The 72,089-nt window shown below is 35.9% G+C and overlaps 1 protein-coding gene across 1 annotated transcript; it reads left to right on the top strand.

The window, feature by feature from the left end:
* Positions 1–38,128: 38,128 nt before the first annotated feature.
* On the top strand, positions 38,129–53,933 carry LOC149533087 (uncharacterized). Its single transcript, XM_089805798.1, has 5 exons — positions 38,129–38,150; positions 41,524–41,613; positions 45,505–45,674; positions 46,105–46,224; positions 53,537–53,933. The coding sequence occupies exons 1-4, from the start codon at positions 38,129–38,131 to the stop codon at positions 46,201–46,203; spliced, it is 381 nt and encodes a 126-aa protein (XP_089661924.1). The 3' UTR covers positions 46,204–46,224; positions 53,537–53,933.
* The last annotated feature ends 18,156 nt before the right edge of the window (positions 53,934–72,089 follow it).

Below are 72,089 nucleotides of genomic sequence, written 5' to 3'. Positions count from 1 at the left end.
GCAACACACTTAGGCATCATTAAACTGCTAGCCCCTAGATCAATCATGCAATTTTGGACTAGCTTATCCCATATAATTAGAGAAACATAAAATGGAGGAGGTTTAATCTTCTTACTTGTCTCTCTGTCCTTTAATGGTTGTACAAGACTTGTGCCACTCTCCATGCTAGATAGTAGAGCCTTTGGTTCAATACTCTCTGATTCCTGCTGCATCAGCCTCCTTTGCATGGGTATAGTAGCAACAACATCCCACATGGAAATGTTCACAATTATTTTATTCATCTATTCTACCACACTAAATGATGCATTAGGTGCTTTTGCAGAAACCTTGGGAGTTGCATGTGTAGGAGTTTGAGATGGAATGACTTTAGGGCCATTCCCATCTCTTTTGTTATTATTTTGCCTTTATTTCTAAGGAGTATTTGATTGATCATTTACTACTTGTTCATGAGGTATTGCATTTGACACTAAGGCATGATTAAGGGGAGGGGTATAGCATCATCAATGGCTCTTCTCTTGCTCCTAGTGTTGTGAGCAATGGAATCTTGAGTCACATGACAATGCTCTCCTACTTTATGATTCATGAAGGAACATTCTCCTTGTTGCTGCAACTGTGAGGCATCATTGGGTTGGATTACCTTGTGTGATTACTCTACTATAGGTTCTTGAGTGGTCAAAGCTAAATAGGCTTCAACCTTTTGACACATACAACAGGCATAGGAGTAATTACAAGAGGACAAAAATCGTGATATTGAGCCATATTTTTTTGAGGGACCAAGGTCCTACTTTGAATTGCATTTGAAGTAGAAGCATGACTATTCTGCCTATTCTGATCAAAAGACACATTCCCTTGGTTACGATTTGGAGGCCTACCACTCAAAGGAGTCTAATATTGCAATTGAGGGGCCTTGTTACCTTGAGCTTGCTTCCTCTCTAAAGTCACCACCTTGTTGCCCACCTTTTGAATCATAGAGAAGCTATCTTCTAATTTCTTATCTTGAATCTCCAACTTTTGTCTAATATCTTGTATTAGAGCCTTCAACTCTCCTAAGTCACTAGATGATGTGGAAGCTTGAGGGGCTAGAGCAAGGGGTTATAATGTGGAAGATGTGGGAATAGGGGCTACTCTTGGTTGATGATTTGGCATATTAGGGAAGAAGGGCATAGGAAGCCTTGGAGCTAGCTTACCTCCTTGTATCAGAATGTTCTTTGCTCTTATTGCAATCTCATAAGCATTAGGTAGTGTATCCCCTCCCATGGTTTGTATTGTAGTGGCAATATCACTATTTTAGGGCTTTTAGGTAATGTAAGAAGGCATTACTAGGGGTAGGCTTCACTAGGGTTGGTATTCTATTCCATGTCTTTTGAAATCTATAATTGAAATCAGTCATACATTCATGGCATGCCCTCTTTATAGTAGTCAACTGCTCTAAGAGCAAAAGATAGTCACTTTTATCTTCAAAATGTTTGCATAGGGTTGTCGCTAACCCATCCCAATTTGTTATGAGGCAACCCTCTATACCATTAGAGTGCTTTTCCTTTCAAGGATGAGGCTAGAAGCCTAACTACTACATCATCTTCAATTATTCCATGTATATTACAAACATTAGATATTTCTTGGAGATGCTCTATAGGAGAAATAGAGGTTTCACAAGTAAATCAAGTACACTCTTAAGAGCTAATAATGGTATGTCATGTCTTTGAGCCAAGAGAATAGGACTTCCACCATTAAAGGTGGAAAAATCATGAACTCTAGGATGTGCCATATGAAATAATGACCTATTCAAATGGAAAGATAACACCCTAGGCTGTGATCTATCAATAGGAGGAGTGGAAAGAGATCTTGCAGGTGTATGAGTTACTATTGCACTCCTAATTGGTGATAAAGATACTCTAGTTTTTCTTCTTCTAGGATTTGAAAATGAAAGCTCTGTGTATTGAAAATTACCTCTAGAAGATGCCCTTGTGTGAGCTTTGGGCATGAATCATGACAAGTTGATCTGGGAACTAGAATGTAAAACTAGAGTAGAGTCACCAAGTACTTCAAAAATAGCCTCTTGAAGGCCTAAAATATTGAGAGTAGCACTATCTTCCTAGCATCAACTTGAAATTCTTCTTTGACACTAGTGAACTTGAAATATTTTGATATGAATGTCCCCTTAGGTGTGCCAAAAACTGTTGTCACAAAAGTTTGTGCCCTTGCTTGGAGCTTTTACCTAAAGGAAACCTTTTGAAACATGGAAACAACCTCCAAGTTGTGGGATTGAATAATGAGGTTGAGTCTCCAGAGAAGGCTAGCTTCTTTTGCTATCAGGTGCACTTAAACTACACTTGGAGAGGAAAAGGAGAGAAAGCATATGTAAAACACTTACCTAATCTATCGTAAGGAGGTGATGCACCAAAATAGAATGTTCAAACCAATCTCTACCCATACATGCATAGTTAAAATATCATGACATCAAAATATATAGATTCAAACTTGTTTTAATCTAGTAATCACGACAACCAAATGAGTGACACAAGGAAGAAGAGTTTCACTATATATCATTCATAGGCCAAAAGAGATACAATCATGCAAATTACAGATATCCATAATACATTGATGAGAGGAAAATGAATCTTACACAGTACATAAATGGATGAAAGGAATAAGGAAGAATATCATGAAGTTTAGAGGTAAAGAGAATTTACAATAAGCATGCCAAAGAAATGCCAAAGAAACAAAGAAGAGTCGACTATATGAAGGGTTTTGAAATGTATCTTTACAGCTTAGACACAGATTCTGGATTACTTCACAACTTAACCAATGCATTCAATACTGTCAGCTAGCGATTGGATAAGATCTAGACAATAGATCTAATCTAGTACACCTTCAAAGGCAAGAAAATCATCAAAACCTTGACCTAGAAGAAACCCTAAAGTGATAGAAATGATGTCATTAATGCTATGACCAAGTAGATCAATAACTAGGCAGTGATCAAACATCCTTTGCGTTGTTTCTAGCCCTCACATTCATTTGGAGTGGTTGAGATTGATCATGAAGATCAGATCGTGCAGAGAAAACTAACTTATTTCCCTCTTAGCTTGACAAATCATTGAAATCAATAGTCAAATGGGTTCGACGACCAGGATGAGACATGTGGACCAATAGTTTTATTTCTTTCTACCAGCTTACAAAGGTATTTACAAGTTGACTGCCTTATTACCTTAAACACACTACTTTTTCAACTTAATTGTAATTGCTCTACAAAACCATTGACTTAACCATGATGTAGTTGTGACTGCTTACTTTTTGAATGGGCCTACTAGGACATGTGTTTTCCCATTGTTATATTGCATGAAATAAGGTCTGAGCAACTCTGCATAGTGACATAATGACAACCATGGATCTTGTTTCATCTGACAGTCCTGAAGATGTGTTGAACCATGTCAACACTTCATCCAATAGAATTGTTGCCTTATGCCAACTCACTTGACAACTTTCCACCTAGCCTGCAACCCACAAGAAGACATGACCCACATGCCACATGTTACACTATCACTTTGTTGCATGAAGTAAAGTCCCCGCATTTTTGCAAAGCAATAAAGCGGTGATTGTAGATGTTGCAAGATTTGATAGTGGATGAAAAGAGCCTAATGACTGCACTGACCAAAGAGAAAGGGGCCCATGGTGCTAAGTGGTGAGTTGTGCTTTGTTGCTCTGACAAAAGGGTTTGTAGTTTCTGACAACAATAAAATGACGATAATTGATCCTGTTGCATCGGGCGGTGAACAAGATGTAGGCCCACAAAAATATTGAAATGTGAAATCATTTAAGACTTAGGAAATAAAATATATAACCAAGGTTTTAGAAATATATTTCACATGCCCTAATATTTGAAATTATATGAACGTTTACTAGGTTAAAATTCAAATCTTTCAATTTTGGCAGGAAGGCAAAAATACCTAATAGTAACCTGATGCAGGAACACCAAGAAAATATATCAAAGTATTATATAGTATTCGTATTTAAATTCAATTATGTTTGCATTAGTAATGTCATCAATATTAAAGGTTAAACGAGCCTATTGTAACGAATTGTCCTAATATGGTCTTGAATTGGTAATTTGATAAATTTTGTATAAAATAACCATGAAGTTGTAAAATGGAAATAAAAGATATTGTTATTCCATTCTAATATGTTTGTGATATTCTTGTGAAGTTGTAAAGTCATTTGAGTCAAATATTATAAAAGTTATAAAATGCAACTTTTCAAAACTTATAGAAAGACAAAATAAGTAGTTAGATGGTCATAAGAGGAAGTTGAGTAGTTATAACTTCAAAATCAATGTGTAAAGGCTATTAAAACCTTTTTAATGGTTTTTAATAGGCATGATGTTAATTTGGAGAAGGATTGGAAAGCATTGGATGCATATTGGTATCATATTTTCATTGTCTAAATATATTGTTTTGTTGTCTTGAAAGTTTTTCCTCTTGTTTTCAAGTCTTGTATGGCCATGTACATCCTAGAAAAAAGTGTATTTATATTATGGTAGTTTGGTACATTGAATAATATTTCCATTTCTTTTATTTTGAGATGACTTCATGCACTATTGAGGAAGTTATCAAAGTTTTGGTGAAAACGGTTTGTAACTGCCCAAAACTTTAATTCATGGCACCTGACCAGTTTTGGGAAAACAATCATAACATTTTATTGTACTATTGGATCTTGCTATAAATTTTAGAAATGATATATAATTACCCATTCTACAATATGAATAGTGAGATTGGCTTGATTATGAATTTTTGAAGAGTTATTGATGACTATTTATGATTGTATTTTTATGACAGAATAGAATTTATTTCACATATGTTAATGCCTCTACCATGGTGAATAAATTGTATTGATCATTGAACTTCATGACTGATTTGGGGGGTTCTTGAAGGGTTATAATGATACTAGCATCAAATTGGTATCAAAGTTAGAAGATCTTGAGTGTGTGGGCAAAGCGTCGAAGGAGGCAATCCACACCAAGACCTAGCTCAAGAAGGATTTGTTATTTGGTTTTTACTAATGAGTATGGTTGTAAGTGCTTGTCTATCTAGCTGCAAGAAGGAAGACATGGAAGGTCTTTCAAGGGCCAAATAGATGGTACAAGGCCATAGGATATGGTCTGTTAGTTTCCAAGAGACTAGGGAGAGAGGCAAAGAGGATAACTCCTATGTGAGGCAAAAAGGTTGTTGGTGTGTTGATGCAACATGAAGAGGTAAAATTAACCTTACACCACTCAGTAGAAAGATGGTAAACCAGTTCCCAACCAGACGCAAAATGTGAAGGATAATGGTACTCCAGACCCCTTGCAAAGGAACACTGTAAATATGAATGATGATGTACCATGGTGCATTATATGCCAATAACCTCATTCTGTTGATTATTGTGTTGTTGCTCAATCATTTTCCCAAGCTCAAGGAGTGCAACCTGAAGAAGAAACTGAAGACAAAACCCATGATGATATAAGTTGCAATATGGTGAACATGTGTGATGACTTGATAGATTTTGATTCAGAAGAGCCTAAAAATGATATTACTAGCCAAAGAATTGCTTACCAGCTACATCATCAACAAGTGCTTTCAGATGATGAAGGGTATGATACAGATAAGGTATGCAGTACATTTTTTGATGTAGGTCTCACAAGCTTAAGAATGCCCTCCAAGGAGGAAATTGACAGATTACAGCAGAAATGATTTCATAGGTCCATAGTAATTATAATTTGAGAAATAGAGCAATAAATAATGATGCAGGAAGGCCATCTAGTGTATTTATCAAAGACATCACTCATAAGATGAATGATCAAAACTAGAAAGTCAATGTAGATGTGCCTAAGATCAAGGAAAACAAGGGTAAGAAATGGGAACCAAAGAAGAAGGTTCAATTTCAGATAAGTGAAGCAACAAAACCAGTTGTGCAACCAAAGAAGTCAAAACCGGATGTTATCAAGCAAAATGTGGTGCCTACTGCTCAAAAGACTCCGACTCTAGGTACTATTGTAAAACCTATTGTGGTTGAACCTGTTGATATGATATCCATGTTATCTCAAATTACTATAAAAGTGCCCTTGTCTAAAATTTTTAGAATTGAACAGCATAAGAATAAGGCTTTGTCATGGTTGGGTGGAATAGCAAACAATAATATTATTGTAGATCAAACTATGTCCCAACAGACCCCATTAGTAATAGAGGATAGTGGTATCATATCCCAGATTCCTCAAATATTTCTAGATGATTCCTCAGTGGCATTCATAGAAGATATTGATCCTTTTTTCCTCAGTCTAATCATAAAAGGGAAGACCTTAAAAAATTGCATGATAGACTTAGGAGCTTCCAACACTATAATGCCTTTCAAAGTGATGGAAGCCTTAGGATTGAAGGTGGATGCCAAGCAGGGCAGATGCAGAGGGATGTATGCTAGGGAAGTCCCAATCATAGGTACCATAAATGCCTTACCATTCAAACTGGCTGCATATCCTGAAGTAGAATTAACCATGTCTATCCTTGTGGTAGATATACCTCTACACTATGGAATGTTACTCTCCAGAAAATGGAGTGCTTCCATGGGGGGAAGCCTACAATGTGATCTTACTTATGCCACTTTAAATATAGGGGACAAAGTTGTCAGGGTAAATAGGGAACCAAGGGTTAACCACATTTTAGGTGAAGAAATTGACAAAGATACCACTTATTTCCTAGATACTGGGATTAATGCTTTCAGGGCTGAATTAATTATTCAGGAAGTTGAAAACTTACCTACTATCATCGAAAATGAAGTTGAATGTTGCATGAATTCACCAAAACTATGGACAATGTTCTTTGATGGGGCTAGTTCTAAAGAGGGTGCAGGGGCAGGTGTAGTCTTTGTGTCCCCTGAAAATAACACTTCTAGGTATTCATTCACCTTGAAATTTTCCTGCACTAATAATATTGCAGAATATGAGCCATTGATGTTAGGACTCAAAGTTGCCATACATCACAAAATTAAGAAATTATGTGTCATAGGGGATTCTGAACTAATTATCTCTCAGATCAAAGGAACCTACTCATCCAAGAATAGGAGATTGAAACAATATAGAAATGCAGTGTGGGATCAGATAGAATTCTTTGATGCATTTGGGATCTCATGGAGAGATAGGACCCAAAACAAGATGCCTGATCTGTTGGCAAATGTAGCAATCAAGCCAAAAGAAATATCATTTGCAGGAATCTCCCAGATTGAGGTGCAAAACAGACCTTCCATACCTGACAACATTGAAAACTGGCAGGTTTTTGAAGATGACAAAGATAACAAATTTTTTGTTAAATGAAGAAAAGTATCACGGTTAGGAGATGGATTGCAGTGGACTGATTGAAACCATAAATGGGAAGGAAACCATTTTTGGTCAAGAAATTATGCAGTTGAAAACAAATAAAATGCCGAAGGGGTTAGTAGTCTTGGAAAATATTTTTGATAGCCAAGACAGAGTAAAATTAGGAGTTAACAACCTCAAACCCCAGGAGTTAGAAGAAATAAACTTAGGTACTGATGAAGTTCCTAAAAGGGTTTATATTGGCCAAAATCTACCTGTTGAAATTAGGAAAACATTGATTGACCTACTTAGAAAATACAGACACGTTTTTGCTTGGTCATATGATGACCTTAAGGCTTACAGGGAGGATCTTTTCTAGCATGTCATACCATTGAAGGAAAATGTAAGACCTTTTAGGCAAAAACAGAGACCAATCAATCCTACCCTTGCCCCAAAAATGCAAGAAGAACTGACAAAACTAAGAGATGGTGGGATAATTAAACCGATCAGGCATTCCACCTTTGTTTCAAACTTGGTTCCTGTTAGGAAGAAGAATGGAGATATTAGGCTTTGTGTTGATTTTATAAATTTAAACATTGCATCTCTGAAAGACAATTATGGCTTACCTAGTATGGAAGCCATGTTGCAGCAAGTGACTGGCTTTGAATTAATGTCAATGATGGATGGTTTCTCTGGATACAATCAAGTTCTAGTAAAAGAAAGTGAACAGTTCAAGACAGCCTTCACAACCCCATGGGGAACATATGTGTATGTCAGGATGCCTTTTGGCTTGATTAATGCAGGAGCTACCTTCCAAAGAGCCATGGATGTAGCATTTCATGAGTATATTGACAAATTCATGGTTGTGTACCAGGATGATCTTACAGCGTATTCTAATAAGGCTGAAGATCACTGCAAACATTTGGAAATTTTTTTTATAAAAGCCCTGGAATATGGAGTATCTTTAAACCCAAAGAAATGCACATTCGGGGTCACAGAAGGAAAATTTTTAGGACACATAGTGTCTAAGGATGGGGTAAAAATAGATCCTGAAAGGGTAGCAGCTATTGATAAAGTCCCCAAACCAAAAAATGTGAAAGGAATTCAGTCCTTTTTTGGCCAAGTCAATTTTCTGAGGAGATTTGTTACAAATTTTGCTGAAATCAGTAGACCCATCTCAAAGATGCTCAAGAAGGGAGCCATTATAGATTGGAATGGTGAACCTTCACAAGCATTCCAGGATATAAAAATTGCAATAAAGAATGCTCCAGTGCTGAGGACCCCAGATTATGCAAAACCCATGCATATTTTCTCTTTTGCATCATTCCATACTGTAACTGCAGTCTTATTACAGAAAAATCAAGAAGGATATGAGCAGCCTATTGCCTTTTTCAGTAAGTCACTACAGCCTGCTGAACTTAAGTATGAAATAAATGAAAAGCAAGCTTATGCTTTAGTAAAGGTTGTAAAAGCTTTCAGATGTTACTTGGTAGGTGCTACTATTATCGCTTTTGTACCTAGTGTTGCAGTCAAGGATATATTTTCTCAATAGGAAGTATCAGGCAGGAGGTGCAGATGGATCAATAGAATCCAGGAATTTAACATTGATATACAAATAACAAAGTTAGTAAGAGGTCAAGGTTTGGCCAAACTCATGGTCGAAACTAATCTAGAGGCTAATAAGATAAATCTAGTAAATGATGATCTCAGAGCTGACTTATGTGACATGGACCAATGTGATTTGGACACCAATGTCATATATTACTTGCAACATATGGAAGCTCCTCCCCACATGCCTGACAATGAAAAGAGGAATACTAAATTGCAAGCCATCAGGTATATAATTGTCCAAAATAACCTATGGTGGAGAAATTTTGAGGGAAACCTGTTGAAGTGTGTTGATAAAGAAAAAGCAAAAAAGGTTTTGAACGAAATGCATGCTGGGGTATGTGGGGGGCACTATATGGCCAAAATTACTGCACATAAGATAATGAGGGCTGGATTCTGGTGGCCTTCTCTGTTCAAGGATGCTCAAGTTATGGTTAGGAAATGTGATCCTTGTCAGAGGTTTGCTGGAAAGTTGAAGTTCTCAGGAAATACTCCATTGAAGCCAGTGGAGATTCAAGCACCTTTTCAACAATGTGGTCTGGACTTCATAGGAGAGATTTTCCCCAAGTCTAGCACTGGCTATTCTTGGATTCTGGTTGCTACTAACTACTTTACAAAATGGGTAGAGGCTATCCCCACAAGAAATGCAACAAGTAAAGTGGTCAATAATTTCCTATTGAATAATATTATTTCTAGATTTGGATGTCCACAGAGAATTGTAACAGATAATGATATGTGCTTCAGATCTGAGAAATTCATCAAGTTTTGTGATAAATATGGAATGACAAGGTCATCATCTGCTCCATATCATCCACAAGGGAATGGACAAGCTGAGTCCACAGATAAGAGCTTGTTGAAGGTCATTAAGAGAACCTTGGATGATAATAAAAAGGCATGGGATTCCAAGTTACAGTTGGCAATTTAGGCTGACAGAGTAACTGTAAAGAAAGAAATTGGTGTAGCTCCATTTGATTTAGTGTATGGGATTCAAGCTAGAATGTCTCAGAACAACTTGATGGGACTCTACAATTACATCTAGGTGTATGATGAAGATACTATAGATGAAATGCAAGAAAGAATGGATGAATTGGTAGGACTGACAGAAACAAGAAGAGAAGCATCTTTAAAGAACCAAAAGTTGCAATTGCAAGTCAAGACACTTTATGATAAAAGAACTGTAAGTAGAAAATTTGAAAATGGAGATTTAGTCTTAATGTGGAATGCCAGAATTGAAGATAAAGGAAAACATGGAAAATTTGATCCTATTTGGTTTGGCCCATATCTCATTGAAAATACTTGGGGTGAAGATTCTTATATACTCAAAGATGTATTTGACAATATTCTTGAATTGCCAGTTCATGGACAGTTTTTGAAGAGGTATTTTTCTTAAAAAATACTTATTTTCTTTCATGAACAGTAGTTTTAGGGTTTCTTGTTGTTTTGTACATTTTGTATATTCTGTAAGTCCTTGTAAATGTCCCTGTGTAGTTTGGTTGTTTGTTTCTGTGTTTTGTCTTGTGCTCTCTGAAGAAGTTGTCATTTTTGCACCAAGTATGTGGTCTGCTCTCCCATAGATTCTGAATTCTTTCATAGACTGAAGTAGTCTATCATCCCCAGACAGAGCCACTATTGGTCTGACTTTTTGTGTGATAGAAATCTTTTGTCCAATTGTAGAAAAGTCAGACTTTTATTTCTAAGTGAAACATAGGGTTTTTGGATAATCCATTCGTTGGCTAGCCTTTGAAAAAACCTTATGAAAACCCAACGTTCTTTCTATTCGTAAATTGTCAGGCGCAAAATTTTTGAATTTTCAAATAAGACGAATATTTTGTCGCCTTTTATCTTCTGTGCCCCCGAGATACCTTTCCTCTCATATTTCCCAAGTTGTCTGATCTAAGTAGATCTACTGTTGTCGTTACCTCGCTATGCAAACATGGACACTTTTTATGTTTGGCGAGGTAGCGAGTGCTGAAAAGTTTATAAAACAGAACCGCAAAATGAAGATACGACGGTCGGAGTTTTGTTTTCTGGCTGATTTATTATTCAAGTACACATTGCAGTTACCGTCAAAATAGGAAAGGGGACCTAGCAGAAGTAGTCTAAAGTCAGAGCTGGAATGATGTTTTTTTCGATGCTTCGCTATCTCGCTATCGTAAAAATTTGATACTGCACCGTTAGCGAAGTAGCGAGGCCCCGTAAAATCAAGAGCCGCTGACATTGCAATTTGGCAGTACCGTAACCAAACTAGGTGGCATGACAAGTAATAAATGCCTTTGTCAGAAGTAGTTTAATAGCAAAAATAATTATCTAATGGCCCCTTGCATTTCACAGTGCCAAAATTCATTAAAGTGTCGAAGCTCGCTATCTCGCTATTGAAAAAATTGTACACTTCACCGTTAGCGAAGTAGCGAGGCCCCATGAAATTGAAGAGCCGATGGGACCTTTGGTGACGTGGGATGATAATTAGGACTGAAGTAAAATCTTGAGAGGCGCCAGTTGTGCAAAATTATGTATTTCATCAATGCCCTTCTGATCAAATGTACAAAGAGATCCTAAGCGTCAAATTGGAATGGAATCAACAGTCCTCGCTACCTCACTTTGAAAAGTTGCATGCTCTTTAAGCTATGCGACATAGCGAGTATGAATCAAAAGACTACGTGCAGTTTCCTCACCCTTGATTAAACCTATGATCAACAGCCGTTGTCTTCTCACTATGAAGAGTTGCGAGGGAGATATTTATAGCGACATAGCGAATAGGGCCCACCACCTTCTTTCTAAGCAAGCCCAGTAACATATCATCTGCCGATTTCGGATCAGATCGATGGTTGTCGCTGCTTCGCTATGGCAAGGTGCTCGTTCTTTATGCATAACGAAGTAGCGACCTGCTGACACGTGTCCTCAGTTGCCAGTGGGTCCAGATATAAGCTCCATCAAGGAAAGAGTTATGTACGTGGTAAGTTGTCATTGGATGAATTGACCGACATGTCAAATGCAAGGCCTAGTTGTTCTCTCCATATCACATGATCGTAGGATGTTTGAAAATCGATGGCGCAGCTTTAAACATAGAATGTGGTGCCACTCTCTATATTAATTAGACATGAAAGCATCGTCCATGAGAAAAAATAAAGTATAATACAGAAAGATTTCAACAGTTTCATTTTACACGAGCAAATATTTTGAGCCATTCTTGTGCAGAAGCAATTACTGAAGGAAAGTGTGCTAAAATTTGGTAGAAATTGTGAAGTTGTCTGTTCGCGAAAAGTTTACAGAAATACAGAGGAAAACAAAGACAGAATTCAAGTAAGTAGTACTACCATAATCTTCGTAGGCTTTTCAGTTCTGTAAAAAATAGTCCAAGATGCCTCTGAAGAAGGGATTTTCAGGTCAAATAAACTATTTGGATAGAAATGTGCATGATGACTTGCTTGAATTGCTCCTTGAGTCCACTGTAGAGACAGTGCAAGTTAAAAGGTTAACCTCATTGAACCCTAGGCTAAGGATAGCTGATGGATTGTATGATAAGGGTAATTGGGTCCAGGATGCTCAAACTTCTCAAACTGGTTTGAGTTTGTTCAAAAAATGGTTTGCAAAGAGAAAATTATATGCCCCTCATGCCAATATATGGAATTTTGATTTGGGAAAGCTAGTTGTTCCTAGTATGTTTATGGATTATGACCTTCTTGAAGTTGTAGCGAAAAGTTATGATCAAGCCACTAAGGTAGTGAGAAAAATGGATGGTGAGGTTTTAATTACCATCAGTCTAGAAGAAATTAGGGAAGTTTTTAGTCTGGGACCTCTCACTAGGTATCATGTGCCCATTGATTTGATAGAGTTAGAAAAATAATATATGTCCAAAAGGGATGTAGTTAGACAAGGTGCACTGAAGGCCCACATAGGCAGAATTGGAAACCTACCAGCAATAACATCATCTTCTAAAGAACCTTTCAAGAAATCATGTTTTAATGCCAGGGTAGTAGAGATATACACGACCCTGTGCAGAGTCTTCGGAGAGGGTGAAGAATATTTTATTCCTATGAGCTTCATGTATATGATCACCCAAATCTCCTCTTTCGGTGTAGAAATAATTTTTGATTTTGCATCTTACCTGGCTAATGAGATTCACAATGGATTGGTGATGGATTGGTGGGGATTGCAAAGGGCAAGGTGGAAAAGGTTTGTGGTCAGTACTCCCTATTGATGCATATGTTTCTATTTAAAGGGGTTACATATTTCGGTAAAGAAATGGTTTTAAATAGGGAACAAGAAGGGGAAGCACTACCAGTTCAATTATGGAGTGCAGACATGACTGGGGAAGCAGAAAATGCTAGTTTTGTTAGATTTGATAGGCACTTTGCTTCTAAACTAAGATGCCTCATATTAAGTGACAATCCCAGAATTCCTAAGGCACTAATGCACCTTGTTAGGCCTATGGACAGACCCCATAGTCTAAAAGTTTCACATAATTGGGGAGATATCATCCCATATCCAGTCTCAACTATCATTAGGGTTTATGGATTCAAAGGGACACCCCATGTACTACCCTATCAGGTGCCTTTAAAGGTAGGGGTAGTTGAATTTTTATGGCAGTTGGGAGGAGTGGAGGAGACTTTTTTGCACAAGAGGGGAACAGGATCAATTTTTCCTACTTGCACTATGGCTCACCAGTTTGTAATAACTAAAGAGGGGTGGATCTTCCTCTACAAATTTTTGGATCAGTATAAGATGACAGTATCTCATGCTTGTTTTTGTGACACAAAAGATTTCTTTAATTCTGCTCTTAGACATAGGATCAAGCTTCATCCAAGTCAACATGAATTCTATTTCCCTGAAGATATAATAAGGAATGAATATTCTCTCCAGGAGAAAGAAACAAAGAAAGAGAAATGGAGAGTCTATTCAAAAGTTTTGGAGTTTATTAATTGTTTTGACAAGGATTACAGTCCTCTTAGTAATTCTGCAACTAATGTAGATAGAATAAATAAGCTCATGAGTACATTCTCGAAAATAATGGAGGTAATGAATGAGAAGAAACAACATTTTATTGATTCTTTTCTAGATAAAGCCAGAGAAGTTATGAGGAAGTTGGGTTTCACCCCTAGCATAGGAGCAGGTCCACTAGTTGTGCGAAAGAGGATAGGATATACTGTTATTCGGGATCAGATGCCCATTGTAAACAAAGAAAAATAGATAATTGAATCTACTAGTACTGTCCTTGAAGAAAGACCCCCTGAACCTTCTCCCAAAAGAAGAAAAATAATAAGGGAAGAGGAATCCCATGATGAAGATTACTCACCTTCCCAAACTCCAATGAGAATTAAGGAATAGCAGCTCACCAATGAGAAAATTGAACAAATGGGATCACAAGGAGGAGTTTTTGTTACTCAGGCAGAGATTGATGAAGGGAACCCCCAGGAGCCTCCTGTGCCGAGTTTTGAATTAACTGTAGTAGATTTCAGAGGAAGCGAATTAGACCCTGTTTTGGAACAAGCCAGTTAGCAATTTTTGTCTGATAACAGTTTTGTTAAATCTAGGGCTTTCCATCAGTTTGCGTGGAGGGCAAACATGCACATTTTTGGGAAAAGATGTAGGAATATGAAAATAGAGCATCCAGAAATGGATGAAGCCTCTATTCAGAATCAAATAAAGGAACAAATGATACAAGAGTTCCAAAATATAACCCCTGAAGAGGGTAGACAGATGGTAAAGGATTCAAATATTTTATTATTGCCCAATTGGGATATTGCTAATGCTTTAATTTTTAATTCTGTGTCAAATAATTTAGGATTACAGGATCCAAATAAAGAGGAATTCTTGCGAACAACATTTAGTAATGATCAAGTTGCCCTTGTTATGTGGTCATTAAGAAGAGGATCCAGGACTACTCCATTATAGCCTGATGATTCAGGACTAACAGGGAGTATCATTGTGAGGAGGTTCGCTGATACTTCACGTGTACAAGAAGCCCACATGAATGTGGACTATTCTAAATTTGCCTTGGCCACTGTAGAAAAAGAAGAAAAGGAAATGACTGATCTGTAGGGTAAGTATGAAATAGTGGTGGATGCCTACAATAAAGAAGTAAAAAAGAGAATTGAGATGGAAAACAAGATATCTCAATTGGAGAAGATACTTGGGAAAAGAAAGGGGGGAGAATCCAGTACACTTAGAATTGCATACCCTTCACAGTCATTTGTTGGATCAACCCCTATCATTGAAATACCTGACACCCCTGAAAGGCCCCAATTCTATACTGCAAAGGACTTTGAAGCAGAAAAAACAAAATTACATGAGTTGCAGATAGAATTAAGAAATCAAAAGGAAGAAAAATTAAAGAAAGGTGTGATATATTTGAGGGATAAAATACAATGGTCAACTTTTTATGATCAGTTGACAAGAATTGTAACATCATGGATGAGTTGAACAGAGATAAGGATAAACTGACTCCTCTTGCACAGAAATGGAGGGAGAGGAATAATGATATTACAATCATATGTATATCTGCAGTCCAAATGCCTTATCATCAAGTTGAGAAATTTTTTGATTTATTAAATAAGCTAGAGAATTTTGATGGTGAAAGAGATTCTTTACAGAAAAGATTAACACTCTATTTTTTCAAATATATTGCTGAAAGATTCACTTTATTTCCTTGTGCTTTAGAATCAGTTGATACAATAAAGGAAAAGGAAAAGTGGAAAAAGGAGTTGGACGAGTTATTTAATGAAAGAATAACAAAGAGCATGAGTGAAATTAGCCACTGGTTTTGGGCAAAGACAAATGAAGAGCTAGTAAAAATACAGTTATTTTATACTGCTATGAGAAAAGAATTTGATGATTTAGAAGAAAGTGCAAATTTTTTAATAAAGATACAAAGAGAAGCTCTAAGTTTTGATTGGCCACATGATGATGCTTTTAATAAATGAAAAAATTAGTTTATAGAATAGATGTCAGGAGAAGATGAGGAGGAAGATGCAAAAGTAACAGTTACCCTCGTAGTTAGTAATGAAGACATGGAAGATCCCCAGGTTAAAGTAAGTTTGCAGGTAATTGAAGATGATACATCAGTTTCAAACCTCATGGATATGTACTCCGAGGATGAAGAATGATTGTAAAATCAAATCATATTTTCTTGTCTCAACAACTGAGAAGCATAACAGAAATGGACCCACCAAGAAATGTTTGATGTAATAAGCCTTTCTGTTATTTTTTTCTTGTCTTTTTGACAGAAGTGTATGCGAGTACCTTTTTAAAAGGACACCTGTCATTTGTCTTTAGCCTGAAGCTTGTTGCATCTCACACTATTTAAGTGAGATCCCAAGGCTAAAGAAAAGGTCTGAATTCTATTTCTTCTAAGTATTATGCTTAGTCTGGTTTTTGGTCCAAATTTTGAAAGCAAGTTTGTAATGTATTTTTCCTGTCAATTCTCTGAGAATACATGAATATAGAATGAGCTGTGTTTCTTTTTGAAGGCCATTCTAAGTCTATTTGTAAATGATATACCATTTTCAAAGGAAATGAATACAAATTATGAACTATCCCCATATCAGTTCTTTCTGAATTTTGTCTCCTTTTAAATACTTAGCTACCTTGATTTTGTATGAGTAAAAGCTTAGGCACTGATCAAGTTATTTTAGCTGAAGAAGAAATATATTATAAATGGTCATTCAAATGCATCATCAAATCAAATTTTACTTTTATTTCCTGTAGATCTTCAAATTTGGCCAGCACTTGTCTGCATGGAATGTTTTAGCTTCAGTTAGCCATTGTTGTTGAAAACATCTGCAGATCTATAGAAGAATTATTGGCCAAATCTGTTTCATGGGATGCGTTTATCCAGTTAGTAGGAATTATGTATATGTTTTGAGGAAAGTGAGATGAGAATTATAATAAAACTAAGAATAAACCTCATACAAGTTTTCCAAAATTGAATCATCCCTGGGTATACCCGCCCTGATTTTGCAGAGCCAAAAGAGTAGAAAACCATCTTTGGTTTTGTTAAAGTTGGGTCCAAGTACTTTGCATATGCAATTTTCAATAAGAATTGGCTAGTCTTTAGGTTATGTATGTACTGTTATCTTGGTATTAAGCTTTTTGTTGCTTAGTAGTTTTTTTGCAATTTAAAACACCAACAGATGGCAGCCACACTTGTTGGACTAACCACCAGCCTTCCCCTTTAGGATTCGTGACATGGTTTAACCACCTCCTATGTTCTATAAGTCTAGTGGTTGTATTGAGCATTAACAGGTCAATCTTTTGGTGCGACGACAACTCTAGCTTGTAACAAGTGGTATCAAATCTTGATCACAGGTTTCAATCTCCTCAGGTAATGCTGAGGGGGGAATTGTTGGACTAATTTCTAGCCTTCCCCTTCAGGATTTGTGACATGGTTTAACCACCTCCTATGTTCTATAAGTCTAGTGGTTGTATCAGGCATTAACAGGTCAAACTTTTGGTACAATGACAACTCTAGCTTGTAACACCAGTGATAGGAGTCATAAGAAGATTACTTGAAGGAATATTTCACTAGCATATAGACAATGAAAGAAGAATGAAGATACATGAAATGAGAAAGATGAATGAAGACAAAGTTGAAGATCCCACTCAAAAATATTTCTTGCGGGTTATTTTCACCCATGTTTCCAAGGGACTTGGAAACTTTTCAAAGTTGAGAGTATGGTATAGGAGAGACAAGAAAATACATCAAATTATTCTATATTATTCATAATTAAATTAAATTACATTTGCATTACTAATGTCATCAATATTAAAGGTTAAAAGAGTCTATTGTAATGAGTTGTCCTAATATGGTCTTGAATTGGTTATTTGATAAATATTGTATAAATTACCATGAAGTGGTAAAATGATGATAAAAAATATTATTATTCCATTCTATATGTTTGGAATATTCTTGTGAAGTTGTAAAATCATTTGAGTCAAATATTGTAAAAGTTGTAAAATGCAACTTTTCAGAAGTTGTAAAAAGACAAAATGGGAAGTTAGATGGTCATAAGAGGAAGTTGAGCAGCTATAACTTCCACATTAAGGTGTAAAGGCTATTTAAACCTTTGTAATTTCCATTCATAGGCATGATGTAAAGTTGGAGAAGGGTTGGAAAGCATTAGAAGCATTTTGGTATCATATTTTCATTATTTAAATCTATTGTTTTGTTTTCTTGAAAGTTTTTCCTCTTATTTTTAGGTCTTGTATGGCCATGTACAACCTTGAAAAAAGTGTATTTATATTATGATAGTTTAGTAAATTGAATAATATTTCCATTTATTTTGGTTTGAGATGAGTTCATGCACTTTTGAGGAAGTTATCAAAGTTTTGGTGAAAATGGTTTGTAACTACCCAAAACTCTGATTCATGGTGACCAGTTTTGGGAAAACGATCATAACGTTCTATTGCACTATTAGATATTTCTATAAATTGGAGATATGATATATAATTACCCATTCTACAATATGAACAGTGATATTGACTTTATTATAAATATTTGAAGAGTTATTGATGACTATTTATGACTGTATTGTCATGACTAGAATAGAGTTTATTTCACATGTGTTAATGCCTCTATCATGTTGAAGAAATTGTGTTGATCATTGAAATACATGACTGATTTGGGGGGTTATTGAAGGTTTATAATGATACTTTTATAAAATTGGTATCAAAGCTAGAAGATCTTGAGTGTGGGTAGAGCGTCGAAGGAGGCAATCCACACCAAGACCTAGCTCAAGAAGGATTTGTTATTTGGTTTTTGTTGATGATTATGGTTGCAGGTGCTTGTCCATCTAGCTACAAGAAGTAAAACATATAAGGTATCTCAAGGGCCAAATAGATGGTCCAAGATGGTAGGATATGGTCTATTAGTTTCCAAGAGACTAGGGAGAGAGGAAAAATGGATAACTCCTATGTGAGGCAAAGAGGTTGTTGGTGAGTTGATGCAGCATGAAGATGTGTACATGAAATTGGTAAAGCACCATGGATGGCAGCCATATACACTCCATTGATAGGATTCACAATATTATTACTTGAAGATATATTGCACCATCATATAGATAGTGAAAGAAGAACGAAGAGGCATGAAATGAGAAAGATGAATGAAGACAAAGTTGAAGATCCTTTCATCCATTTTTCCAAGGGACTTGGAAACTTTTCAAATTTGGGAGTATGGTGTAGGAGTACCAAGAAAATACATCAAAGTATTCTACAGTATTCATAATTAAATTCTATTATGTTTTCATTAGTAATGTCATCAATATTAAAGGTTAAAAGAGTCTATTGTAACGAGTTGTCCTAATATGGTCTTGACTTGGTTATGTGATAAAATTTGTATAAAATAACCATGAAGTGTTAAAATTATGATAAAATATATTATTATTCCATTTTAATATGTTTTGAATATTCTTGTGAAGTTTTAAATTCATTTGAGTCAAATATTGTGAAAGTTGTAAAATGCAACTTTCCAAAAGTTGTAAAAAGACAAAATGGGAAGTTAGATGGTCATAAGAGGAAATTGAGTAGTTATAACTTCCACATGAAGGTGTAAAGGATATTAAAACCTTTATAATGTTCATTCATAGGCATGATCTAAAGTTGGAGAAGGAGAGGAAAGCATTGGAAGCATTTTGGTATCATATTTTCATTGTTTAAATCTATTGTTTTGTTGTCTTGAAATTTTTTCCTCTTGTTTTCAGGTCTTGTATGACCATGTACAGCCTGGAAACAAGTGTATTAATATTATGGTAGTTTAGTAAATTGAATAATCTTTCCATTAATTTTGGTTTGAGATGATTTCATATACTATTGAGGAAGTTATCGAAGTTTTGGTGAAAACAACTTGTAACTGCCCAAAAACTCTAATTCATGATGATTAGTTTTGGGAAAACAATCATAACATTCTATTGCACCATTGGATCTTGCTATAAATTGGAGAAATGATATATAATTACCCATTCTAAAATATGAATAGTGGGATTGGCTTGATTATGTGATGATTGTTTATGACTATATTTTTATGACCAGAATAAAGTTTATTTCACGTGTTAATGCCTCTATCATGTTCAAGAAATTGTGTTGATCATTGAATTGCATGATTGATTTGGGGGGTTACTGAAGGGTTATAATAATACTTTCATCATAGCCCTTGAGGATAGATGTAGGCAACATAGAAAGCATTAGGTCCTTTATTTGATGGAGGCATGTTGGAAAGCTTTGAAGTTTTAAGAGGTTCATGCATGTTGGAATAGGTAGCAGTGTCAAGAAGACCATCACTAGACATAGGTTCATAAACATGATCTTGCTCAAGAGAAGTATCCTCATCACATGAGTTGATAGAGGTATCAACAATCCCATCATCAATAAGATCTTGGATTTTTTGTTTCAACTCAATGCAATCTAAAGTACTATGTTCATTATGGTGATGATAAGTACAATAGATATCCAAGTATGGGTTTCCATATGAGAAAGACTTAGGAAATCTAATGATCTTAGTGCTAATAAGTGTTTGCAAAATGTCATAATAAGAATATTCCAAGGGAGTAAAAGTCATCTCAAAAGTATTCCTAGGGTCTTCTTGTTGTTCATCAAGTTCATAGGATGCATTAATATATTCATCAACGATAGGTTTATCATGAAATCTTTGCATAGGCTCAAAGGAGGTATCACTTGGTTGCCCTCTAAGGACATATTTAGATCCAATAAATGAAGTCAATTAATATTTTGGAGGGACAAAGTGTGTATAATTGGAAGAAGAGGAAGAATATGATATTGAAGAAGATGACTCGTGTGCATATTGAGAGCTTAAGGGAAGCTCATGTGATGATTACATTCTTTCCTCTAACCTTTTCTCAATTGTAGACTTCATTTCTATCATGTGCCTAGTGAGATGAAGGTAAGCAAGACCATTTGTTTCTCCTAGTTATTTGCATCAAGCGTATAGATATTGAAACTCTTTAGCAACATAGAAGAACTCATGATCATCTAGACTTGGTTGAGGTTTGGTAGCACAAGGTTTGAAGCCCATAGTGGTAGATAGAAAATCAAGCATGAAGGGGACTAGATGAAGCCAATAAGGTGACACAAGATAACTTGATGTCCAATCTAGAGAGGAAGAGCATTCACTTGTCAAAGAGAGGTAGCAATGAACAAGTGACTTGTAAATCAAAGCATCTTATGACACTAGCAACTCGAGTCAAGAGCTAGGAAAGAAGCCCAAATAGAAAAGTATATAAAGAAAGATAGATGACAAGTGAACAACTATCCCAATCAAATAGTGTAGTTAAGAGATCAAGGTAACTATTTTAGCAAAGAAATCATTAGTATGCTAGCATAGATCATGAAGATGGAAAAGACCAAGACCCTAAGACCAAAGAGCCACTTTAAGCATGTTCAAGCATTAGAGACATAGAAAATCAAAGTCAAATGATGAAACTCCCCTTAGCAAGCAACAAAAGAAAATGTTTGTAGTTGATGTTTTGACTTGGTTGATAAAGTTTGACAATAGTTGATTGCATAGAAATTTTGATGTTCAAAAGCAATTTTTTTCCAAGAAATATAGTGACACATGGACTAGTCTTCAAGAAATCAAGCAAGGGACAAAGCAACCTTGCATGATACAAGCATATGTGAGGTCTAAAAAGGAAAGCCCTAGAGCTATCGTCATGTGTATATTCAAAAAGATTTCTATGGGTCTATAACACTCAAAAACACATCAAACAATAGCTACCTAAAGGACATGACTCATTACTTAATACCTTGGCCCACAACTTGATGCTCCCTTGTCTTACACAAAGTGTTTTCCCATAGTAGATATTGGCTTTGTCGTAGGTGGGTTACCAACATCTAAAGGAACACATATAGTGAGTCAAATTTTGGGGTGATCTAGGTATTCCACTAGGATCGATCCTTGCACCAAGATATTAAGTGGAAAAATAGGGTAGCCTCTAATCCTAAGGTGTCTAGTAAGGGCTTCCATTCATATCGTTCCTCTTACTCTTGATATGGGACCTCTTATTATATGATAAGTAACAAACCTCATGACCACAAGAGTACCTTAAGCATTCTCACCTAGTGATTTCCTCATGGTCACAATCCCACAAGTATGTCCACTAGATGAAGACAAGTACTATGTATAACAAGGTTTTATGTCCTTGATAGCCTTGAGTTTATAGTAGGTTGGAAGATTTGGGTTCGCTTGTAACCACTTGGGTCATTCCTCTTGATCCCTCTAGAGCATGCCCACTAAAGGATTCTAGACTAAACAAAAATAAGTAACACAAAGGACCAAGGTTACAAGTGTTTTCAAAAATGCAATCCACGATCCAAATGCTTCCTTAAGACATGTCAAGCAAGTTCATGTACCCCTTACTCCACCTTGACATATCAAATGGGTCATGATTTCTTATTCACCTAAAGATGAAGAGCATACTCTCCTACCAAGTGACAAGCTTTAGTAAAGAAAGTAATTATATGCCTATGCAAAAATGAAATCTAGCTTAAACTAAGAAAGCACAATAGACACATGAAAGCATAAAATGAAAAATGAATTAATTTTCTATTTAGCTAGGGCAACCCTACAAACACATTAGTAGCCCTTTTATCTTTGACAAGCATTCTTTTATTTTATTTTGGAAAGCAAGCGTGAAACCCCTACAAAACAATAAGGTTAGGGCATCAAAGAGTTGCAAAAAAATATCGTTAGTTTCCTCAAAAATCCAAGTTGTCTTCCAATCAAGCATATGCAAAAAAAGTGAAAACTAATCACAAATGCTCTCTTTTTTACTTTTTGTTTTTGACCTAGTCAACAAGATTTGATTTTTTTTCTATTATTTTGGCTCCAAAAATAGAAATGTAAAGAAGATACCCCTACTAAAAACTAGAGAACATTTCAAAAATGCAATAAATTCAGCAATATCTTTTAATTTGTGTCCTAGGGACCAATTTTGTCAAAATAGACCAATTTTTTGAACTCAAGTTATTAAGCCCTAATATGACCTCTAAATTCAAAACACAAAGAACTAACCCCCTATATAATTCAAAGACCTTTCCGAAAATATTCACCGATTTGTGACCATAAATGACTTTTTATGAAAAACAAAGAAAAATCATAACTAATGCAAATCAACTCAAAACGATCTGAAAATTAGACTCGTACATATTGGATGCATCTCCAACATGAATAACACATTTCAGATCTGAACTCAAAGCAGTTTGGAATATATGCTCAAATCTTTGAAAAGCTAGGGTTGTGGCCTTCAAACCAATCTGCACAAGGGTTAGCCTTAAAATCAAATTGAGAAACCTACAAAACCACTTGATTAGATCTAATAAGTTGCTGTAAAAAATTAGAAAATGATAATATAACAAAAATGCAAGCAATAAAATGAAGCTAGAAACTTGGTTATAGCCCCATAGTGGGTGCCAAAAATGTTTGTACAAAAAGTGTTAGACTTCTATAAAATCTTATTCTTGTGAATACCCATGAGAGAGAGCATCTCAAGAAGTGACTTATAGCTCTCTATGTATGATGTGCAAAGGCTATGAGATGGTGGCTCTTAAATGAACCAAGTTATGAAACCCTTGCAAGGTGCACCATAGAATGAGAGATTCAAAGAGTAGAGGCAATGAGTGCCAATATCCAAGAATCCCCAAATGGGTATGCAATGCAAATACAAATCTAAGCTATATGAAGTGCAAGATGCAAACTAAACTAACAAGATGAGAGTATTACAAATCCTTCCTACTTAAGCTATGTGAAATAAACTATAAGCATAAAGAAATACTAAGCTAAAATGTCATAATGCAAGTAGAATGAGAGCTAAGCTAAAATATCAAAATGAAAGAATGCTCCAAGTCTTCAAAAGCTCCAAAAGCACCTAAAAATCCTGCAGAATAATGTTAGCATGAGAGTAAGATTTTTTGAATGAGGAGAGAGCCTTCCCTTTTAAAGAAAAATGGATGGTAGAGATTAAGAGGCAAAAGAGGCATAATCAAGGGAGGAGAATGCATCTTGAGTGATCCATGTGCACAAGCACCTCAACCAATAAGAAATAATGGTTGACTTTTCAAATGATAATTAAATTTATTGTAAAAATAAAAGATTCCTCTCACACAGAAATTTTTTTATTCATGTGTAGATAAAAATGCCTTTTCTTTTATTTTTAAAATAGGAATAATGCTTTATGTGTGCACACTTAGGATAAGTGGGAAGTGGGACTTTTTATTTAATAAGGGGCCAAGTTCTTTTAATTAAATAATCTTAAGGATAAAGTGGTCAAAGCATAGGTTATAATTGAATAAAATATTAAATAAGGATTTGATCAAAGATAATCCATAGATAAATTATGGAACAATGATAGAAATGGGGCTCATAGTCTAGATGACCATTTTTGGGTGATTACAACTTCTATGCAAGCTCAATCAATGTCTATGTACATCTATGTCCATCTATGTCTTGGCCATGCCTCAAGATGAATCTTATTACAAACTGCCTTTGTTAGACACCTATTTCTCAAATACATAGTTGTTGCTACAACCTCTCCCCAATATTCAGTTGAGATTCCCTTTTTTTATGCATTCTTTTAGACCTTAACAACTCTTTGAAACCTTCTAGGTACCACTATAGTCAACATGGGGTTTGTTTAAAAACCTTATAATTTTTTTTTGTTTTTTTTTAATAATGTTGGCAAAAGCTTTGGCTTGATCATGCAATGACAAAAACCTTGTGAATAAACCCTCTTCCTACCACTCTATGAAGTGCTTCAGTAATTTTTGTACCTTTTTCCATTCTACAAAAATACAATGAGCTAATCCTTCCAAATTTGTGCCAAATTATGTCATAATACCATTGGTTTTGTTCTTCATATGGAGGAATTTGAGATAACTAGAATGCAATAATCTTGATTGGTCCACTTTATATATCATACATATCAAAGTATTGAATACATGATATAAACAATTAGTTACTTTACATGTTGGAAGCTTGCATTTTTTTGTATAATAGATGTAGGTGTGCATTGAAAAGATTTGCATACCTATGAAATGGTACGTTACTTCTGTTATGGCTCTTATGATGACTAAGATGAATAAGCTCTGACCATCTAACCCATGTACCCATGACTTATTATTATTTATAAGGATTTATCTTTTAAGACATGAACTTTGTAGATTGATGTTTACTATTTCTAGCCACAAATTGGTTTTAATAATCTTTTCATGAGTTACTATAACATTTGAACACAAAATGATGATACCATCCACTAGCGAAACATAGACTATTTTTCTATTAATATTGTATAAATAAACATCTTTAGGCATCTATGTTTTATATTTTAATTGTGGCAATGCTCTTTCTTCTTTTCTATAGGATATACTGCATATTTGACATACTTAACATTGTTTCTACATTAGAAGCCTTCATGGTTCATAGTTTATTTAATATCATTTTTGTTCATATTACCATGAGAATTATGTGAATTATCTATATTTTATTCAATATAACTCACAATGATATACTTCTCCTTAAAAAGAAACATCTATTGCACATGATCCTTTTTAGATCCTCTTATAGCTTTTCTAGGAAATCTTCCATAATTATCTCTTGTAAACATTGCCTTCCTTTGGATGGTCATTTATCCTTACTTGAGTAGATTAGTGACAAGAAGAAGCAATCTTTCCATACCTATGCAACTTTATTTTGAAAAAAATGATTGATTTTATTTTATTTTAGAACTTTTATTAAGTTTTGAATCTCACTAATGTGTATGAAAATCTGAAATATGTAAAGACTCCCTAAATAATTCATTCAATTAAGCTTATTTCAAGGAGGAATAATAATTTTTTGTACAAACATAATATGTTTGTGGAACATTTATTATCAATCAAGATTTCTTCCCTCATGACTGCAAGGGGAGAGTCTCATGTAGATTATGGTTTATGCATGCTTCTTCTCACGATTTTGGTTATGTAGATAGAAATGGTTGGTATTACCATTTTATTTTATTTTATAAATAAATTATTGTCATCAAAATTTTGATGACAATGCTTATTGTTGTCAAAATTTCAATGCCAACTACTCACTTTTTATGAAATTTTCAATGAGGATGGCATCTATGCTATAACATCCTCGTCAAACGTAGATGTTTCCCAATGTCAAAAATTCAGAGATTTCAACAACAACCAATTAAATTTGGATGCCACATTTGGCCAGTGTTTCACCTTTTTTTTATGCCACAGTTGGCCAAAATTTTGATGCTCCCTTCTATTGTCAAATATTTGACAAATAATTAGCAATGAGGGAGTTTGTCAAAAAATTGACCAATGCACATCAAAAAATCAACCAATGCATGTTGAAAAATGTGTAGAATGCTACTAGTGAAAGTAGAGAAAGGGCGACATACGTATTTATTTTTCTATTCTTTCACATGCTTCCTGGGTTTTTTTTTATAGCCATTCTTTGTCATTTTGACCAATCTCTACATATTATAGCAAGTTTCTTTAGCAATAGCTCTCTATTAACCATGAATCAAAACAAGATCATGGGAAGTCAACACAGGCAACATGAACCTTCAAATTATGTAAAATGGAGGCAATGCACAAAGGTTTGGGAGATTCTAGGGAGGGATGGCTTGACTACTTTCATGGGGAGGCTCCATGGTGGAAATCTCCAAGTTACTCAATTATTATTGAGGAAGTGGAACAAGGGTAGTTTGAATGCTATTGGTTAGAATATCACCATCATTGAGGAGCTCATTTCTAGGTGACTAGCATTCCAATCATCAACAAGAAATTCTATAGAGATCATAAATTCTCGGACATTGCCACTAAGGAGTTTCCTAAAGATCTTGGTAAGAGTGAGTCCCTCATTAAGAAAGAAGGTAAAACCTATTTTTAGCCCAATTATATCAAGAAGCTTTGTCATTTTGTCCTGTGTGCTATTGTTTACTATGTGTTAGCCCTAGTTTTTGAGTCATCATAATTTTTCGTTATCTTATTCTTCTCCCTCCAATTTTTTCCTTTAAAGTCATACGTAATTCTCCTTCCCAAGATCTTGTTTTACCTTAGCCTTGAAAGTTGAACCTCATTATCAGATCCTTGTGTAATTGTTTTTTGAACCGCTTTGAACCTCTTTGAACTTTGGTTCGAAGTAGTTCAAAGTAGTTCAACCAAAGGTTTGAGACTGACTTTTGATCTTGCAAGTGGAACTTATCAAGTGCATTGTTGGCTTTCTTTTGAACCACTTTGAACTATTTTGAACCTCAGTTCAAAGTAGTTCAAACTAGTTCTAATACTAAAGATCTACATTCAGGAATGTTATGGACATTGAAAAGACAATTGTTTCTAAGGTGTCAAAGATAACATCCAAATGATGATGTAAACATCTTATCCAAATTATTATCAGCCTATAGGAGTAATGAGTAGGCAACATGAGTGGAAAGGGGCAAATATTTCGTTTCAAAGCTAAATCGTATTGTCAAGAGAATAATGATGATTGCAAGGATGTTTTCCTTAAAGTGAGCATTTAATGTATACGTATCACAATTCTTTGAAGTGTGCATACTAGCCCGCAATAATCTCACCATAAATGCGTCATTATTCAGTGGTACTTTCTTTGGCATGCTAGCTTCCCTTTTAATCCCAAGTTTAAAATTCATTTATTTTATCATACTCTAAGGTAAGTCGAGACCTGAGTAGCTAGGGAAGAAGGGAAGTGTTCTTTTTTTCAATAGATTATAGGTGAGAATGTGAAAATTTTCTCTTTTCTCCTTTTGTGTTGTGATTTTTCTCTTGGGAGAATGATTTGGAAAGTTTGTTGTTTTCTATTAAGATGAAGTCCATCATGCATTTCTTCATAAATGTTTCCAATCTTGAGTGCAAAAGGCATGTAATTTTTTATACCAATTTGATGGGAGTTGGGGTTGAGAAATTCCAAGAAAATTTCCTAGACCAAGTCGAGGTTAAGGGGTGTCTAGAGGTCCTAACAAGCGATATCATTGAAGCAGTCACCTTTCCTCATACATTGTTAAGTCTAGAATTACTTCATCTTTGTATTGATCACTATGATATAAAAACCACGAGTATTGAATAGGAATGGGGAACTAATTCTATCTATTACCAGAGAAACTATTTCATCTATCTTCAAGTTACCAGAGTGTGCCTTTTCTATTTTGGTCCCACCCAGTCCTTGGTTCAATACTAGGAAAACCCTTCAAAATATCGCAATCAAATGGCCAAAAAGTGCATGAAAACATTTTGTCGTGGAGGTTCAAGGTTGCCTAAAATAATCACTAAAGATCATATGAAACCCTACATACATGACCTGATGGTCTTATTGCACTGAGCTAAGGGTTCAACAGATATTTTGCTTTTTGCGGACTAGATGTTTAATTACATAGATATTGTTTTAATTGGGAAACAATTTCTAGACTGAGTAGAATTAATAGCCAACTTATTAAGGAATCAACTCAAAAACTCTCAGGCCTCTAGAAAGGAGTTTTATATGTCCTCTTATTTGACTTATTGCCTTGCATGTGTCAGTGATCTTACTTCCATTCCCCATGAGCCCCGGAATGAGGATATAACAATAGATCAATATTGCCCCTTGTTAAAGGGAGATAGAGTGTTAGAAGAATTTAGAAAAGTGCATGATTTTTTTATGGGGAATGTGCACCTTAATCTCATGAAAGCTCCTATGCAGAGAATATCTCCTGAAGCTCAAAGATTGATTAAAACTTATGGGATTTCTTACATCCAGTTCCTGACGTTCACTTATTTGAGAGTAGGAGGATTCAAAGAAGAACCTGTTAAATTGCCCTAGTATGCCTTGGATTATTTTGTCATAACTGAGATATGCAGACATATGTTTTATGTAATGAAAGATAATCTTCCTAAACAGAAATGGGAATCTATTTTTCCTATTAAGTTTGACTCTATAGCATGTAATACAATGATTAATGCTTCTATAATTGGAAGTGACCTATTGAACTTTAATCTTGGGTTCTATCAAGGAAGAAGAGACTTTGATAATAAAATTTGTGACATTGGTGTTCAACATTAAAGATAATTTTCAATCAGTCCCTTTCCTTGAAGATTTGTGGGAAGATTGTAGTAGCGAACGTGAGACTATTATAAGAGATCACTCAAGGTTAACAATCTCCCATATCACCTCATTGAAACTCAAATTCAAACTGGAAGGAATGACTAAAGATGGTTCAGAAGTTATTGAACTAGATTGGGAAGAAGTGAATGAACAGGTTCAACTTGAGATTGATAGGAACAAGGATGAGGAGGATGATATAAACCTCAGGAATAGGTCTATATTAGCTTGCAGAGATAACTGGTTAAGAAGGAGAAGTATGAAATCAGTCAGTGAAGAACAAATTGCAAACACATACAAAGGCAGTTTCTTTCTCTAAACCTTTAACCTTTGACATTCCATTGTCATCCAATGTTGCAGGTGCTACTTCAATAGCTAAGAAGAAAAAAGAAGTAGTATGTCCAAATCAATTGACGACTCCTAGAACTAGGTCTAAAACTAAGTCTGCAATGCTTGTTGAAGAGGCAGTTCAAAGGATTAACACCATGGACCAAGGACAACAAAAAGGTGAAGAGTTTACTTTGTTAGGACCTCAAGAGATGGATGTTGAGGTGATAGGCACTCCAAATGTAGTTCAATCTAGCTTTATGACTCCTCCCAGAACTAATCAAGAAGCAACGATTGCTAATACTATTTTGCCCTGGTTATCTAATTCTGTGAGTAAGAAGTGCAACCTTTAACCAGTGTCTATGCTAGTTAAAGATATAGTCACTAAATATGTTTCTCATTCTCCAAAGAACAAAAAGATAAAGAATGATGGACGTTTGACTAAGGACCCTATCACACAAAAGGTGATAGCAGAAGTAGCCACATACAAACAGAAAGAAGATTCAGGTAAAGTGGAAGCTGAAGACTTTAAGGTCACCACCATAGACTTAAGAGTTCTTACTAGGGACACCAACAACCATATTTTCTAGTTCTCGATTGAACATTATATGTTAAATTAGTTAGAGAAGGACAACAAGGAAAAGACGAAACTCAAAAAGTTGATTTTCACCATGGTAGCATATATTAATTCTTTAATGAATGTTGGTGCTCTCCCTTTGATACAAGTTCCTTAGTCTTTTTACTCCAATTCCTCTGATAGTTAGCAGTTAGTTAAACAAATGCAAAGCAAGAAACTACTTTTAGAGGTAATGAATGAAAGGGCAGGATCCATTGTGAAGGAAGGAAGCAAGTTTATTTTGGATTTTACTACCATGTATGCAGAAGGAGAAGTGTTATTGGGGGAAGTTCAGACTATTTCTCCTACATGGGAAATATACCAAAGTTGATGCCAAGCCATTGTTGTACTGCATAAAAATGTAATAAGAGGAATAACACTAAGCAACTAATGCATATTCCTACATGATTATGCAAACCTCAAAACAATGCAAGATAAACATGTAAACAAAGATAACATGAAATAAAAGAGCATTAAACTATTGAAAATAACACCAATGCAAACCTCACAAAAATCATCAACTGTAGATGATTTCACATTATGGGATGTGGTTGCTCACAAATCTTGTAGCATAACAATGAGGTAGATGGTGCTTGATGAAAATGAGGAGAGGGCTCTCCTTTTATAGGAAAATGGATGCAACGGACGGCTAAGATTGAATGCAAGATGGAGGGCTAGGATCTCTCACGATCGATGAGGTGTCAATGAGGTGGAGACCAAGTAGACTCCACATGGATTAGGGTTTTGACCATTCAAAGGGGGCAATATGCTCACACATGTGTGAGCAACCTTTGATGGTGACATGATCAAGGGGTGTGAGAAGCATGGCTTCTCACACATGTGTGAGAAGCATGGCTTCTCACACATGTGTGAGACACCTTGATTCTCATGCAAGAGGACAAGTGTGCAAGAGGTATTAGAAGGCATGGCTTCTCACACATGTGTGAGACAACTTGATTCTCGTGCAAGAGGACAAGTGTGCAAGAGGCATGGAAGACATGAGGGATATGGGAAATGTGAACATCTCTCACACATGTGTGAGGATTCCTCACACGTGTGAGCACACACTTAGGATTAAAAGGTGATTAGCAAGGTGATTATGCAAAGCAAGCATGATTAAGGAAGTGGGTAGGTTTATCATGATGGGTTAGGTTAGAGTAGTGGGGTTAGGTGAGGATTAAAAGTAGGAGCCATGTGCTCAAATAGGATTAAATGTAATATTTAATTCCAAATGGGATTAGGAAAGGGATTAATTTAGTAAACGAAGTACTTAATTAAAGTGAATGGATTAGGATTTAAATAAACCTTAGTTTATTTAAATCAAGGAGAGGTTAGGATTTAGATAAACCTTAGTTTATTTAAATCAAGGTAAGGCAAATGTAATTAAATAAATGCAAATTGATTTAATTAAAGGTAGGGGAATTAAATAAATAATAAATATTTATTTAATTGGTCAGGAGATGGGTTTTGGACAATTTTAGGTGTCTACATTTTGCCCCTCTTTGATATAGCATTAGTAATGTTATATCAAAGAAGAATAAAATATAGTGGCTAGGAGGATAAGACTAGTAGTGTGATGCCCCAGTCATGGAAGGATGAGGAAAGATGACGAGGGTGAAAGGGTATGCCCCCTCGAGAGGACATGCAGGTTAGGAGAACACATATGTTCTCTCAAAATGGATGGGAGAATGGAAGGGAGTTATGCTGCAATGGTGTGAACAACCTAAGTTTGATATAGTAGTCAATACTATGCACCAAGGTATGAGGAACCACAATGACAATGTGTCAACTACATGATAAAAGGGGTCTAATACAACCATGTGCCTTATGAAACCATGATATGGAAGACCATGATTCCTAGGACAATAAGATGCAAAGAGCATTAGAAATGCAAAAAATACTAATGCATACAAGTAACAAGAAATCATGCACAAAAAAACCAAAAACAAATCAACATTTTGCCCCTACTCAAGCTAAAAACCCATTAATGAATTGATTGATGATGATTGATTAAGGATGGCAAAGCTAACTTTAAGCATAATGTGCATCCAAGGATTGGGAAGGATTCATCCCATGATAATGATGTTTGAATATGGTTAATGGATTATCAGCTCATTGGGTCAAATTGATGAATTGATTAGGGATTGATGTACAAGAGTGCAAGATTAGATTGATTGGATTAGTATTGATTGCATAGTGATTGAGATTTTTTTTTATTTTTCAATTTTATGGTAGATAGAAGAATGAACGTGGATGAGATTGGAAGAATAGATATTGATGAGATGAAGAGTGATGAGAGTAGAATAGATTTGATGTGAAAGAATTAGAAGAATTGAAAATTGATTGAATTAGAGGATGAATGAATTTGATTGAAGTGGAAGAATTAGATTGAATGAAGGTGGGATAGAATTGAATGGAACCAATGACAAGGGAGAGTCAAGGTAGGGTAAATGGAGGAGAAGCAATGTGAGGTGGTGGATGATAGGAATGGTGAAAGGATATGAGGGGCCAAATGATATGGTATCATAAAATGTGGAACCAAGGACCATGTTTCAAAGGAGTCCAAATGCCCAATTCCAAGGATAGGAAAATGGAAGGAAATATGGTGGGAAAGGATGCATGAAAATGGAAGGAGATATGGTTGGAAAGGAGACATGAAAATGGGAAAATGGTGTGAAGGCTTAGCGTATGGAGGAAGAGAAGGCATTTGCTCTTCCAAAGCATGTATGAACATTTTGATATTGTGCCTCTAGTATTGATTACAAACATGGGAAGGAAAGTGGAATGAATAAGGGATATGGGAGGGAGGGTATGAAAAAGGGGATGATGATATGGATAAAAAGTGTGATATGAAGTGGAGGAAAGGTATGGGATAACCAAGACCAAGGACATATGAAAGGGGGATGGAAGTACATATGAGTACGGATGGAAAAATGGATGAAATGAACATGACAAGAACTATGAAAGGGAAGATATGGATAGGATGTCAAGATCAAATGCATGAAAGAATGATGGAAGCATGTAGGAAAATGTGTGGATAATGCACAAGGGATATGTCAAATGAGCGTATGGATGGATGAAAGGAAAGTGAAAGTCAAGATCAAAGATGGAAAAGGGGCTAATGAACGGTAGAGGGAAGGAGGGAAGATATGTATGGAAGCTTCGTATGGATGGAGCTTGCCCCTAGTGTAGAGTGCAAGTGGAAGAAGGAAAAGTGAATGGATGGATAAGCAGACGTGGAAGACTATGGATACATGATAGGAAAACGAAGGGAGGACTCAAGCATCTATTTACATGGATGGTATCCCTTGATATTGTTCTTTTTTTTTCCTTATTATTTTCAAGGAATTTTGGCTATTTGCTCATAGATGTTGGTAGGATAGTGAATGGAGGAAAATGACTTATGAATGGGTGGGAGGAAGATATGGTTGATGGATGCTAAGTTGGAAGGCTTGTGAATGAATGGATTAAGGAGGTGGAAAGATCATCATTGGCGCACACCTTGAAGGGTGATGGAAAGGAGGAAAATGTGGAGGATATGTAAGTGAAAGTTGGGATTTTGGGATATAGGGACCCAAAATGGATGAAGGAGATGGTGGATTTAGGTACATAAGGACCCAAAATGGAGATGGAAGATGGAAGCATGGATGGATTATGAATGCGGGAAGCCTTTGGATTAGTAGAATTGGATGTCATTTTGAATCTTTCTTTGAGATTCATTGCTACATTAAGTAGCTTTGGCATCCACAAAATTTTTGCATTTTTTATTTTTAGCCTTTGTGGCCTTTTGATTTTGCTTTGGATCAGATTTTTCTTTTCTTGAATATGTCGTTTAGAAGGGACATGTTGATCCTTGGGCTTTTGTGGATTTTTGGCTTTATTCGCTTTTTCTATAGCATCCAATTTGCTTCCATTGGCTATGGTATGTGTGCATGAAGGTAAATGAGATGGAGAACGTATGGATGGTGAATGTTAGAAGGAATTCAAGGATGTGTGCCATTTTTGATCTTTAGTAGGAGCATGAGTGAATGAAATGGCATACATGGATATGGTGGATGAATGTATGTAAGGGCCCAAAATGGATGGAAGGGATGAAGGGTTGGATGATGGAACATAAGGACCTAGAAGGGATGGAATATAAGGACCTAGAATGGACTTGGAAGATGAATGATGGGAAGCTTTAGGTTTGGATGGAGGAATTGTGGGGTTGGAAGAAGTGGAAGGTGTACCAACATCTTGAGACGTTATTTCTTTAATGGGATAGTTAGCATTTTCAACAGAAGATGCGAGTCCAGGTATATGGGGTTCATGAGTGGATTGGATAGGTGGGATAGGGTCATGCGAAGGATTAGGATCGTGAAGGGGATTATGAGGGCTAATAGGATCGTGAGATGTAGTGGGATCATGAAAGGAAAATGCAAGGGTGCTTTGATCTTGACTTAAAAGAGGATCATGGAGTGGAATGCATGTGTCATGAGATGGAATAGGATCATATGCTGGAGTGAAGGGAATGGAGCCATGAGATAGGGTGATTTGATCTTGACATGGAGGAATATTAGTGGACAGAGTGGAAGGAACTTCTTCATGAAGTGGAGGATCTATGGAGGCTAATGCTTGAGATGGCGAGGAATCGGTAATGTGTGCAGTACATGAAATGCCTTGATCTTGATTAGGAAGGGAAACATGAGATGGACTAGGAGGGATAAATGGATCTTGAGGGATAGGGGAAGGATGGGATGAAGAAATGCTCGGATCTAGAGGAGAAGAGGAATCTATAGTGAAATGCTTTGGAGGAAAAACTTTGGGTGATTGGATCACTTTATCTTGTTCTTTACACTTAGCCAATAATAATGATAAATACCCCTTACGAGATGGGGATGATGTGGATTTTGGAGGATTAGGATCGTGTGAAGGTGGAACTATGGGTAGGGGATTGCATGGAGGGTTGGGGTTGGATGGGACATGAGGACTATGATCTTTGAAACATGGGGGAAGAGGACACATGGCATGGAAGGGGGTCTCTTTTTGTTGGCTTGCTAAGAGATAATTCTTTAATTGTTCTATTTCCTTGGCAAGGTCATTTGTGTTGGAGGAAGTGTGTGGGCTATGAATAGAAACGTATGTAGTGTAAGGATAATGAGGTGGATTTCCCTAGTCAAAGGTAGAAGAATAATGAACATGAGATGGATTAGAGTTGGATATGAAATGTTGAGGATGGATTTGATATGCAGGTTGAACAGAAGGTAGAACTCCATATTGTCTTTGAAGATTGTCAACCATTTGATTAAGTAAATTCAAATCCATAGATGTTAGAAGAAGAGTGACGAAAGATTTGATATGAACTTAGGACTAGGAGCCTTGGACTTTGACTTGATTCGAATTGGATTTGACTTGATATTGATTTGATAGAATTTGATTTGATTGGATGAGGGTTTGATTTGATTTGATAAAAACCCTATGAGATTGCAAACAAGTGAATGTTGGATGTGAATTAAATTCCAATGTTCGTGAAAATGCTCCTATGTCCAAAGTGAAAAATTGAATTAGAAGAAGATTTGGATAGATGAAGAAAGATTGATTGATTTTGGATTGAAGATGTAAATGGATTGAATTAAGAATTGATTAGAAAAGAATGAATTTGACAAGGGATTGGATTAGAAGGATGATGATGTGGAGGATTGAATTAAGAATGCATTATGAGATTGGCGGAGGAAATTGAAGCTGGAGGATGATGAAGCATGACTAGGATGAAGATTATGAATTAGATTGAATGACGAGGGAATGACTTGGACAAATATAGAGATGATGAAGATGTCAAGGAAATGGTTTGAATGATGAAGACAAGATATGTATGAGGGTGATGACTTTGATGGAAAGAAGATGTGATGTGGAATGATGTGGAAAACTTGACTAAGATGACTTAAACCAAGACTTGTTTTTGTTATTTTTGAAATTGTTTTGATTTTTCTTTTTTTGGATTTTTGAACTTTTACAATTTTTTGGATTTTTATGTTTTATGATTTTTTGGGTTTTTAGGTTTTATAATGTTTTTAGGTTTTTCAATTTTGAGATGCAAAATCAAAGAAGGAAATATGTACAAGGAAAGTGTGTTTCAAACACTCAAGAACGTCAAACACACCAACAATCCTATAAGGTTTCAACTAGGATGTACAAGGATCAACTAGAGGGTGTCCTTGATATACGCAAGGTACGTGAGGCCCAAATCTATAGATGAAAGAAAATACTGCCACACAGCCAAAGGGAGATGGTAACCCAAATCTCCTCCTTCACTTCCCAAAGGTATAAAGTTCTTTGGGGCTTAGCCAAGAGTGACAATATTTTTCTTCCAAGAGAGGTGTCTTTCGATTCACCTCTCGATTTTTATACTCCGCCAAAACACTGGAGTTGAGGTCATCCCAAGGGGTGATGAAATCCCCAAGAAGGCCTCCTAAAAAGAAAAACAAGACCACTTATTTCTTGTGCACCCAAGATCACCCGAGGGCACGAGGGGAGAGAATACATAAGTGGCCTCGGGGTTTTAAAGACACGCGTTCTTTCCTGATGAAACTTTAGGTTTTGTAATCTACTTGAAGATACACATGATTAAACCATACAATGCTCTTTCCAACTTGAAATGTCGCCAACGTAAATGAAAACCCAGATTCGTCAACAAAAAAGTAAATCGAGCGTGTGCATAAGCAAAATTACTGAAAATGAAATCAATTTCCTTTAAGGCATTCAAGATTGTGTGAGTTCATTTTAAGCACCAATTCTAAATGTTTAATAACCTAAGCATACATGTCCATTCCCTTAAGGGATTCAAGATTGAATTTGATTGTTTTAGCATTTAACCATGCATTCAAAGATGAGTGTTTAACCATACAAGTTCATTCCAAAATAAAATTAAGGCAAAAACCTACAAGCGATATGGTTAGTGAGAAAATATCCCTACAAAACCACAAGTTAGGGCAGCGAAAATGTAGGACAAACATGAAACAATCCTGTAATGAAAGAGTTAGCACAAAGTTTAGACTTTGATAGGAAAAACAAAGATCTAAACAACATCAAAATCTAGCAAAACTAGCACCATTACGACGAGCTCGAAATCAGCTTTTCGCTAATATTTCATTTTTCAAAAATGGAGTCCGTATGCTCAAGTTATGAGCAAAAAATGAAAGGTTTCTCCTTATGGTTTAGAAGGGCATGGAATGCTGATGCAGTGTTGAAATCAGCGACTAGGAGGGCAAAAATTTGACAGTTAGGAGCACGTCAAGCAAAATTTTTTTTGTTTTTGAACGTTTTTGCTATAAGATACATGGAAATTTCTATAGTATTTATATATATATAATTTATTTATTTATTTATTTTGGTACAAAAAAGAAATAAAGGTGCACACCAAAAAAATAATAATAACTTATATGATTGATTGAAACTAAATTTTAAGAAAAGGGCCAAAATCGTTGGAGGGAGGAGTGGTGAGCAGGAGCAGAAGGGTTTTGGGTTCACGGGTGGGAAGGTCTGTTGTAGGTGGCATGGGAGGAGATGCTCGCAGGGAGCGCAGGCCGTGAGGGTTAGCGTCGAAAGTGAGCAAAAGGGAGGAGCCGCGATGGTTCGGGCTGAGGCGGAGCGTGGTGGTAAGGTGTGAGTTTTAAGCAGAGTGGAGGGGCAGTAATTTAAGCAGAATGATGGGATGGCGAGTGTAGGTCGCAGGTGGACGAGGTAGTGGCACTGCTGCGGGTTAGGGTTGCAGTGAGTTAGGGTTGGTAGCGACAAATGGAGGGAGGAGCAGAGGTGGTTGTTTGGCGAAGCAGCATGGCGAGAATGGTAGAGGTGGGTTTCGCGGGCCAAGGGAGCGAATAACGAAACAGGCGACGGAAGAGTGTTAAGCCGTGGGTGGAGGGCTTGCAGGGAGCAGGTGGCAAGTTAGGAAGCTTCGCCACGACCGAGGGTGGAGCAGCATGAGCCGAGCAGAGGCGAGGTTCACAAGGTTTGTAGACAGCAGTTTTGAGCTCGGGAGTGTTGGCTTTCGGCAGGGGAAATGTAGGCAAGGTGCTCTGTTGCGGGGAGAAGGGGGAAGAAGTGGAAAGGGGAGTTGTCATGTGGTGGCCGTGGGGGAAGAAGTGGAAAGGGCTGCCACTAGCGGAAGGGAAGGGGAGCGGGGGCCGTGATGGTGGTTGCGCCACTCGTAGGTGCTGCCTGCGGGTGGTGTCGTGGCTAACCTGCGGCCAAACTAAAAACAGAGTCAAATTTTTTATTTTTTTATATTTTTATTATTTTTTGATTTTTAATTTATATATATATATATATAAGCTAACAAACAAATGCTAACCTCCCCCCCCCTCGCTTTTTTTTTAAACATAAATAGAATAATGTAAAAATAAAAGAAACTCCCTATTTTATTTTTTAACCTATTTATCTATTAACAAAGAAGGAGTTATTATTATTATTTTTTTTTTCTATTTTCTATTAAAAAAGAGTATATTCAACGTATATACACCCTAGAACTTCAAAATAAAGCCATAAGAAATGAAATATAGAGTGTTATGTGTCAAAAGACTTCCCTTATGTGTCAAAAGACTTCCCTTATGTCCTCCAAATGCGATGATGGGCTTTATGGCTCGATTAGACGCTCCTCATGAAACTTGATCTCCAAATGCAAGCCTTTGACCTACAAGCTCACAAAATACTCAAAAACACATTAGATCATTAGTTTGAACCTCTGAAGTGGGTCCCACCAGCCGGCGTGCCAAAATGTATTGCATAAAAATGTAATAAGAGGAATAACACTAAGCAACTAATGCATATTCCTACATGATTATGCAAACCTCAAAAAAATGCAAGATAAACATGTAAACAAAGATAACATGAAATAAAAGAGCATTAAACTATTGAAAATAACACCAATGCAAACCTCACAAAAATCATCACCTGTAGATGATTTCACATTATGGGATGTGGTTGCTCACAAATCTTGGCATAACAATGAGGTAGATGGTGCTTGATGAAAATGAGGAGAGGGCTCTCCTTTTATAGGAAAATGGATGCAACGGACGGCTAAGATTGAATGCAAGATGGAGGGGTAGGATCTCTCAAAATCGATGAGGTGTCAATGAGGTGGAGGCCAAGTAGACTCCACATGGATTAGGGTTTTGACCATTCAAAGGGGGCAATATGCTCACACATGTGTGAGCAACCTTTGATGGTGACATGATCAAGGGGTGTGAGACACCTTGATTCTCATGCAAGAGGACACGTGTGAAAGAGGTGTGAGAAGGCATGACTTCTCACACATGTGTGAGACAACTTGATTCTCATGCAAGAGGACAAGTGTGCAAGAGGCATGGTAGACATGAGAGATATGGGAAATGTGAACATCTCTCACACATGTGTGAGCACACACTTAGGATTAAAAGGTGATTAGCAAGGTGATTATGCAAAGCAAGCATGATTAAGGAAGTGGGTAGGTTTAGCATGATGGGTTAGGTTAGAATAGTGAGGTTAGGTGAGGGTTAAAAGTAGGAGCCATGTGCTCAAATAGGATTAAATGTAATATTTAATTCCAAATGGGATTAGGAAAGGGATTAATTTAGTAAACGAAGTACTTAATTAAAGTGAATGGATTAGGATTTAAATAAACCTTAGTTTATTTAAATCAAGGAAAGGCTAGGATTTAGATAAACCTTAGTTTATTTAAATCAAGGTAAGGTAAATGTAATTGAATAAATGCAAATTGATTTAATTAAAGGTAGGGAAATTAAATAAATAATAAATATTTATTTAATTGGTCAGGAGATGGGTTTTGGACAATTTTAGGTGTCTACATTTGTTTTCCAGGTACATGAAGTGGAAAAGTATGGTTTTATAAAATTCCCAAGTGAAAATCCTATGAAGGTCATATATCCTTGCATGCTCCTCATTTTGAAGAGTAATATGAGTTGCAAAGAGTCCCTTTATAAGGTTGCCATAGAGGAGATGCAATGAGTGTGAAGCCACTGAGATGCATAAACGGATACTAAAAGACATGCAAATAATAAACCTTACTGGCAACTTTTAGTTAGATGACAGGAACATAGATTTAGAGACTTTAATAAAAAGCTTCCATGAGACCATTTTAAAGATTAGACATAGTGAGAGCCCTACTTCCCAAGATTTTACTACAGTGGGTAATATTGAATCCATGTTGTATCTAAACAGGGAGCTCATGCCTAGGCAAATCAGAAGGATCAAAGAACTGAGGTGGCAAGAGGATGCATGTAGATTGAAGTTTCTCAGCTTAAAGAACCCACATTCTCACATAGCTCAAGAATTTGTGAGCACCTTCCAGAGCTAGAAATTGATAAAACAAACCATAATAGTTGATGAGAGGACTGATGAAGAAATTTAGTTATGAGCAGTTGTCTTTTGTTTCCTGTTTCAAAAACTATTTTTAACTATTATGTTTGATAATCGTTTGTAACCAAAATGGATGGGTTTTGATGGAGGCCTTTCGGATTTTGCAAAAAATATATATGCTGGGGCATAGAACTTAGAAAGGGTTAGCTTTTAGTGACATAGACAAAACAATCTTAGTAGTAGGTTTTTTTTTGGAAGACTTTTTAAATAGCAATTGATAGAAAGTATAGATATATGCAAATGTTGTTCTTTTCAAGACTTTATGCTTAAAGATTTTACATCAATGTATCTGTTAATATCTGTTATGGTTCAAGACTTGGAGTTTGGACTTAGTCGCTCATAGTTACTTTGAGAACTATTATGGTGATTGTCAATAACATTGATAGAAATTGATAGAAAGTATAGATATATGCAAATGTTGTTCTTTTCAAGACTTTATGCTTAAAGATTTTACATCAATATATCTGTTAATATCTGTTACGGTTCAAGACTTGGAGTTTGGACTTAGTCGCTCATAGTTACTTTGAGAACTATTATGGTGATTGTCAATAACATTGATTGCTGCCTTAAATTGTCATACTAGATCTTTTAGTCTTTTTCAGTTTCATACTATTGAAAATCTGAGTTATTCTTTGAATGTTGTTCAGCTTTGAGAAGACTATGTGCTTTTCAATTTTATTTCATTTCTTATAATCTGTGTATTACACCTCTGTACCTAGGAGTACATGAAAGACACTTAAGCATTTTCAGGTAAAAGTGCATCCATATGTTTACCGTTTAAAAAAATTAAATTCATTGATGATCTATCAAAAGTGAGCTGTACCTTTAAGTATTTAGAGGGAAACGATTAAAAAAAAAAAGTTTACCCAACTATAGTGAACATAATTGATTTCCTACCTTGGGCATAGACTAAATTATTTATTTTCTAAGGAACGACATTCTGTTCACCAACACTATGTTACATTGCACAGGATATTTTCAAGGGTTTTTTCGTACCTTTTGCTTTATTGAACCATTTAAGGCATGGTATTAAGATATCCATTCCATTGTACCTTGACACCTAGGTGAATGCTAGTATCAACAAGCTGAGGGAGAAAATTCTTACCAACCCTCCTCTCAATGATGGTTTAGTGTTTCTCATTTATGAGCATATTAAAACTCATTCTGTAGGGAATTTTTTTGAGGTGAAGGGCATTGAGGAAGATGAGAAGGAGGTTTTGGAGGAATCTCAGGGTTTCTCTGAAACTAAAGATAGTGAAGGTATGTATTTGGAGGATGAGGAGGTGGTACCTAAAAGAAAAGGAAAGGGCAAGGGCTCTGCCTTCAAGACCCATATGAAGGCTACTTAGAAGCCCTTAAGAAAAATATTAGAGCTTCTCTAAGTATGAAGTAGACTAAGAAAATGGTGGAGTTTGATGAGGACTACTTTGAGGAAGATGAAGATATGGATACTAATATTGAGGATGTCAACTCTAGTAGGAGAAAGCAAGGGAAGGGGGTGTATAAGAAACAAAAGAAGGCCAACTCGACCTTGAAGCATGGTAGGACCCGTATGACCAAAAAATAGGCCAAAGTTGTTATCTCATCAGATGAGTATGAGGAGAGGGTGATGATATGGATATTGACATTAATGAAGAGGGTACCAATAGGATCATTAAGCCATCAAGGAAGAAGTGGAAAGTTGAGAAAGGAGATGTTGGAGTCTATAGGGCTCAAATTCCCCATTGAATCTCATTAAGGATCAATATGGGGATGACTCTCTCATTGAGGGGGCGAACCAGGATGTTGTTTCCACCCATGCTACTCAGGCCAAGGTCTTTGTTGAGGATTTCCATGCTCCTTCTAAGGGTAGGAAAATGACATGGAAAAACATAACCATGGACATAGTGAGGCTTTGGATTGCCAAGGAGAAAATTAATCTTACCGTTGGTGAGGTGGAGCCATGAAAAGTGGACCTCTAAGAACTTATATCTCTCTCTATGGTTATTATCAGTGATTATAGTAAGGAGGAGAATATAAATGTGCTTAATAATGTCAGGAATAGTTTACTGCATACTTTTAGATCCATTAAGTGGTTGTTTCATCAAGTCATGGACATGAAGGATAGGATGAGATCTCTAGAGGGAAGGATTGATAGCCACAAGTCTCTTGATGCTGTTGAGAGGGAAAATCCTATGGTGGGCTCTTTGATTGACAAGGTGACTTTCTATAGGTTGGAGGCCAAGGTGTTTGAGCTGGACAGTAAGGTAAATAGCATTGAGAGCACTCTGAAAGTATTACTGATTAAAGCTATAAAATTCTGAAAGCCTCTAATGAGCATGTTAAAATTCTCATCAACAAGTTGGAGGGTAGTCTTGGGGAGAATGCCATTATTACTAGTCCTGAGGATCAAGGTGCTGCTACTGATATCAAGAAAGGGTCTAGGAGGAGGACAAAAGCAAATAAAAGGAAAATGGTGACGACGACCTCTTCGAACATCAACCAAATCAAAGAGGCTACAAAGAAAATAGACTAGTTGGAGGAGTAGGTAGCTGAGCTGATAAAGAAAATGGGTTAATTCCCATGTGGTATCCTCCTCTCTCTGTTTATTTTGTGTTTTTTGTTTGTGGTCAGTGTGATGTCCTTTCGTAGTTGGCTTTAGTTCATGATGAGGCTAATTATTGCCTCTATTTTATGATAATTTTAAAATACTCTGTTTTAACATTGTCAAGACACTTGTGAACTTATGTTTAGATAAACCTATGGTTAAGTCCAGGTATAACTATTAACCTATGGGTAGATAGTATGCCATATTTTGCTAATATTATACATATAATGCAGTATTTCATATAACCATCAGAATGTGTGTTCTAATATTTGGATTTAATTTGATTATGCTTGTTTGCAAATGTTTTTGCATCATAACTAACTTGATAGGGAAGAAGCTGGAGATGGTCGATAGCATTCAAGGAGGAACATTAAAGTCCAGTCACAATGGAAGAACCATAATGAACTCAGGAGACACGATCGCTACAAAGGAGGAGCCATTATTCTATGAATGCACAACTAAAAAGTTGCTATATTTCCTCTACATTTACTATTGTGTTGGCTTGGTTATCCAGACTTTATTGTTCGTACTGCGAACTATTATATTTCCTTCTTTTTCTTTGGTGGATTTGTAGTCAGTTTTTTTTTCTTTCCTATTTTATATAAGTGTTGATCCTCTATTTATACAGATTAGATCGATAGCTTTAGAAGGTTGGAAGAAATTTTATGAAAAGAAACTATTGACTCTTGTAGTGAATTGTTTTACAATTTTATGTATTATTCTCATGTAAGGAATTTTAGAATATAATGAAATAATTATTGGTTTACATTCTCTGTTAGTAGATTAGTAGAAGCTAACCAAGGGAGCCCACTTGGGAGGTGGATTAGACTAGAGTAGTGTAGATTTACTTCCTGCATTTCTAGTATTTCAAGTAGAAATTGTAAGTTTACTCCTATAGCATCATACTTGTGTGAGTGTTCCTGCAACATCTATGAGAACAGTTATAGTGGATGGTCTAAGTTGGAATATACGTTAACATTTAATTGCATTTCCAACATTCATTTCAGTGAAGAGTTAAATTTGTGTTAGTTTCTTGTAACACTAGTGTAGGATCTTTCCTTGCATTTTACTTTCCTGCGACATAAACATAATGACTCTTTAAGAAACCTACTGCACATACTGTGTTGACCATTTCAAGTATACATCCTTGGGTTGACAAATTAAATGCACCTCATGGTAGGGAGAATAATCCTTAGATTGAATGTACTATTTCTAAGTAAGGCCTTGGGCATGATTATCACACACCTATTGTGAGGCAAATTAGTTCGATTGCTGGCTTTGTCCTATTTTGCTGAATGGGCTTAATGTCTGATCTTTAAGATCTCTTTGTACATCATTTTAAGGGCCCTTCAAAACTTGTTTTTCTTAATAAAACACATTCTAGCCTAGTACATCACAGCATACTTATTGTGGAAATAACCATAAAGAAACAAGCTTTCAAGGTATAAAAAGCCACACAATATATAAAAACTTTCATTAGACAACCACTCACAAAATAACATAAGCTTCAAGTTGTGGATTAGATGGTAGATGAAACCAAAAATAGTTTTGTTAATTAAATAAGTGTGCACAGACAATTGAATGATGCTAACAATTAGGGAGGTTTGGAAAACTCACGAGTTGAATGAACATCAGCAAGCTATTAGGTTGTTGATAATGATATCAAAGCTTTTAGAGAAAACCCACCAACATAAAAAAACTAATTTTATTGGTGGTTCAAAGCAAATAAGAATACATAAACATGTTTACGCTACATGTTCAAAACCTTCTAAAACCAACTTACAACTATCACCAAGCTATTTGCAAGCTGGCACTTGTACTAAATATATACTAAGATATATAGAACAAAGTAACAAGTTTTAGTGCCTAAAGTAACAAAGACTCCAAAAGTTCTATGAAGGAAAAAGGTAAATATGAGTATAACGTGTAAGGTTGTAGAACATTTAACTAATGATTGTTTGGAAATTTCTTACTACATAGAAGGAAATGCAAAAAAACAAAAAGTTATTATGACAAGTTGGAAAGAAAAAATAAGACAACAAATGCAAAGAAACATATGTAATTAGTAACAAATTGTTTGATTGCCATATACCACATTAATGGAGTTCTACTAACTTGTCCCACGATCAGTGAACCAATGAAACATATAACTTACCAATGCATAAGACTAATCAAATTTTAAAGACACCTTTCTAATCTAAATATAATTTTTTTTACATAATGATACATTTGATTTGTTTTGGAGATCCACCTACATCAGACACGAGCCTTTAAGACTAATGATAGTGCATAAAGGGTACCCATAGTTGAATAGTTGATGTGGCATCACATCATTAGTTAATTTTTATAATTAAGAGTACATTTTACTCAAATTTAGGTCATTAGCATTACACTAACAACTTTAAAATCACAAATATTGGTACAATGTTGTCAAAAAAGCAAAAAGAACAAAAGAACATTATGTCAATAAGTGTAAGTATCTAGAGAACAACTCCTATCCCCACTATTGAAACCCCTTCTCCGCTATACTAATTCTTCTCCCCTCCACTAATTCTTGACACAAGGAAATGCTGTTTATTTGGGTAGGAAGTCGTGCCCTCATAGATTATCCTGTCATGGCCGTCTATACATTTATTTGGTTCTACACAATGTATCCTATTTTATCACGCTCACTGCAAGAGGTTGGAGCGCTTATCAAGAGAAGGATATTAATAATAATAATATTGGGAAGATGGTACATTAAAATCATTTCACTCCCATCTGTCTTCTGCATGCGAATTAAATAGCATTGCCTATTGCTTATAGGTTTACATGGGTGCTAACGGCCCCAGTGCGCACAAACACCAGAACTGTGATGAGGATTTCTGTTTGATGTTTCACGCTTAAATTTTGTGTAAAACCTTCTCCAGTCTTCATTCCTTGTACAGTGGAGTTGGAAAGGTGTTTTCTGCCAGGCTCGTTTTTGTGATATTGAAATATTAGGATTTAACTCTGTGGTAGTTTCTGAGCCAAACTCATTGCCCCATGTTTCACGAGGCATGTAGCGGAGACGTCTATTATATTATTTCTGGTTTCTGTCATCATTGTTTACTGTTCATTTTAAAGAAAGTAAATACTAAATTTGATTATAAATTTTAATTCTAATTCGTGTTTTTTATCCACAGAAATCCCCACTGGAAGGGACACAGTTGCAGCATTTTTTTCCGGATATTAAGGGCCTCAGTGCTGCTGCAAAGAGCAAGAGTTCCATAGAGCACGGTTGAAACAGCCCACCCAAATGGGAGGTAAGGATTTACGAATCCTTGCTTAGGCAACGAAGCTTGTCCGTTGCTAGACAGATTCTTACACTTCCACTCATTACTCAGGGCATTCTTCTATCATATTCTAAATTATCTCCTTTCTGTGATAGGATTGTATTTCATTTATGTATTTGATTTCAGAATAAGTTTAATTATATTCCTTTAGCGGACAGCGATATCTAACGTTTATTCTGTTACAATCCTCTGTAAAATCGGGCACCAACTTTACCATATCCCGGCTGCATATCCAATCACAAGTCACTCCGTCCGCTGCCCTTACCCCCAGTATTCCACAAACCACGGTGTATGTGACTCGAGTTGTTATATGTACAGCAACTAGATTTGTCAGGAAATAGAATGAAAGCTAGAGAAAACACCCAACATCCAGTAGCTGTTCAGGCTAATTTCGTGCACCTAACACACCTAAACATAAGTTGAATTTTACTGACATTTTTGGTACTTATGTAGACGAGAAATGCTTTAAGTTAAGGTTTTGAATTTTGAGTAGGGGAGATGACCCAGTAACAGCCTATGTTCCAATGACTGCTACCGCCACAGTTATAAATTCCTCCAATTACTGACCATAAAAAGCCCTAAAATATGATAGCACATGGACTAATAGCTGATTATATGTGTACTAAATAATTGATTTTTTTTTGCTTTCTTGGTTGCTGATTGGTCCATCTGTGATAAAAGAACTATTTTTTTGTGAGCTGCTATTTGGGGGTGAACATAATGGGTTTGGAGTTAACGTTTTAAAATGACACTTTTAGACTACCTCGCACTCTACGGATTTTACATATAGTTCTGTAAATGTAGAAAATCCAAAAGGTTAGCTTTAAGGCTTAAGCTCTTCACTCGCCTACGGAGATTTGTTGAAAAAATTGGCAAATTTTGACTTAAGGATTAGAAGTTGTAGGTTTGTGAAGTTAGCCTTAGTGGTTACAAGGTTGTCTACCCTAGTCACAGGTCTCTACATGTAGAGATTGTGGAGTGTAAGGTGGTCCAAAAGTTTCATTTCAAAATGCTCACTAGATATTTGCTATGTCCAATGCACCAATAGCTGTTCACTCAAAAAATGCTAGTTCTTGTAGTTGAATGTTCCATAGTCTTTATGATATGTCTCAATAGTGGTGCACAGATGAGTCACTCACTAACCAAAAAAGAAAAACAATAATAGATTATTATTACATGTGTGATTGGTTATTAGTACAAGTGTTTTCATTTTTGGTACTCTTTTAAAAATAGTAATTGAAGGGTATCTATGACAAAAATTATAACGGCTATTAGACTGATAACTCCTTGACAGAAATTGGATCTTTTCCCTTGAAGGAAGAGCACCAATTTAAAAAGGAGCCAAACAAATGATAACTAAAAGTTCATCAATAAATTTCATCTGTACCATTAGCTGATCAGTTTTTAGCTTTTTTGGTACTGAATGGGCCCGTTTGTGCACCACTATTGAGACATTTTTTCACAGTTTAAGTATTGGCAATTATGAGTGCATGGTTATTGGGACATCTTTAAGTAGGTATCCAACAACATTTTGAAATGACCATTTTTTGACCTCCCAGGAAGTCTTGGTGCTTCACCTTTGTGAGCATCACCTAGATCCAATGAGTGCTAAGTGTTCCATTTATTCTCATGAGAGATGGATTTGGTCAATGAGCTTGACTCAAAAACTACACAGTTAAATCCTGATAGCAATATCACAATTTGACTTACTGTGGAAATTATCTCTTACTAATCAATTGATGAGCTCAAGGGGCTTCTTGATGAATGATTCATAAGACACAACACTTGGTGAAGGTTTTGCAAATGGGGTTGCAAGTAGAGTGGGTCTGACCACGGAGGAAACTTTGTACTTTGTAGTTAAGTGCATTCAAGCTGGAGTAGTACTGGGATGGGTGACCTCTCAGGAAGTCCCTGTGCTTCACGTTTATGAACATCACCTAGATCCAATGAGTGCTAAGTGTCCCATTTATTTTCATAAAAGATGGATTTGTGTTGAATCACTACTCATGAATTTATGTTGAATCACTACTCTATGCTCTATAGAATACACTCCACCACTTTCCATATTTAGAAACCGCACAACTCTAAGCAGTTTTCCCAGATATACTGAATCATTAATCTAGTCCAATCAATTAAATGCTTACAAATTCGCATAACTTAGCCTACATTAATGATTCAGTATATCTGGGAAAACTGCTTAGAGTTGTGCAGTTTCCAAACACGAAAGGTGCAGATATAATGGAAACTGAAAGGGTACAGTGTATTCCATAGAGCACAGAGTGCATGCGTAGCCTGTACAATCTCTGACAAGAAAAATTGTATAATTTTAATCTCTTCCATTTGTGTGGGCATATGTAATTGTAAATTTAATATATAAGGGTACTTAACTCTGAGTAAAGAATGATTCCAATGGACTTCCACTTGTCTGGCAAGTGGTGCCTCTCTCTGTCAGAATTGCACTATGGATTTTGCAAACACAATTGTGACCGGTGCTCTTTCCCGAGTCAGTTTTGTGCTGTTGAGTTTTTTTGCGTCTGTATTTGTTGTCTGCGGCATGGATTTGATCCTGCCGTGTGTACCTTCTCTCTATGGTTCGCTTGATTTATATATGTCTGCTCTGTTTTCCGCTTTTGTCTGAATATTCGCGGCGTTAAAAGGTTTCTTTTGATTATTGCTGTTATGTTGCCAGGAGACATGTGATCCTTGAAAAACTTGTGTAAAGGATTTGAAACAACAGGCTTCAACTGTGAAGATGGAACTTATAGATTCCTATTAGTGTACCGAATCCAAATGGTATCTAGGATATATGTGTAGTTTACATTCTTTTCAGTGTACCAAATCTAAATGTTCTATTAATGAGCCTTACGATGAGAGAAGATGTTCAAATATGAGAGAATTCAAAACGGGCAGAGAATGACGTCTTCACATACAAGCACAAAACATCTTTTTAGATGTCTTGAATCTGGAAATACCATGCTGCCCTCATTTGCCAAGCCAATATCTACAACTTTGCATAGATCTATCATCTATCTCGTACACAAAAAGCATGTACCGTTTTATGGCCTTCAATGCAACTATATTCAGATATCTTTTTTATTCCTCTTGTCTTTCATCAATCTCCTTACTAATTGGTCTTCGCCAGACCTGCCCGCTTCTGTATAGATGTTTCTTGAGAACATAAGTTGCAGCATTGTTATGATAACAAAAAAAACACGTTGTTGGAAGTACTCAATAAAAATTCATATATGACCTACAGGCACCAAGAAAATATTTTCACAAGACCAACAGAGTTATGACTGGCAGCTTAATAATAAGGTTTAAGATTTCTACACGAGTGCCAACATGGGCATGAAGGTCAACCAGGAAAACCTAAGGCTCAACTGTATATGTAATGCAGTAAGGGTTACTTATGTGATTGAACTATGTTCAACTCTCATCCACTAAACCTGCATGGCTATATGCCCCTAGGACACAAACAATACTTAAAATGCTAGGATGATATCCATACACGTCCATATACTGTTCCAAGGCTCCCATTTTATCACAGGCAGGAAGGATGCTGGCAGAGGTTGTTGAAGTGGGCTTTACACCTGCTTTCATTTTCTTGAAAGTTTCTTAAGCCTTTTGAGAAATCCATTTTGTGCATATCCTGCAATCATTGCAATCCATGAAACCATTTTGTTTTCAAGGTTGTACTACCATGGGTTGTCAGTGCTCTGATGTATCTCCGTGCACTGTTTCAAAGCTTTCATTTTGACACAGGCAGGGATGATGTAGCAAAGGTTGTGGAATTTGGCTTTACACCTGTCAATTTGTTTTTGTGCATATCTAGTGTAGGGAAACAATTCAGTAGCCATTCAGGCTAACTTCATGCATCTACAGTTCCTAATCCGTATGTCAAGATTTACCCATTTTTTCAGTGAACCTTCATAGGTGAGTGAAGAGTTTAAAGCTAACCTTTCAGCTTTCCCACATTTACGGCGAGCTGGTCGAGGTCTAGACTGAAAATGGCTCTGCAACTGATCCAAGGCCCTCGGAGCTCTTTGAAGACCTCATAGAGTGCAAGGTGGTCTAAAAGTGCCATTTTAAAACATTCTTCCAATACCCACCACTAAGATCCCCAATAGCTGTTATAGTACTTTTTGGACAAATGGACCAATCAGCAATCAAGAAAACTAAAAACTAAAAAAAAGTGAATGACTATTGGTGTTCATGGTGATTTGTTTTGGCATGTTTGTGTGCAGATGCCAAAATTATTTTGGGTGGTAATTGGGTGGAAAGGTAACTGATAATGTGACGGCATTGCGTACATGGGCAGCGACTGACTCGTTTCCCTTAGATAACTAAAGTTTGTCACAGTAGTTGTGTTGTAATCACCCCATTTAATGATCTTAGTCTTATGTTATTGAGTAACTTGACCATTCCAACTGATCAATCAACCAATTCTATTGTCAATTTGCTTTGTTAATTGATTAAAATATATTAGTGATTCTAATATGATCCCATGTCTAATTAATTAGTACCAACTAATTAATCTTTGCACATATATACAATTGAACTAAATAAACAATTTTAGTTATCCTTACTTAGATTTTGTTATCAATCAAAGTTGGTTAACTAATGTGTCAGTCCACATTCGACTCCTGTTATTTTAGTTAGTGTTACGTTCTACCCATTAATTAAATAGGTTAGCTAATTAATTGATAAGTTAACTCAATCAATCAAATTATTTGATTGAACAATTAATTTAGTTGACAAATCAATCAAGTTGGTTAACTAACTAGCTTGATGGTTGAATTAACTAAATTGATTGATCAGTGTATTATTATTATTATTTTGAAGGGTAAGAGGCTGAAGCGAAGATTAATTATTATTATGTGTTGTGATAATTATTATTATTTGTTAAGCTCGAGTAGACGTGAACCCAAGACCTTGCAGATAAGAGGCTCACAACTTACCGTTGTGTTGAAGGCTCTTGCCTGATCAATGTATTAATTTGATTGAGAGTTGATTTGATCAATTAATCAGTAAACTAATTTAATTGACGGGTGAAAGGCAGAACTGACTAAATTGACATGAGTGAAATGTGGGATTGATTGCCATTTTATTCCTCTGGATTTGATTGTGTAAGGTTTTTTTTAGCATCAATGTTTTGGATCACACTCTGTTATCCATCATCAGGATGTTAGCAACTTGAGGACTTGAGATTGACTCATTTGTTAGCCAAGTTTGATTGATAAATGAACTATGGGTAAGGATAATTATAATCATTTATTTCTTATAATTGGTGATCTTTCTGATTTAAAGTTTCTGATTTAAAGGTTTTGTTTTGGCTTTATTGAATCCTTGCAAGTGAATGCCTCTTTGATTTGAAGCTATTACTTCTCCACTGTGACATTTGTTGCACAATCAACATCATATTCTAAGTGACCCACCTATTGACCTCATGCATTACACTTTCGCGTAAAAAAAATAGACCGAAAGTTTCCCTAATCTACTTTTCATACCTTTTTGGCAATACCCATTGTACAAGAAGTTGCGGCTGCTAGTTAACATAATGTAACCAGTTAATAGATGAGGTAAATTAACATTACTAAGTTGATAAATTGATGGCATGATGAGATGACAACGACAATTGATCTAGCATATCTATATTTAATAATTAAAATTTATATAGAAAAAAATCCATATAAAAGATGCTGAGAGATATCAATGTATGACTAAAATTGATTGGTTAGAATGATGAAGTGAGTTGACAACATGAAACTGGGGCAATAGAACGGGATGATATTGATAAAGTTATGGTGGCAAAATCTAGGTGTCTACACAACAATCATGGGATTCCATGAGACCAATCTTGTAGGTGTTTTGTCAACAGTTAACTTGCCTTAATATATGGTCTTATATTTTGCATGTGTCTATGAGAGCAATTGCAAGTACAGCATTTGAGGATTGTGTCAAGTTTTGATGCCTTGTCTATGCTTCACCTTTTGCATAATGTCTATTGGGGGAGTTGGAACTACAACGTTTAACAAAATACCCCATCCTTTATGGATGTCCATACCTTGTTCCAAAGTTACCAGTTCTGCAGTGTTCGAGTACCCTGGTAAATATAAATTGATCAGATTCGAGACCTGTTGATATCGTGAAACGGTATGACTACATTGTGAGTGTACCCATGTCTTCTTTATGCTGTAATAATCATATACCACAAGATGTCTTCTTCGTTCACTTTACGGGCTTTCACCAAACTTTTGCTCTTGAAATACATGTGAATAATCTTATTACTGAAAGCTTTATTACTGAAAACTTGATTTTGTGATATTGGTACCAATGAAAACTTGATTTTGTGATATTGGTATCAATAAAATTACAGAATTAATCTAATTATCTTTTTTTCCGAGCAGCTGGGTATACTAGTAAGGCGGACAGCTTAAACATTACACACTAAGGGTCTGTTTGGTTACGGGAATAACAATATGGGAATAGGAATATGTATTCTGGAATTGTTATTCTAGAATGAAAAATAAGAAATACGTATTCCTGTTCTTGTTTAGTTCAGTCGAAATTTGATGGGGAATTCATGGACCCAAAAATTTATGTTTTCTAAAATAAATAAAACTAGAATAGGAGTATGTATTGGAATTGCAAATGCTCATTTTTGGGCCAAAATTGGAATACATATTCCTATTCACAATTCTTATTTGGTGCACCCAAATGAAGAATTTGAAATTTTAAGAATTTACATATGCCTATTCCCACTCATATTCCTGCTGCCAAACGGACCCTAAGCTTCATTCCAACACCAAAAGTGTTAAATAGTCAAAGTTGACTTATTTTTTCCAAACTTAATTCTTAATATGTGATATTTACGGGTGGTCCCAGTAAAGTGCTATTGACCTACTAAATGATTTTTATAATAGACTTTTAGTTAGCAAGACTCTATGAACGATTACTTGAACATGAATGGTAACTGGGCCATTCCCTATAGATTGTAGATGAAATTTCAAGTTCCTTTAAGTTTACTATTTGCATCATGGTATGAGGTAGGTGTGACCCTGTTAACTCATGTTAACTCATATTCATGATGATGATTCATGTTCGTCGATCATTGATAACAATTATATTGAAATTTCCATACAAAATGAATGTCCTTTTTCTTTTGAGTTTTTCCTCTCCGCAAGAGAATCAAATGCTTCATATGAATGGTGCTTAGATTGTTTGTCTGGAAGGAAGTTTCTGTTTGGACACTGACACAGTGAGCCTAACACCATTTTTTCAGATCGTGCAGGCTACTTAATTTTATGAAGCAAATTGGCCCAGGTACCTGATGATAAAATTGAGTCCAGCATCTGTATTTAATTGCTTACGTAGCTGGTTTAGCCTTGCTCTGGTGTATCAAAGAATATGTATACTTGATGTCTCATAGAATATGTATAGCTGGTTCAGCCTTACTCTCTTGTATTTTGGAGTTCCCCTCAATTTTTGAAAAAATTGTTACAGTTATCTGTATCTTTTGAAGGAAAACGGTCCAGATCTTTCATTGTATTGTACACGTTCTGGTTGGTTATGAAATTAGTTGCTGTATCATAGAATATGTATACTTGTATGCTCTTGACAATTGAAGCAAATTTCACCGCTTTTAGATATTTAAGCTGATTTCCCTATCTTCAGATCCAGCAGTGATGTTACTATATCTATGTGGTATCCTTTAACAATATCATTATTTTAATATTAATAATATTAATATATTGGTGAAAATCTAAGAATAGAATGATTTTAGACCTTTAGACTTTATAGATCTAAGAGCTTGTTATTAGCAAACCCATGCCATGTTAATCATGTTACAAACATAGAACTTTTGATTTTCATTCGAGTCCAAGAAGATATATCTATAGAAGGGCGTCGGGGTGAAATAGTGTAAAGGGTTAAGTTCTTCGCCATTTTGCAGGGTGTCGAGTATTACAAGAATGAAGGAAAAGCAAAACAACGATGGAGAGCATCCATGGACTAATGTCCCGCACAATCTACCACCTCGCGAATCAGTAAATATACAAAGGACCAAATGTGATTGTTGTTTCACAAAACCCAATATACAAAGGATTTCATACATTTGCAGAATGGGGACACATTGCTAATTCGCTGAGGGGAAAGCAAGATCAAAGAGGATATTTTGTGACTCAACGATCGTGCATAGAGTAGAAACAAGCTGATCACAGAAAGTCCAAAGGAGATTAAGGCTCCTTTCTCGACCTACCTTTTATTAAGCTTCATTATAATTAAAGGGGAAGTTTAGTATTTAGGTTTCACGACGAATGACATGATACAACACTTCAGATTGCAAATGAGATTATGGATGTACATGGTTTAGATTAGGGAAAAAAATAAAAATCAGCCCTTAGTGCGCGTCTTTTATTAGTAAGGGATAAATATGATTAAGTTTCTATTAGACCACAATTGTTTCAGCTTTAAATGCTGGTTTGTGTGTGTGAAAAATGTGGAGAAATATGCAAACACATTTCTATGAATCCTTATATTTGAAATCCTTCAAAATAATATCATGAAATCGCAAGATCTCAAGAATCGACTCATAGCTTCCTATCATCAATGTGCAAAGACCTTCAAAGGTTTGTAGTGGTGGCTCTTATATGAACATTAGCCTTGGTCTTCACAAGTATATCCAATGAATGAAAGATTCAAATGATCATAAACATGCAAGAATGGTCCAAGTCCTTAAGAAAATCGCATGAAAGCTTCAAATAATGGTGATAATAAAATTGTCCCCCTCTTGATGATAATAAAATTGCCTCCCTTCAAAATGAAGGAAGGAGGTTTCCTTGTATACCAAAGACGAGGCATTCCCAAATTGGAGGGAAAATGAAAATTAAATGAAAAGGTGTGACCCACATAAGAGAATGTGCAATTAGCATTTGATTAAGAGATGTGGAGTGTAGAACTCCATAAAAATTATAAGATGAGGGGTGTTTTTATTTAATTTAAATGTAAAATAATCTTTTTTCTTATAAAATAAAGTGTGACATTTATTTAATTATTTCTTTTAAAATAATAATTGTTGCACATAAAATTAAGTGAGGAAGGGTTTTATTTAATTAAAAGGAAGAATTTTTTTTTTTAATTAAATAATACAAAAATCAAGATGATCCAACCATTTATTTAAAATTAATTAAATAAATTAACTCCAATTTAATCAAGGAAATTGATGTAAAATAATAATGATTAATTAAATAATTCAAATAATATAATTTGATCAAAGGGAATGGTGATGTAAATATCGATTCAAGCTTGAGATAAATTATGAAACTGGGCCACATAGTCAAGGTGACCATTTTAGGGTGGCAAGGTGACCATTTTTGGGTGCATACATTTGCCCCTCTTTGACTAATGTGTGTCCACATACATGATAAGCACATTAAGTCAAGGAACTATAAAATGAGATGTGTATAAAAATTGATTTATGTCAAAAATATATAAAGATTAAGCATCCAACTCTTGTTCCCTCAACATGCCCTTTGGGGTCTTATAGTGCTTGGAACACAATATGTCTCTATGGGTCTTATAATTGTAGGTTTGCGCAAAGAGTTTTTAGCAACTATAAAATTCATGATATATATATAAAGGCAAAAGACAAATATCAACACCCAGAAAATGAAAAAACACGCATTGACTTGCCCTAGGTACAATAATCATCTTCCCCAAGCTAGGCAAAAAAAGATGAGTAGATTTTGAATCAACTTTGCAAACAATGAAGCTCAATAGAGTGTTCTTGCCCCCTCGGGATCGAAATTGAAATGAAGAAAAGGGTAAGCAAGAACAAGATAGATATGATCAAATGAGAAAAAGGTTCATGATGAAAGATAAGCAAGATATAGATCAAGAAACCAAGGTTAAATCATTAAGCGCGAAAAGCATGCCCCGAATCAAAAGAAAGAAAAGGGGTGAATGAAAGACAAGAAGATGGAAAGAAGAAGAGGCAAAATGCCTCAAAAACCATCAACTATGCAAGATATGACATTTTGATTGAGATCACGAACAATTGACATGTACTAAAAAGCATAATCGTGATCAAAGCTGATAGCAAAGAAATGATGAAGGAGACCTTCAAAAGGTTAAAAAACAAATCAAAACCTCCAAGGAGATAAAATGCATGTTCATGTCCATATGATGCTTCTATCCATTCTATGTACTTACTCATTTCGGCCAAGATTAAGATCCTACTTTTAATCATCGAGCCGAGCTACACAACCTTCACTAGTCGGAACCATGAAGATATGAATGTAACTTTGTCGGAAAGACCACACAATTATCACTAATCACTGAAGTACTCTGAAGATATGAATGTGATCGAAAGCTTCCCACAATCATCACTAGTCACCAAGGAAACTATGATGATATGAATGGGATTCAGTAGTGTTGAGAAACACTGCAAGTCTTGAGATCAAAACCACACAAGCAAGAAATCAACCAAAAATGTCTCATGGTCCATAGTTCTCTAGTTATGCATCCAGAGAAAACCATAGAGACACTCATCAATACTAATCAAATCACTTATTAAAAAAATAAACCATATGCCCCTAGTGCAAAAATGACTAGGGAGGGAAAAAAAACATACAAATATAGTGCACTAAACATGTATATATAGCAATGAACAATCATCATACAAAGAAAGATCAAAGCATAGCTCAACATTAAGTATAAACTAAAGCATGATAATCAAGACAAGACTCTCAGGGTAGTGTTAAGAAACACTATTTTGGTGTTTAAGATATCTAAGGAACATCGTTGATATTGAAAAATACCATTTCTTTTATAATTTTTTTTTGTATTTTTGGAATATATCACTTTTTTTGTATTTTTTTAGGAACAATAAATACGTACAAATGCCCCCAACAAGAATGGACATTAGGGATAGAACTTTTTCAAATGAAGCACGTCGATAGGATCAAGGAGCTGATCTCCCTCAGGTGTAGACAACAAATAGGCACCTGATCCAAAAGCATCTGTAATAATAAAAGGACCCAACCAATTAGGCTCAAATTTTCCTTTTTGAGCTCTATTTTTTTTATTTTTAGGATTCTCATGCAAAACAAGATCTCCCACTGAAAACTCTCTAGGGAAAAATTCCTTGTCATAAGTCTTAGACAATCTTTTCTGATAAAATCTCATGTGATCAAAAGTAGTTTTTCTCTTCTCATCAAGTAACTCAAGTTCTTGTAATCTCATAACTCTGTAATCTTAATTTGTCACTAATCTGTTAAGAGTAACTCTCAATGATGGAATCTCATCCTCTAAAGGCTCAACATTGTAAATATGAATAACATCGTTGCTGGCAACTATAGAATCAGTCTATCAAGTTCCTTTCAATTTCTCTTGAATCATAAAGTTGTCTAATAACTGGAGAATCCAGCTCATGAGAAATATGTGAGTTTGAAATCTCATTAATTGTACTAGATTGAGAATCATAAGCATGAATCACATCAATACTCAAATCAATTGTAGAAGGCTCTAAAGATAAATCCAATTCATACTTATTTGAATATGCTCTTTCATCATTATTTTGTATATCTTAATCATTTTGAATTTTTGAAGAAGAAGCTTCATTATTTGAACCATGTCCATCTCCCCAAAGAAGATTGGTAAAAGGGATCAAATCATCACATATATCTTGTTGATCAAGTATATACATTTCCTCATCATCATCATAAACATCAAAGATGGGTCCATCATCATTTTCTTCTTTGTAAATCTAATCTCTAACAACACTTCCTTCTTCCACTTCTTCCATAGGAATTAAAGGTTCAACCAAAGAAACAACCTCACATCCCATCATTTCACTATTAAGTCTCTTAGATTTTGTCACACTTTCTACAGATTCTTCAACTGTCTCATCTGAAACTCTATCCAAAGGCACATGTGATTCTGTTGAAATATTATTGATAGCCAAAGTATTAACTCCTGAAATACACATCTCAAATTCATTATGTGCAAATGTAACACACTGATGATATGTGGAAGGAATGACTTTTATTTCATTTATCCAAGGGCTACCCAATAAAATGTTATAAGAAAGGATACTAGTATCAACTACATGAAATAGAATATCTCTCTCAATTGACTCAATCCAAATAGGTAAAACAACCAATCCTTTAGATTGTCTTTCACTACCATCATAAGCTCTAATAGTAATCTTCTGTCTAGTATCAATATCTTGTTCTGAATATCCCAATTTTTCAAGTATGTTGAAAGGACAAATATTCAACCCGACAACCCCATCTATCAACACACGTCTAACAAGAGTTTTGTGAATCATGACTTCAATATGTAAGGCAAGATTATGTGGATGATTCAAATCCTTATCATTTTCCTTAATTGTAACCATGTTGATAACATTGTCTGCATTAGAATATCCATAATTTTGATTAGCATAAGTATAATTCACTTGAGCTTTCCCATTCTTAGATGATATACCCTTTTCATGCTTAGGCAATGGATCCTCATAAGCTTGATGATCATTATTAGTAGCATGATTGGCACCATCAATTACAAACTTTCCATAATCAATCAAATTTTGAATATTGTGTTTTAACCTTTGACAATTTTTCGTAGTATGACCAATTTTCCTCTGATGGTATTACAATAGGCATTATCATCCTAGCGCGGACCCTTTATAGGAGGTGGTTGCCAATTCTCAATCAAAGTTAATAGCTTGTCATCAACCAACTCTTCCAAAACATCCTCATAAGGTCTACCAATCTTTGCAAAAGTTCTTCTCTCTTGAGGATTTCTATAATTGTATCTAGAATTTTCTCTATTATTTTGCTAAGAAGATGCTTGAAGTTTCATAGCATGAACACTATTTGATAACTTGTAAACTACTTGGTCATTAGACTTAGGTGCATCAACTATACCATCATTAATCACACGTTGATTCCTTTTATAAGAAGTAATCCTATTCTTGTTTCCACTGTTGTTATTATTCTTGTTGCTATTATGCTTGATAATTCCTTGATTCTTCAAAACATCTTCAATACGAAAAGTTGTTTCTACCGTATTATGAAAAGTCCCAAACACCCATTGCCAATTTCATTTCTCAATTTAGGAACCATATTACTCACAAGTGTATCAATTTTTGGAATTTCTCTAGAGAAACGAGAACATAACTTTCTCCATCTTTGCAAAAAGGCAACAAAGGGTTCTCCTTGATCTTGTTTGAGGTTGCATAAATCCAACATAGAAACTGGTTTTTGAACATTGTAAGAGAAGTGTTGAATAAATTTTTGAACACGGTCCTCAAAATTCTTAAGTGGGGGAGTAATCTTAGTGAACCATTCCATAGCTTGACCCTTTAAACTCCTAGGGAACAATCTAATAAGATAAGCATCTTTATGTGTAAATTCCAAGGTCAAAACATTAAACTGTCTCATATGATCACTAGGGTCTCCATTCCCATCATACTTATCATAATGAGGAAATTTTGTTTTCTTAGGGAATTCAACCTCTAGAATACTCCTCTCAAAAGGTAGAGGACAAACACTCTGTAGAGAAAATGGATACTTAGGTGTAATTTTATCCATTAACATCTTCATATTTTTCTCAGTTTGTTCTTGAAATGAAGGATTTTGTCTCTTGATATTCTTATTCACATCAAAATCATAAGGTGCTTGAACACCTTTTTTGATTAAATCCATGAAGTATTTATCCTTATTAATATGAATGTATTGATCCATGTACTTGTGAAATTCTGGGTCTTGCTCGAATAAATCATAATCCACACCAAAACCACATGTAGTAAATTGAGGGTGTTGTTGTGAATTCCTTGGAGGAGACATTTGCCTTTGCTAATATCTAGGAGGAGGAGATGGTTGTCTCCTATTTCCCTTAGAAGATTGTAAAGGTGACATATGTCTAGTAACTCTTAGAGGAGGAGAAGGAGGTGGAGAACCATTACCACCACCAAGCAAAAGTTTCTGACGTGCTATTTAATGAGCTCTCATTTCTGCCTCACATTGTATGAATGCATCCATGTAAGCTTGTTTTTCTTGTAGAAGACATCTCTCCTCATCACCCCTAGGAGATATAGGAGGTGGAGAAACATTACTTCTCTGAGAAAGAATATCATTAACCATTTTTTGAGCCATATCTTTAGCCCTTTTTCTAGCTTGGGCTTCCGTATACATACTCGCTTTACTAAACTGAGCATTAGGGGTTCTTGGAGTTTTGTTGAGAAATTCTTGAGACCTAGCCAAACTTTCATTGATTTGTTGTGCTACTTGTTTCTTTTGCTTCTCCAAGTATGTTATCTTTTCCAATTCATCTTGTCTAATTTTATCATCCATTGGGTGAGAAGATTTAGGTGATAATCCAGGAGGAGCAAGAAATGGAGAGTAGTGTTGATTTCCTCCAAAAAAAAATCATTGCTGAGTTAGTTCCATCAATATCTTCATGAGTTATGCAAGATCCCAAAGGTTCAACCCCATGTTGCCTCAATAATCTATCATTTATCATGTCATCCATGCTTTTATCTTTGCTTCCAGTGAATAACATGTCTTGCTCAAAAAGTGAAGAGGGCTTAGGTATGTTCAATTTACTAAGATTGCTAGGAGTAAACTCAATTTTTGTTTTTCCCTTAGGTGTTTGATCAAAGATAGGTTCTTTTCCTTTATGGTTTTGACGAGTTGGAACTAAGGGTAATTGACCAAAGTTAACTTGAGGTTGTTTACCATGACTCACTTGAAACCTAGTCGTAACCGGCATGAGACAGAAAACACTAGTAAATAGGAAGACTCCAAGAAGCGTTGGTATCACTCTCAGGTAGTAAAGTAATCACTTGTCCAATTAATAAGGTGTAATAATGTAATTGTCTGTCACTCTTGTTAACCTAATCAGCCAATAGAGGTCTCACGATTGGTTAACACAATATGTCATTGTTGGTCTCACAATTGTGGAATTATCCAAGAGTTGTAATGTTCTGTAATAAAATGTAATAATATGAGATAAATTGATATGTTTAGACAAGTGAATACCCACAATCCAAGGATGAAATCAAAGAATCCCAAACAAATCTTTCTCCACTAGGAAATCTCTAACTCTGCAAGTTTTGATGTTGGCGACAAGATAAGACAAGACTTACTAACTCAAAGATAGCTATGATGCAAGGATCCAAAGTGACAACAAGTTTAGACGCTCAAGATTAGGTCCACAATGGTCAAATCAACTTAGGAATGACAAAATCGCCGTTACCCTAGAGCCCAAATGATGAATGATGAATTGTCCTTTTAACCAACTAAGATCATTTTTAGATTTATAAATAATAATCAAGCACATAGAACATCAATTAGGGATTTCAAGCAAACCTCGACAAGCAATGGGCAAGGGACAAAGCAATCTTGCGCGTGAACAAGAATAGTGTCGTAGTATGAATCTAATCCCTATAACCACTACTGTGTATGTTCTCAAAATGTTTTTCAATCACGCACATAGTCCTAGAATTTTTTTTTGGTAGCACTAAGGTTCTTAGCGATGGTCAACTCTACAACTTTTGCAATTTAGAGAGGGCGAAATCCAATCCTGACGCACTAGGGTTTTGACATATTCTGAGAATTTAATTAATCGGAGATACTGAGGAGATCTGACAACTCAACAAAAGACTACACCCATGAGGATTTCTCTCATAAGGACATTTATATAGTGATTGCTACTACCATGTCAAAAATTACTATTACCGCTTGAGGTTTTGTTCACGTGGTTGACCCAATAATGAGAATGTCCACTACGGTTTAACCCTCTCTAATCAAGGAAGATTCACAAAGTTGTACCACATGGGGACTTGGTTTGGATTCAAGGGTTCCAAGTTTCTGATGTGCACAAAAGGGAACAGAGCATACTTCTCTAGCGTCTTCACCTTACTCAAACATAGCAAACAAGATTCTTTGACACGCTAATTTGAAATCACCTCATCAAATTTTTGAAAAAGCCAACAACAAACACCACCAATCTCTAAAGAGAAAGTACTAATGAATGTTGAGGACAAACCCAAGCGGAATAGTGAGACTGACAAATATCTTTCCCTATCTACAAGGGGATCCGTTGTCAAGAGCAGCTTCACATGTAAAGCAAGCGAATGAAGTTCAGTCTTTCAAGATCTCTCAAATAGTGTTCATAGGGCCTAATTACTATGTGAAACACAGATGTGTGAAAGCAAGTCTAGATCCAATTTTATAGCACCAAATGAAGTGTGAATCTATGAAAGCGTGTAAAAGCACTCAAGCCAAACACATGAGAGGGTTCATTTTACTTTCAAATCCAAATGTTATAGAGATATATCAAAATACCTAGTTCCTTGCAACACATCTTTTCTCTGTTGTACCTTTTATTTACACTTGAACGCTCGCTCGCAACGAACAAAGTAACAAGCAAAATAATCAAACACAAGATATGCAATATATATCCAACTTATACAAAACTAGGGTTAGATCTAAAAATATGATTTTTAAGAGTGATAATAATCAACAAATAACGCAAATGAAAGCTCACATCATGTATTGATTCATTGTAAAAATTAAATGCAAGTTATTCATTAAATGCCCTTTTTTATTGATTTTTGACCTAGTAATCAAGAGTGGACCTATATTATATGAATTCATATCCAAAACCCTAAATGCAAAAAAGATACCCCTATAAAAAATCAGAGAGCATTCCAAAAATGTCAGAATTTTGAAAATGTCTTTTAATTTGTGCCCTAGAGAGCCATTTTGTCCAAACAGACTATTTTCTGCAAATCCAATTATTGAGCCCTAATATGATCTCTAAAATCAAAATACAAAGAACCAAAGCTCCAAAAAATCCAAAACCAGCGTGAAAGAGGTGGGTTGCCCCACGGTGGGTGCCAAAAATGTGGACAAATATGCAAACACACTTCTATGAATCCTTACACTTGAACTCCTTCAAAATAACACCATGAAATCTCAAGATCTCAAGAATCGACTCATAGCTTCCTATCATCAATGTGCAAAGACCTTCAAAGGTTCGTAGTGGTGGCTCTCATATGAACATTAGCCTTGGTCTTCACAAGTACATCCTATGAACTGAAGATTCAAATGATCATGACCATGCAAGAATGCTCCAAGTCCTCAAAGAAATCACTTGAAAGCTTCAAATAATGGTGATAATAAAATTGCATCCCTTCAAAATGAAGGAAGGAGGTCTTTTTATATACCAAAGCCAAGAGGCATTCCCAAATTGGAGGGAAAATGAAAATGAAATGAAGGTGTGACCCACATAAGAGAATGTGCAATTAGCATTTAATTAAGAGATGTGGAGTGTAAAACTCCATTAAAATTATAAGCTGAGGGGTGTTTTTATTTAATATAAATGTAAAATAATCCCCTTTCTTATAAAATAAAGTGTCACATTTATTTAATTATTTATTTTAAAATAATAATTGTTGCACATAAAATTAAGTGAGGAGTTTTATTTAATTAAAAGGAAGAAAATTCTTTTAATTAAATAATACAAAAATCAAGATGATCCAACCATTTATTTAAAATTAATTAAATAAATTAACTCCAATTTAATCAAAAAAATTTGTAAGAATTTGCCTAAGGGCAAAATTCACCCAGGAACTAAGAACTCAAACACAAGCACACAATAGACCAAAGAGAGAGAGAGAGAGAGAGTATGATTAGAATAACGATGTATTCAATAAATGGTTCATTAAGAGTACACTAGGAGTGTCTGAATATAAAGGCCTCATGAGAGCTTCTAGAATGCATAGAAGTTAGCATCATGATGTGTCATACAACCAAGCACATGTCCACCAAATATGGGTTATCCTTCATTAAGCACAAAAGTAAGTGCGGTGATGAGAGGATAAGCCTACAAAGGTGTGATACGCAAAACAGTGTTGTAGACACCATGTGCTTAAATAGAGTTGTGTACTCTTGTGTTGTCAACATGACAACTCAAAAGGTGTGCAAACTCCTAAGTGTCTCACAAATAAAAATAATTAAATAATGCAAAATAATAAACTAATGCATTAACCTAAGTAAACTTAAGTAAGTGTAATAAGTGAATACTTATTTACACCAACACCCCCCCTTAAGTGCAACTTAGGGGAATGCCCTTAAGCTTACGATTTAGGATGAAGATGCATAATGGGTCCTGGCTAGTAGGCCATATTAGGTACCCATGTACATAATGAAAATGCAATCTCCCATAAAGCAGGGAAATAGGGAAAACCTTATGGGAAAAACCCTCCCCCAAAAAGAGAGATAAATAGGATGCATTGATGGATGGAGTAATCAAGACCCCCCCATTACAACATACATCTAGTATATACATAAGAGAATAAGTGAAGTAAGAGAGATAGAATAGGCTCCCCCCCCAAAAGAAGAATGCCAACAAGTGAAAGCTGCTCCGATGAAGAAGCTGGTCCATGAATGCAAAATGGTGTTCCTCCCCTTAGGAAGAAACAATGCCAAAGGTAAAGTCCTGAAGATGTAGGGTGGCCCTGAAACCTGCTCAAGTATCCCTGTACTGATGCTGAAGTTCACCCCTTCCAACTGTACTAAAAAGAACGAATGCAGATCTATCAAGGATGTCTGTTGAACCTGTTCCACTGAACCATCTGTCTCCTCAACTGACAAAGAGCCCTCCACTAATTGTTGTTCATAAGGATCCACAATCATGCCAACCTGTAAAGATTGATCATGTAGAGAATGGACATGAGGGTCAGAGTGAGCCCTCGCAACAACTTTAGAAGAATCATCATCAATGAGAAGATGTAAGTCCTCAAGTTTGTCTCCCAAGTCCACTGAAGCTGGAGCTGGAAGACGATATGTACCATGTTGTGATGGATCTTTCACTATGGCAATATAAGCACGTGGATTGGACTGATGTGACCTGTCACTGCAACTGTCGATAGAACCCCACGTGTTTGAACCTGTTGAAGCACTATCGCTGGTGTCACTATCAGTTTCCACTATGTATGATGTGCGGAGAGGAGTAGAGGATAAGCTCGGAGAACTTTCCTCAAAGTGAACATCCTTCTCCACAAAAATCTCGTGAGTTGATTTGTGATCATCACTAGTCACCAAGGCATTGGTCTTAAATGACTTGAGAAGGCCAAAATCCACCAAGTGAGATTGTTCAACAATCAACATATCTACAAATCCATCAAAGGAAGGCTTCTGGTAAGCAGATCCCATGGTTAACCTATGAGTATTAAAGCTTGAAACAAAGTTGGCGTACTCAGAAGGTAGCTTCTTCAGGATGTGATGAATTAACCTGTCATCCTTCATGGGATTTCCACAATCTTTTAGAAGTGCCCTATACTCATTGAATTTGAAGATATAATCCTGAAATGTGTCATAATTTTTAGGATCCAAGAGAAGTAGATCATCTTCAATTTGAAATCCCTTTTCTTCATCCACTTTACCATACAATTGTTCAAGTTTATCCCAAGCTTCCTTAGATTCTGAACAATTTTTAATGTGAAAGAGAAGATCCCCATGTACACAACTCCTAATTACACCTAAAGCTTATCGGTCTTGATTTGTCCAATCAATGAGTTCTTTAGCATCAATAGGTTTAGTGATTGTACCATCAACATAAAGACTATCCTTTTCCTATTAATCTACTCCATGCAATATCATTCCAAGTAGAATAGTTGCGTGAAGTTAGAGGAGGACATTTAAAACCCATGATGTAGAAATGAAAGAGCACAATAGAGAGACACAAGAACACTGTACACCCCCCCTATTCACTCAATCAAAAGACCCCTCCAAAAAAGATGCTTTGGCACTTTATAAGTAGTGCGTTTACAATGAGCCACTTGTCAAAATGAACAAAGTGGACTTTCTGATTTTGCTTTTACAACTACCTTATGAGGCTGAAATCTGTCACTTAAGCACTGTAGCTTAGTTTTACAACAATTCTGAAAAAGAATGAAAGCTTTATAATGCCAAAGAAGGCCTAATTCTGAAAGTGAGAAATTGGTCCATACAACCCTAGAATCTGACTTAAGATCTGGAAAGTAGATGAAAAAATACACATTTTCAAAAAAATGGAACCTGAAAAAGTGACCAAATGTGCTCGTACGGAGCTTCTGAAGTTGCAAAATGCAGGATTATGCAAGTACAGTCGCCAAAAAATGCAATTTCGGCAAAATTTGTGCGCCAAAACCAGAAAACAACACCACCACTCGAAAATTCAAAAAATTCTACCTGATTTCAAAAAAAATTGAACCTAAATCGGAGTCTGGATGTTCGAGTTATCGACTCGCAAAGTCAGGCTGCCAAACTGAAAAGCAATCTGGAGAGGGGTCTAGAAGGAAAACTGCGAGTCTAAACTTGATGGTCAAATGGCCGTCACTGTAGTTGAAAAATGCTTGGAAATGATGGTCAAACAACTGTCAATTTTAACCACGGGAAAAGATGACGTTAGCAAAAAACAATCAATCTGGTGACGTGTCTGATGACTCAGTTGTCTGTACTGTACGGAATGGCACGTGTCAAATGACCTATGTTGACATGGCAATTCGCTGGGTTCCACGGGTGATGTGGCAGTCCTAGCTGATGTGGCAAAAACAGCGTGTCAATTATACACGTGTCAAGGGTCGATTGGGCTGCGTGGAGGTTTAAAGTTGCGTGTAGGAACTGAGCAGAGCGCCGAAATCTTCGGACAAATGCCGAAAAAGACTGCCAAACTTGCGCTTGGCCGGAAAACGCGTGCCAAAAAACACTTGCCAAAATTGCAGCAACTCGCCGGGAAAAGCGTAGATGGCAGGAAGTTGGGCGGGAGAACGATGCAGGGTGCTTGATCGCGAAAAGCTAGTCGTCATCGGAGCTGTGTTTCTCGTTGGCGGGATTCTCCAATCCCTTGCCAAAAAAGAAATCTGCTTTGGGATCATAGACACCGGATGTGCTGAAACCCTTGCCGAGTCCCTGTCTACGGTGGCCGGGAATCCAATCGCGTCAATGGCCTAAATTACAGTCGTGAAAAATGTAAATTGTGGGTGGAAGCTGCAACACGTGGCCGGGAAGATGACTAAACTGTCGAAAAATAGGTGTGCTTGCCGTTGCAAATGTTGACGGCGGGAAATCGAGTCTGGCCATCGGATTTCGAGATTTAATCCCACATGGGCCGTGGGTGGAGTCTATAGACTCTGTAAATACAGGAAGCCGCAGAATATAAAATAAAAGGCTCACGCCGGTGGGTGAGGTTGGCCACCAAATGGAATATATTTGCCAGATATTGTACAATGCCTGCTATGATTATACAGGGGTACAACGTACGGCCTCTGCGATGAATTGATTTTGCATGCAATAAATTCCTTCCAAATGGCAAATCTGGGGTGTCACTGCCTGGGTTTGCTAAATTTTTTTTCTCTGCTAGTGCCTGTAGGGCAAAAAAAAAATCCAAAAAATATGATAGAAATTACAAAGAAATAAAGATCCAAAAAATTAAATTACAGATCTGAAAATAAGATCATACCCATACTGTAAATCCGGCCTCCGAGTTCTGATTTGCAATTTTTTTTTGCCTCACGGTCGACTTTGGGCCAAGGTAGTCAAGTTTATAGTCAATTTTCACCAGTTCAGCGTTCCAAACACAATGGCGAGGTTAGATTTGGTGCTAGACACTCCCAATTTCTGCAACACTCCGGATTTAGGTTGAGGTGATGAAGCAAGCAAGAGGTCTCGAACGGCTTATGATGAGAAAATCTCCAAGTTGCTCTGATACCATGTAAGAATTTGCCTAAGGGCAAAATTCACCCAGGAACTAAGAACTCAAACACAAGCACACAGTAGAGCAAAGAGAGAGAGAGAGAGTATGATCAGAATAACGATGTATTCAATAAATGGTTCATTAAGAGTACACTAGGAGTGCCTGAATATAAAGGCCTCAGGAGAGCTTCTAGAATGCATAGAAGTTAGCATCATGATGTGTCATACAACCAAACACATGTCCACCAGATATGGGTTATCTTCAATTAAGCACAGAAGTAAGTGTGGTGATGAGAGGATAAGCCTATAAAGGTGTGACATGCAAAACAATGTTGTAGACACCATGTGCTTAAATAGAGTTGCGTACTCCTGTGTTGTCAACATGACAACTCAAAAGGTGTGCAAACTCCTAAGTGTCTCACAAATAAAAATAATTAAATAATGCAAAATAATAAACTAATGCATTAATCTAAGTAAACTTAAGTAAGTGTAATAAGTGAATACTTATTTACACCAACAAAATTGATGTAAAATAATAATGATTAATTAAATAATTCAAATAATTTAATTCGATCAAAGGAAATGGTGATGTAAATATCGATTCAAGCTTGAGATAAATTATGAAACTGGGCCACATAGTCAAGGTGACCATTTTAGGGTGCATACAACTTGCACCTTTCAAGTGGAAATATTGTGGAGGATTAGTTGGGTCTTCCAGGTCTTCTAGATGGGAGTGGTTGATTGGCTAGTACCTTCCCTTTCATATGTCAACATTAACCCCTTATGTCAACATTAATGAGAATATGTGCGCTTTGGTGGTAGACTCTATTAGGGTCCTACAATAATTTAGACATAGGACCTCTTGACAAAAATTCGATACTACCAAGTTTATTTTTGACATTATGATATTGACAAAAATTTCTTATTTCATTAAATTGAAAACTTTTGATATTATAAATTGGCAAATTGAATCTAGCTAATTGTTTTATGTTGTATTATCAATTGTATTATTGGCTTCAAGCTTTATCTCAAATTTTGTGTTGATATTACTATTTGAAGACTAACAAGAACTTATGAAGTTATGGTAGTTGGAAGATGCTATGTAGGTAAGACAACCCTCGATGTTGGCAAAGAAGTATCCTTGTGGTACCTCTATAGATGTAATATTTCAAATTGGTATTTTCTATATATACATGGGTTGGACACTATTTACTATTGTACTTGCGATTGATGTCAGAGAGATTAGATGGAAATATTTGATACCATGTAATATTAACATTTTAAATGTGTATTGTTTTATGTATCGTCTTTGACCCATCTAAATGTGATATATACTTTGTAAATAGGATTTCTATGTGCTAAATTATTATAGACATTTTTAGCATTTAAATCTCACGAGTTACACCCTTAGATTTTACTAAGATGGTAATAAATAAAATTATTCAGCTATAAAGCAGTCTAAAAAAATATATATTGATGATATTAATGATATGATATTTATTATAAACATTATGTGTGCGAGGAAAATCTTCTTTATAATATTTATTTCACATGAATAAATAAGAGCTCTTTTAGAGGAGTCCCTGCCTATTGTAAAAAGAACAAGGGGAAAATTTATTAGAATGTTCTTTAATAGAGGAAAAGGTGGAAGTTTATTGTCAATACAAATTGAGGATATTGAATTTGTTTTTTTAGAATGTTAGTGGTTAAATAGACAATGACATGATTTTCTACTGTATAAGCTTGGTGATCTATTTCAAGAATTGATATTTTATGGCTTATTAGTATATAAATAAATATTTTATTCAATCTTACATGTAAGTAAGTGTATCACCTAGATTAGTAGTGCAAATTGAATACTAACTATTAAATGGAAGCATCAACAATACTAAGCAAGCTAACACTTAAGTAGGACCAAGGGTTATCACCACAAAAGGAAGCAAACCAAAAATGGTAGGCTCCTAATGGCATAACATAATGATGCAATGGATTTGTCCTTGATTGTAGGAATGTATGCTCACAAGTTATGCTTCAAACTTCAAATGGATGGGTGGAGTGAGTGAAACAAGGTTTCAACAATGGAGTCATGAAGAGATTTTGCCATTATAATAGTATTTTGGTAGTTTATGAGCTCTCAAAATAGCATTATAACTTTGCATGGAAGGTGGATGATTTTAGTGAAGGGAGGGGGTTCAATTTATAGGCAAGAGGCTTGAGGGATTGATGGCTAAGATGCAAGGATGGCAAGATGGTGAGGGAGGGCTAGGATGCATCTAAAGGGGAGCACATGGATTGTGCTTGTTTAGCACCAATAGGGAGGTGACACTTGTCACAAGGAGGATGAGTGTGAGAGGATAGGATAAGAGTTGGTCAAAGGCTTGATGAGAGTGGTTGAGGATGTAAGAGTCATGAGTGAGGATGTAAGAGCCATTTATGGCTTTGGTGGTTAGGATATTTTGGAGGGAGTTGAGATTGTTGACTTTGCTTGGCTTAGGAAAGTCTTAAACTTGCTTAGGGAATGTGACAAGGTTGGGGGGGGATTAGAGATGGTTTAGGATTAGATTAGGGATGTTAGAGATGTGCAAGTGGATGGCATTCATGAGGGTAGGTGAGTTAGTGGCTAAGCTAGGTTAGTATGGGTGGATGGGGTGGATTAGGCTAAATGGAGGATTTAGGATAGGTTAGGGGCTATTAGATTTGAGGGTTTTATTTATTAAAGTGATTTTAATAAATTTGGAATTTTGGAATTAGATAGGAGAATAGGATTTAATTGATAAATGATAGGTTATTTGATTTATCAATTAGGACTATAGATGATTAATTAAATTAATCAGCTAGGGGATGGCAAAGGATTAATTAAATAGGAATTTAATTAATGATGCCTTTAGAGATAGCTAAATAAGATTACCAAAGCAGTGTAATCATATTTAGGTGTCTACATTTTGCCCCTCTTTGACATAGTGTTGAGACAACACTATTTCAAAAAAGTTCGAACGGAGACGACACAAGGAAGATTCTTTAGCAACAAGGTTGCCCTAGTCTCGGATAAGAAGAGGAGAGACTAGACTATGAGATGCCCCCTCAAGAAGGCGACGGGGAGAGAAAATGAGGCTCGACAGCTTCTTGAAAAATACAAGAATCCAGGATGAGCAGAGACATAGATTAGCAAAGAGAAGGGGCTGAATTAGCTCAAACTCTCACTACGGGAGAATGATAAAGGGGGGTTAGATGCACAAGAGGAAGCAAGCTTAAGACTTTCAGGATTGGGGGGAGGATGAAGGAGTAGAGCGCTATAAAAAAAAATCCAGGATAGGGAGATGGATGATGGGATGATAAAGCTGATGCAACAGGATGTCAAAGAGTCAGATTGGCAGAAGATGGGTTTCGGAGATCCCTAGGACTAGGATTGTGGATTTTGAAAGATGAGGCTTGGTGGATTGATTTGATGGGTGGATCCCTAAGACTAGGATTGTGGATCCCTAAAGCTAAGAGTGATGATTGATGCAAAGAGATACTAATGCATAAGTTGGGGTAGGAGAGACAATTGCTGGAGATGGATAGGGGATAATGGAGATGCAGGGAATCCATTGAAGCTTTTTGAGCGGGGGGATACTTCAAAGAGAAGTACCACCATGTAGTTGAGCACTAGATTTACTATAGGACTATTGGTTAATTGCCAAGGTTATCATGAACATCAAGGCCTTTCCACCAACTATCCAAAGGACTGACGAACTGACTCAAAACATGCACGCAAGGATTGCCCCAGCATCACACATGAAACCCGGAGGAAACAACATGGAACCGACACTGGGTAACCCACAAGCAAAAAAGAAACAAACGAAAGACTTGATCAAAACCGTACACTCAGAGTGCCCCATTCGTAACATACCATGATATGGAAGATTGTGGCAACCTTGAGGAGGGAACAAAAAGATTGCTTGGAAAAGATACTTCAAGACCCAAAAGGGAAGATTCCAAATCAAAAGAAAGAAAAAATCCAAAAGAGAACCGTTTGCGAATGAGATGGGTAGGACGAGGTACTAACGGACCAAGATCAGACATGAGGAAAGCTATATCCTACAAGGATCTATC

This window comes from Cupressus sempervirens, chromosome 10, assembly GCF_028749045.1.
Source record: "Cupressus sempervirens isolate cs-2001-9-10 chromosome 10, ASM2874904v1, whole genome shotgun sequence".
In the NCBI taxonomy this organism is placed as follows: domain Eukaryota; kingdom Viridiplantae; phylum Streptophyta; class Pinopsida; order Cupressales; family Cupressaceae; genus Cupressus; species Cupressus sempervirens.
This window is presented reverse-complemented; position numbering and strand designations above follow the sequence as displayed.

Bases quoted from the DNA above. Each gene is read 5' to 3' on its own strand.
- LOC149533087 (XM_089805798.1), top strand. From the start codon at position 38,129: ATGGTGGTTGCGCCACTCGTAG. The intron at 38,151-41,523 runs GTGCTGCCTGCG...CTCATTCTGTAG, and splicing joins GGTGGTTGCGCCACTCGTAG to GGAATTTTTTTGAGGTGAAG. The intron at 41,614-45,504 runs GTATGTATTTGG...TCTTGACACAAG, and splicing joins TGAAACTAAAGATAGTGAAG to GAAATGCTGTTTATTTGGGT.